The sequence below is a fragment of the Glycine soja genome, chromosome 2 (genome assembly GCF_004193775.1).
Source record: "Glycine soja cultivar W05 chromosome 2, ASM419377v2, whole genome shotgun sequence".
NCBI classification, from domain to species: domain Eukaryota; kingdom Viridiplantae; phylum Streptophyta; class Magnoliopsida; order Fabales; family Fabaceae; genus Glycine; species Glycine soja.
In genome coordinates, this window is record NC_041003.1 from 25,800,669 (window position 1) to 25,872,757 (window position 72,089).

Genomic DNA, 72,089 nt, shown 5'->3' on the forward strand with positions numbered 1-72,089 from the left:
TACCTTGATAAGTCTGAGATTGGTTCAACAAGGAACCCAGAAAGAAACTCTCACCCAATTTTATGAAAATGCCAAAAGTCCTTTTATTGAAAACAAAAACCAATACTTATAGTGTATCTGAATAAAAAGATAAAAGTAGACATGGGCCTTCTAAACAGTTTGGGCCAAAATTAGAATAAATAAAAATTATAACTAAAAAACATATTTAACTTGGGCCTTCAAATTAGTTTGGGCCTTCAGCAACAATTAATAGTCTTGATAGTGTCTCTGCCTCTGGGCCTTCATCCTTCTCCACTTGGGGGATTTGTCCTTCTCCACTTAGGCCTTCATCCTTCTCCACTTGGGCCTTTGGCCTGTATTTGGCCAGTTTCAGGATTCTCATCATTCCCTCCTTCTTGGAAAACATTTTCCCTCAAATGTCCAGGATCATCATCGGGTTCAAGTACCACTTCCTTCCTTTTCTTGTTGGCTTGCTTGGCATAGCTTTCATTCTTGTTTGCAATTCGCACCTTCACTTGGTCATACAATCTTTTCACATACTCAACTTTGGCCTGTGCATCCTTATGCTGAGTCTCTTGGGGCTTGCTGTTGTAAGTTGGCCTGTTAGGCAATGAAGCTTCTGGAAGGAGATCAACTTGATGTTCTATGCTTCTTGAAGGTGGCAGTCCATGAGGAATCTCCTTGGGAAAAACATCTTTAAATTCCTGCAATAAGGGTTGAACACTAGGAGAAACATAAATAGTTAACTGATTAGAATTATCACTCTCCCTCTCTTGTGTATCACTCCATCTCTCAAGTGTATCACTCTTCCTTTTTCTATTCCTCTATGGTGCCTCACTATTGTCTCTCTTTTGTTGTCTCTTTTCTCTCCTTCTGATTTGGTCATCACACACTTCTCTGAGGGATAGAGGTTTATGAATAATTTTCTGGTCATGGTGCTGGAAAGAAATCTTGTTGGTGAAGCTATCATTCACTACTTTGGTGTCCTCTTCAATGTTGGCCCTCACTAGTGCCATCTCCATCTCCTTGTCCTCAACAATCAAACTTCCCTGGGATAACTGATCGAGGCCGTACCCGAATCAAATAAACATGAAAATGCAGTAACTAGGAAGTGATCCTAGGTCGTTTCCCAACGAGCAGTGACAAGCCAAATGTTCATAATATACTTGCAGTAACAGTAACGATGGGGGGGGGGGTGTTTGGTTGTTTGGTAATTAAAGAGCAGACAAATAAAATGGAATACGAAACTACTAATATTAAAAACGGGTTGTTTCCTCTGATTCAGAAGCCACTCTCTTATCCTGGGTTATGGAGAATTCGTCCCTAACAGTCAACCACTTAATCCAACCCTATTTCAATTTACTAAGCGAAAATCAACTTAGGGTTTTCAATACGTGATTAGGAACCACATACACCAGTTAGCCCTTCGTCCATTAAGCATGAACGCAAGTTAGGCTCAGAGGCAATTAATCGAACACGAAGCGTGCACTGATTAATATTCACGAAATTGGGATAACTGGTGAAGGGAAAACTGCCAGGAAACCACATTACAAACGAAACCTCAAAGAGAGTTGGGCTTCGTCCTCAAAAGGAAACAACACCAGAAAATCTAGCCTTCCATGGATTCAAACAGAAAACGCAAATGAAACATGAAGCAGAAACGTAAATGAACAAGAACGTAAATGAACAGAAACGTAAATGAAAGTAGAAGAAGAAGCAAGAATGAACTCGTAATTAGAAGCAGAAAACGGAAATTTGCATTAAGAACGAAAACTGTAACAAGGGCATAGAAAAACGTGAAAACCTAAAACCAAAGCTCTGAATAATGAAAATAGCATAGCAGAATAGAATGCCCTCACGAATCCCAAGGCAGCTATTTAAAAAGAGTCACTCAGAGTCACTGGGCCCTATTACAATACTCTGGCCCAAAACGAAATAAACACTGAACAACATAAAATAAAATTGCGAAATTTCCTAATTAGAAATTAACTAAGGTAAGCGCTGCTTTATTTGCCCTTTTCAAGTCCACAACCAAAATCCGGATTAAGCCCAATGTTTCATTAATTCCTGAAATTAGATTAAAAACATCAAATTAGCTAAATGAGCCCAAATAATAAAACTGCCTAATTAATTGACAATTAAGACCAATCAATAATTAAAATGGTGCAAAAAGGGTTTAGAAAATAGAAGAAAATGATGGCACATCAATAACCTCTAGAGTTTCTGTCGCATGGTTCTAATGTAGCTAGTTGGAACATATCTCTTTCGCATAACCCTTCTCATCTCAGTCCATGTATCTATCTCTCGCCCTTCTTCTCTCTTCATCTCTCTTTGATTTTTCTTCCACCAAACAAGGGCATAGTCTAAGAATGTAGCTGCTTCTAACTTCACCTTCTGCTCTTCCAGATAATCATTGTAGGAGAATGCATGCTGAATCTTCATCTCCCAGGTAAGGTAGGCGTCTGGGTCACTCCTGCCTTTAAAAGAGGATACATTGAGTTTTACACCCTCAATTCTGTCTTGCCCCTCTATTCGGTTCGATCCATCATTGACCCTTCTGTTGCCACCATAAGGTCTCCTAGCATTTGGATTCATTTGGTGCTTTAGTCCTTCTATTCGCCTGTAGAGCTCTTCATTGTTACGTTTCAACAAACGTTGCATTTGTGTAGTCATCTTGTCCAGTAATAAGCGCTGAAATTCGTCCAGTTGATGAAATACACCACCATTGTCACCAGCTCCTGCCATGATTAAGGAACAAAGAATTTTGTAGTAATTTTAAAAAAAAAATCCAGGACCTCACCGCACTCTACTCACGTGTTTCTCTCTTTGATGGTAGTTCACTCGTGTTTGATGCTCTCAATATAGGCTTTTGTGTAATGTATTCCCTCTTGCCTTTTACCACTCGTGTTCACTCTTAAGTTCCTGGATGGACCAAATTAGACACACAAGGAAATATAAAATAAAAGGAAAGAGAATATAATTATCACAGACTGAGTAATAGATTTGATTTGGGATAACAACTTGGACTTGATTTGGATAGCAGATTGGATTTGATTTGGATAAAAGATCATATTTGATTTGGATAATATATTAGATTTGATTTGGATAACAGATTAGATTGGATTTGGATAATAAATTAGATTTAATTTGGATAACAAATATGATAACATAGAAGATAACAGATAGGATAACAAGTAAGATAACAGATATGTCAAACGACTCCATTGCTGTCACTTCAAAATTGTCAAGTGACTAAATCAAACAAAACATACACTCTAAGGGAGTCCAAGAAGAGATTTGCAAAAAAATAGGATGAGGTTGCATGAGTTATCACATCTTTAAAAAAAACAGTCAATTTGTGTTTTCCACAGTCAATAATGTTGAGCCCCTTGGTACTAGTACCTATTGGCTTGTTTCATAGGACTCAAAGTCCTCACTTTTATCTTTCTTAGGACTCAAAGTCCTCACCTTTATCTTTCATAGGACTCAAAGTCCCCACTTCTTGTTTCATAGGACTCAAAGTCCTCTGTCATTTACATTTGAAAGACTATCATAGTCTTTTGTCTTGCAAAGACAATCAAGGTCATTCGCTCCTTTACTTTTCAAAGACTATCACAGTCTTTTTTCTTGTGGAGACAATCAAGGTCATCCACTCTTTTACTTTTCAAAGACTATCACATCTTTTGTCTTGTGGAGACAATCAAGGTCATCTGCTTCTTTACTTTACAAAGACTATCATAGTCTTTTGTTTTGCAGAGACAATCAAGGTCATCTGCCACTTTATTTTTTGAAGACTACAATGTCTTTCGACTAAGACTATCACAGTCTCCTTTATTTTTCAAAGACCATCAGAGTCTTTTTTCATGCAGAGACTATCAATGTCATCCGCCTTTACTTTTCAAAGACTTCAATATCTTTTGACTTAGACTATCACATTCTTCTTTAATTTTCAAAGACTATCACAGTCTTTTGTCTTGTAGAGACAATCAAGGTCATCTTCTCCTTTACTTTTCAAAGACTATCACAGTCTTTTGTCTTGTGGAGACAATCAAGGTCATCCGCTCCTTTACTTTTCAAAGACTATCATAGTCTTTTGTCTTGCAGAGACAATCAAGGTCATCTACTCCTTTACGTTTCAAAGATGACAATGTCTTCAGTCAAGACTATCACAGTCTTCTTTATGCTTTCAAAAGGTGACAATGCCTTCATTTACATTTCAAAAGATGACAATGTCTTCAGTCATTTATGCTTTCAAAAGGCGACAATGCCTTCATTTACATTTCAAAAGATGACAATGTCTTCAGTATTTATGCTTTCAAAAGGGGGCAATGCCTTTATTTACATTTCAAAGACGACAATGTCTTCATCTCAAAGACTTCAATGTCTTTTGTCCTTGTTTGTGCTTCATAGGACTCGACGTCCTCTGTTTCTATGCATGAAAAAAAGCTTCAATGTCCTTATTTTTCCTCGGTTTCACTTCCTTGGTTTTCGCCAGTCGCCCAGTCGAATAGCAAGATCGCTCGAACGAAATTAGTGTCTTTATCTTTACTTTCCTTTTATTTCCAATAAAAAGATAAGTAAAGTTGGGCAATTGTGATACCCTAATTTCATTTGGGGACCTTCATTTGCTAACTTTTTGATTCTTGCTAGCCAAATTGAGCTGCTTGACACCAGTTGCCATGCAATCCGAAAGGTTTTTCGATGTTTCGGTAAATAATGTGGAAAATAATCAAAAGGGAGGGCAAAAGGGTCATTTTTACACTTTTTCTGACCCCTGGCTCACCCATGCTAGCCTCTGGCTCACTTGGGCTACCAAAATAACTTCATGGTGAAGTAACCAGCTCGCTTGGGCGAGCTCAGCTCACCAGGGCAAGCAAGGATGCTTCAGAATGAAGTAACAACTCGCCTAGGTGAGCTACCTTCATCCCAACTGCCTTGTTTTGCTATAAATAGGCATGAAGGGAGGCTGAGGAAGAGTTCCTAAGGTCCAGAGGTCCAGAATTGAGAAGAAAGAAGAGAAATGAAGAAGGAAGAAGAGAAAAAGAAGTGAAATCGCTGCCAAATCGCGACTACAATCTGTAGAAGCAAATCTTCATGGTGAATCAAAGGTGATTCAAAGGTGTTTTGATGATAACAATGATGATGACAAAGGTGATGACAAAAAGCTCAAAGATCAATCAAAGAACAAATCAAGTGAATCAAGAACAATTCAAGAGTTCAAGAATCAAGAAGAATTCAAGACTCAAGAAGAAAGCCTAGAATCAAGAATCAAGATTCAAGGTTCAAGATCTCAAGAATCAAGATCAAGATTCAAGACTCAAGATTCAAGAATGAAGAAAAGACTCAATCAAGATAAGTATTAAAAAAGTTTTTTTAAAACTTTGAATAGCACATGAGTTTTGACAAAACCTTTTACCAAAGAGTTTTTACTCTCTGGTAATTGATTACCATATTGTTGTAATCGATTACCAGTAGCAAAATGAGTTTGAAAAAGTTTTCAAATTGAATTTACATCGTTCCAATTATTTTCAAAAAGCTGTAATCGATTACAATGTTTTGGTAATCGATTACCAGTGCCCCTGAACGTTGAAATTCAAATTCAAATGTGAAGAGTCACATCTTTTCACTTAAAAGCTTTGTGTAATACACTAATTTGGTAATCGATTACCAGTGACTGTTTCTGATAAACCAAAAGATGTAACTCTTCAAAAAGGTTTTTGACTTTTTCAAATTGGTTTTAAGTTTTTCTAAAAGTTATAACTCTTCTAAATGGTCTTCTTGACAAGACATGAAGAGTCTATAAAAGTAAGGCTTTGTTTTGCATTTCAATTAATCTTGAACACTTATTCATACAATTCTTTACAAGCCTTGAATCTCTTTGAACTTCTTCTTCTTCTTTGTACCAAAAGCTTTCTGAAGTTTTATGGTTTTCCAAACCTTGAAAACTTGTGCTATTCATCTTTTCATTCTCTTCTCCCTTTGCCAAAAAGAATTCGCCAAGGACTAACCGCCTGAATTCTTTTTGTGTCTCTCTTCTCCCTTTTCCAAAAGAACGAAGGACTAACCACCTGAATTCTTTTGTGTCTCGCTTCTCCCTTGTCAAAGAATTCAAAACGACACAGTATGAGAATTCTTTTGATTCTTCTCATTCCCTAATACAAAAGTGTTCGAACGACTAACCGCCTGAGAATTCTTTTGTATCCCCATTCACAAAGTATCAAGGGTTTAACAGCCTGAGATCTTTGTCTCAACACATTGAAGGGTACATCCTTTGTGGTACAAGTAGAGGATACATCTACTTGGGTTTGACTGAGAACAAGAGAGGGTACATCTCTTGTGGATCAGTTCTAGTGGAGGGTACATCCACTAGGTTCAAAGAGAACAAGGGAGGGTACATCCCTTGTGGATCTTTGCTTGTAAAAGGATTTTTAAATGGTTGAAAGAAATCTCAAGAACCGCCGGTCGCTTGGGGACTAGATGTAGGCACGGTTTGGTTCTGAACCAGTATAAAAACCTTTGTGTGTTTGTCTCCTTCTTCCCTACTCTTTTTCTTTCCGCTGTGCATTTAATTTCCGCTTTTACTTTCTGTTAAGTTTCTCTTCTACTCCTCATTCTCTTAACAATTTAGTAAAAGCCTTAGAAGAATAATTTTTTAATTAGTAAAGGTTTAGGAATAATTAATTCAACCCCCCCTTCTTAATTATTCTGAGGCCACTCGATCCAACAAGTGGTATCAGAGCAGGTTTCTTGTAGAATGGCCTCTTTAGATTCTGTCTTTAAAAAGTATTTTCAGGAACAGGTTACTCAATGATCATGATGAAGACCAAGTCAACTTGTGTCTCATGACAAAATCTGATGAGAATAACAAAGAAGATTCTATAAGGAAGAAATGATACATAGACAGTGGATATTCCAAGCGCATGACTGGTGATGTATCCAAATTCACAACTATTTCCCCCAAGAAAAGTGGACATGTTACATACGGCGACAACAACAAGGGCAAAATTATTGGAGTCGGTAAAATAGGTACGAGTTCTTCTACTCCTATTGAAAATGTGTTGCTTGTAGAAGGTTTGAAGCATACTTTATTAAGTGTTAGTCAATTATGTGATAAAGGATATAAAGTATCTTTTGATTCTGAAAAATGTGTTATTAAGCATGAGCATGACAAAGATATTGAACATATAGGTTTTTGAGAAAATAATGTCTACATGATTGATCTAAAACAAAAATCTGTAAATGATAGATGCTTTTTAAGTAAAGATTGTGATCCATGGTTATGGCATAAGAGAATTGCTCATATTAACATGGATCATCTAAATAGGTTAATTTCAAAAGATCTAGTTATTGGATTTCCTAGATTAAAATTTGAAAAAGATAAGTTATGTGATGCATGCCAAAAAGGTAAACAAACAAAAGTATCCTTTAAATCTAAAAATATTGTTTCTACCACTCAACCATTGCAATTATTACACATGGATTTGTTTGGACCATCTAGAGTCATGAGTTTTGGTGGAAGTTACTATGCATTAGTAATTGTTGATGATTATTCTAGATATACTTGGACTTTATTTCTTACTCATAAGAATGATGCATTTCATGCATTTAGAAGACTTGCCAAAGTCATTCAAAACAAAAAGAATCTCAAAATCATCTCCATCAGAAGTGATCATGGAGGTGAATTTGAAAACAATGATTTTGAAATGTTTTGTGATGAGTATGGCATAGAACACAACTTTTCTGCACCAAGGACACCTCAACAAAATGGAGTAGTAGAAAGGAAAAATAGAGCCTAGAAGAAATTGCTAGAACTCTTTTAAATGACTCACCTCTTCCAAAATACTTTTGGGCAGAAGCAGTTAACACCGCATGTTATATTATGAACAAAGCCTTAATTAGACCTATTCTTAAGAAAACCCCATATGAACTTTTTAACAATAGAAAACCAAATATTGCACATTTACATGTTTTTGGATGTAAATGTTTTGTTCTAAACAATGGTAAAGAAAGTCTAGGAAAGTTTGATGCCAAGGAAGATAAGGGTATCTTCCTTGGGTATTCCTTACATAGTAAAGCATTTAGAATATACAACAAAAGAACTATGACAATCGAGGAATCAATACATATTACTTTTGATGAAACTAACATTACCTCCCCGAGAAAGGAGTTTGTTGATGATATTGCAGATACTTTGTAAGATACTCAAAATGAAGAAAGAAATCTGAAAAGAAAGAGAGATGATGAAGACAAGGATGATCAAGATGACACAGCACAAGAAAATGATAATCTTCCTAAAGAATGGAAAACTTCAAGAAATCATCCTCTTGATAACATCATCGGTGATATCTCAAAAGGGGTAGCAACTAGACACTCTCTTAATGATTTATGCAATAATATGGCATTTGTTTCATTAATAGAACCTAAAATTTTTAAAGAAGCTATTATAGATGACCATTGGATAGTAGCTATGCAAGAAGAATTAAATCAATTTGAAAGAAATGATGTATGGGAATTAGTAGAAAAACCTTCAGATTATCCAATCATATGAACTAAATGGGTATTTAGAAATAAATTGGATGAAAATGGTATAGTAATTAGGAATAAAGCTAGACTTGTAGCAAAAGGATATAACCAAGAAGAAGGTATAGACTATGAAGAAAATTTTGCACCTGTAGCTAGATTAGAAGCCATTAGGATGTTATTAGCATATGCATTTATTATGAATTTTAAACTATATCAAATGGATGTCAAAAGTGCTTTCTTAAATGGTCTAATCAGGAGGAGGTATATGTGGAACAACCTCCTGGGTTTGAAGATTCACAAAAACTAGACCATGTCTATAGATTAAAGAAGGCACTTTATGGCCTAAAACAAGCACCTAGGGCTTGGTATGAAAGATTAAGTAAATTCCTATTAGAAAAGAATTTTACTAGAGGGAAAGTGGATACCACCTTATTCATAAAAAAGAAGGATAATGATATCTTGTTAGTACAAATTTATGTTGATGATATAATTTTTGGATCTACTAATAAATCTTTGTGCAAGGAGTTTTCTATTGATATGCAAAGTGAGTTTGAGATGTCCATGATGGGTGAGTTAAATTACTTTCTTGGACTACAAATCAAACAAACAAATGATGGGATCTTCGTCAATCAGGCAAAATATTGCAAAGAAATCATTAAGAGATTTGGAATGGAAAACTCAAAACACTTGGCTACCCCTATGAATACAAGTTGTTATCTTGACAAAGATGAATCCAGTTAACCTGTTGATCCAAAGCAATACAAAGGTATGATTGGATCTCTACTTTACTTATCTGCAAGTAGGCTAGACATTATGTTTAGTGTATGCATATGCGCAAGATTTCAATCAGATCCAAAGTTTTCACATTTAATGGCAGCAAAAAAAATTATAAGATATTTATTAGGAACAGTTAGTTTAGGATTATGGTATCCTAAGAATTCTTTATGCAACCTAGTAGGATACTCAGATTCAGATTTTGCTGGATCAAAAACAGATAGGAAGAGCACTAGTGGTACATGTCAATTCATAGGATCTGCACTTGTTTCTTGGAATAGCAAGAAACAAAATAGTGTAGCATTATCCACAGCAGAAGCAGAATATATTTCTGTTGGTAGTTGTTTCGCAAAGATTTTGTGGATGAAGCAACAACTATCTGACTATGGAATAGTATTAGATCACATTCCCATAAAATGTGACAACACAAGTGCCATAAACATATCTAAAAATCCAGTTCTTCACTCTAGAACCAAGCATATAGAAATTAGGCATCATTTTATTAGAGATCATGTTTTAAAAGGTGATGCTGTTTTAGAGTTTGTAGATACTAAAAATCAACTTGCAGACATCTTTACAAAACCACTAAGTAAAGATACCTTCTATAACATTAGAAGAGAATTAGGACTAATAGATGTTAGTGACTTATCAAAATAATTCTCTATATTATTATGGTATTTGAACAATTTACTATTTCCTTATTTGCATGGTATGTTTGGACCAATATTAAGTATGTTATTTGACTATGTGGAGTTTATAATTAATCTATGCTTGGTTGTTTGCTTCATGGTTTCATGGTTCTTGCTTCTTGCTTCATGATTTTGTTGATATTTTTTATGAACATTGTATGGATGTTTAAATTAAATTTGTTTGATACGCACTTTGGCTTTTTGTTGATGCCAAAGGGGGAGAGAAATGAGATTAAATCAAGAATTCACATGAGTAATCAACTTATTTTTAAGATAAGCATAAATTCAAAAACAAAGGGGGAGAATTTATGAGAGTGATCGACTAGGAAAAAGTGTGTGTGTGTTTCTTGATTTCAGAAGTTGTCATCATCAAAAAGGGGGAGATTGTAGAAGCAAAGCTTCATGGTGAATCAAAGGTGATTCAAAGGTATTTTGATGATAACAATGATGATGACAAAGGTGATGACAAAAAGCTCAAAGATCAATCAAAGAATAACTCAAGTGAATCAAGAACAATTCAAGGGTTCAAGAATCAAGAAGAATTCAAGACTCAAGAAGAAAGCCTAGAATCAAGAATCAAGATTCAAGGTTCAAGATCTCAAGAATCAAGATCAAGATTCAAGACTCAAGATTCAAGAATGAAGAAAAGACTCAATCAAGATAAGTATTAAAAAAGTTTTTTTAAAACTTTGAATAGCACATGAGTTTTTGACAAAACCTTTTACCAAAGAGTTTTTACTCTCTGGTAATTGATTACCATATTGTTGTAATCGATTACCAGTAGAAAAATGAGTTTGAAAAAGTTTTCAAATTGAATTTACATCGTTCCAATTATTTTCAAAAAGCTGTAATCGATTACAATGTTTTGGTAATCGATTACCAGTGCCCTTGAACGTTGAAATTCAAATTCAAATGTGAAGAGTCACATCCTTTCACTTAAAAGCTTTGTGTAATCGATTACACTAATTTGGTAGTCGATTACCAGTGATTGTTTCTGATAAACCAAAAGATGTAACTCTTCAAAAAGGTTTTTGACTTTTTCAAATTGGTTTTAAGTTTTTCTAAAAGTTATAACTCTTCTAAATGGTCTTCTTGACTAGACATGAAGAGTCTATAAAAGTAAGGCTTTGTTTTGCATTTCAATTAATCTTGAACACTTATTCATACAATTCTTTACAAGGCTTGAATCTCTTTGAACTTCTTCTTCTTCTTTGTACCAAAAGCTTTCTGAAGTTTTCTGGATTTCCAAACCTTGAAAACTTGTGCTATTCATCTTTTCATTCTCTTCTCCCTTTGCCAAAAAGAATTTGCCAAGGGCTAACCGCCTGAATTCTTTTTGTGTCTCTCTTCTCCCTTTTCCAAAAGAACGAAGGACTAACCGCCTGAATTCTTTTGTGTCTCCCTTCTCCCTTGTCAAAGAATTCAAAACGACATAGTCTGAGAATTCGTTTGATTCTTCCCATTCCCTAATACAAAATTTTTCAAAGGACTAACCACCTGAGAATTCTTTTGTATCCCCATTCACAAAGTCTTTAGGGTTTAACGGCCTGAGATCTTTGTCTCAACACATTGGAGGGTACATCCTTTGTGGTACAAGTAGAGGGTACATCTACTTGGGTTTGACTGAGAACAAGAGAGGGTACATCTCTTGTGGATCAGTTCTAGTGGAGGGTACATCCACTAGGTTCAAAGAGAACAAGGGAGGGTACATCCCTTGTGGATCTTTGCTTGTAAAAGGATTTTTACAAGGTTGAAAGAAATCTCAAGGACCGCAGGTCGCTTGGGGACTGGATGTAGGCACGGGTTGTTGCCGAACCAGTATAAAAACTCTTGTGTGTTTGTCTCCTTCTTCCCTACTCTTTTACTTTCCGCTGTGCATTTAATTTCCGCTTTTACTTTCTGTTAAGTTTCTCTTCTAATCCTCATTCTCTTAACAATTTAGTAAAATCCTTAGAAGAATAATTTTTTAATTAGTAAAGGTTTAGGAATAATTAATTCAACCCCCCTTCTTAATAATTCTGAGGTCACTCGATCCAACACAATCGATTTCTACATCGTTCTTTGTCCGGTTAGTATTTGCTTTTAAGAATTTGAACATGATTCATGGACCCTTAGGGGTCCTCTTTATTGTTGTGTGCATCTTCATCTCCTTCTCCTATCATCGGTAATTGTTTTTCTTTTGTAAAGTAAGTTTTAACCGATCGTTAGTGCTGCAATTTATCTTTAAGGGATTGAAGGTTAATAAACAAAAAAAGGGGCCAAAATAAAACCAACTCATAAACTTCTTCATTTCATCAAAAAAATCAAGAGATCGTTTCAAGGTCCAATACCTTAATGATTCTCTTCGCTTTTCATATTTGAGAAGATCGTTTCAAGGTCCAACGCCTTAACAATTCTATCCGCTTTTCAAAAGTTTAAAACATCGTTTCAAGGTACAACACCTTAAACAAATTTTGTTCGTAATTAAAATCAATCTTTCAAAAAAGATAAAATCAATTTAACAAACAAAATTTCAGACTTAAAGAACTACGTAGGTCTGAATTCCTCATCGCACCTAAGGATACGTAGGAGCGAGGGCAACACCCTTGTCGACCCCCAAAAAATAATAAAAATATAAAAAGGGAAAACACATAAAAATATAAAAAAGGAAAATACACAATTTTGAAGTCATGTTTTACACCCTCGATTAAAGGTTATCGTCGTTTGTGACGGGCACGTGGGGTGCTAATACATTCCCTGCGCGTAAGCAACTCCTAAACCCTCATTTTCAAAACTCGCAGACCCCTTTTTGGTTTTTCTAACATTTTCCTCGAATAAACGTTGGTGGAGACTCCGCTCATTTTTTCCCTTGGAGACAAATGCTTTGGCCCATCGATTTTGGCCTTTTCGGACCCCCACCAAAGGGTAGGTTACGACACGTGATAATTTCACTACCAAGATATTTCATTTTTTTAAATGTCCAGAGGTATAAAATAACTCTGAATTTCTATGACAATTATAAGTTAAAAATAATTATTCCAATTTATTACATATTTTTAAAGTTTAATAAACTTTGCGTTGTTAAGGATCTTTTGCTGACTTGCTGGTAAAATTCGTTCAATTTATTTTAAAATTTATAATAAATGGTGATGTTAGTGGCTTTATTTTTTTAAATTAAAATATTTAATATTGAAAGTGTAATCTTAAATAGTCTCTATAAAATTAAAAACTCCAGTGTGTTACTTATTAAGAGTGGAACAAAGAATGTGAAATATAAATAAATAGAATGATACTCATAAGGTTGCTTGATAGGACCTTATGCCCTAAAAGGTTGCTTGGTAGGAGATCTGCTATGAAAAATAAATGTGTTTGCTTGGTGGGACCTTTGTCTTGAAAACTTATAAGGTTGCTTGGTAGGACTTCTACATGAATATCTATAAGAGTTGTGTGGTGGGACCTATGTCTTGATATTATTGGGGGTTGAAGTTGGACATCCATGTTGATATTATTGTGTGTTGCTCGGTAGGACCCACATCTTTATTCTTAGGTTGCTTGGTGGGACCGTGTGTGTTAATTCCTATAGGGGTTGCTTGTAAGAGTTATGTTGACTCTTTTGGGAACAAAATAAATGTGTGCAATAATGTATTTTCTCTCACAATTTATAAGCTGAAATGATTGATAATGGATGTGTGTGAGTTTATTTAAATTATATGTCGTGGTGAATTGTGTCATTCTTGAATTGTATGTAAGGCACGACCTTGTCTCTTCTTTCTTGAGTTTACCCTTGCATTTGTTGATTGTTTGACTACGATGATCTTGTCTTTTGTTCACGAGACTAGATCATTGTCATTTGGGAATCATCAAACTTGATTTTCTCGATCCTAACCTTTATTAGAGTGAGGTTTGGCAAGAACAACGAGTCATGCACATTAGAGATTTAAAGTTGACCTACGAGATCATTGGAGTCCCAGTGTTCTCTTTGATTTTTATTGTGACTTTGATTTTCGCTCTTCCACTTGACCTAATGTGGGGGTGCCAAAGTTATGTTGCTAGAGAGTCATTGATGGCATCTACTACAAGGAGTCATCCCAAGCATACCATAGTCATTGAGTTTGAGTCAGACAAGGAAGAGGATCCTTCAGAGGCATCTAGTTCCTCATTATTATTTGGTTATATCTGGTGGTGTTATGAATGCATAATGTTACATTTACAAAAAAAATCACATTTTCCAAATTAAATTAAAAGGACATTTTGTATAAAATTAAAGATCTTTTGCAGAATACATAGAGAGTGTCATTTAGTGACGACCATGCATTCACAACACAAGATATAATTTAATAACAACTAGGAATTTTATTATAACGAATCCAATAATTTCAAGCAATGAAACTAAAGTGCACCGCAACACTACAAATCCAAGAAACTTAAAAAACTTTAGACAAAATAAATGTTTAAACTTTAGCATTCATAGAAAGAAAACTAAGTCCCTTTAAAGGATCCTCTTCCTCCTCTAACTCAGACTCTATGACTATGGTACTCCAGGGACAACTCCTTGTAGTAGATGCCACTGACAAATTTCTAACAACATAAGATGGCCTCCCCCACATCTAGTCAAGTAAAAAAGCCAAAATCAAAGTCACGTTAAAGAGAATACTGGGACTCTATCAATCTCATAGGTCAACTTCAAATCTCTGATGTACATGTGTCGTTGCTCATGCTAAGCCTTACTATAATAGAGGTCGGGCTCGAAAAACTCAAGTCAGACAGTTCCCAAATGACGATGCCCCCTATCTATTCCCTTAAACAAAAGCCACAATCATCGTAGTAATACAATCAAACTAATGCAAGGGTAGGTTCAAGAAAGAAGAGAGAAGGTCCTGCCTTGTATACAATTCAAGAATGAAACAATTCACCACGACATATAATATAAGTCACTTCACATACACATCCATTATCAATCTTTGCAACTTAACAATTGTGAGAGGAAATACATTATTGCACACATTTAATTTATTCTCAAAAGTGTGGGCATAAACTCTTATAAGCAATCCCTATAGGAATTAACACACAAGGTTCCACTAGGCAACCTTAAGAAAAAAAAAATCAAGATAGAGGTTCTACAAAGCATCCCCCAATAATATCAATACAAAGATCTTACGAAGCAACCCATATGGATATTCACGCATGAGGTCCTATCAAGCAACCTCATAAATTTTCAAGACAGAGGTCACACTATGTAACACCCATTATTTGTCATAAAATGGGTCCTACAAAGCAACCTCATAAAATACAGGGAGAGAGGTCCTAACAAGCAACCTCATGTGTAATATTCTATATTATATTTGTCACATTCTTTATTCCACTTTTCCACTCACAACAGGTAACACATGGAGTTTTAAAATTTTATAGAAGGTATTTAAGGCTTCCACTTTCAATCTTAATTATCTTATTTTTAAAATACACTAACAACACCTCTCATTTATAAATTTTCAAATAAATCAAACAAATTTCACAAGAACTTTAGCAAAAGGTCCTATACGACGCAAAGTTTATCAAACTTAATTTAAAAATCTATAATAAATCTAGATAATTAGTTTTATCATATAATTATTATGGAAATGCGGTAGGGTCTTTTAATACCTCTGGATATTTTCTAAAAAAAAATCATGTATTATCTTGATAATGAAATCACTATTTTACACCTTCCCTCATTAATACATAAGTAAGAAGGTTATTTAATTCAAATAAATTGAGAAGGACTATTTCTGAAAATTATAACTAATAATCAGTAAAAGTATCACACGAACTCGGAAAATTAAATTTTAATTTTGAAATGGCAACTCTATCCCTCTAAATAGATTTTTCATGAAATAATCATATTTTCGCTTCCAAAAGTTCCAAAAATACTAAATAAATTTTAAATTTTATATTTCTGACGAAATTAAATCTTAAATAATATATTCATAATTATAAAAATGATAAATTACTGTTTCGTCTCTTCAAATATTTTATTTAGATTTCTATATAGAAACTAACTCCATTTAAGCTACCTTTTGTGTACTTTTCTTCTGAAAATTATTATTAATCATCTATAAACTTTTTAATTGTAAAACCATATCTATCCTTATTTAATTAAGTGATATATCAGTGTTCACCAGTTATTTAAAGTTTTTTTTTCATTATAGTTATTTACTTTAAATTCTCTATCATCTAGCTTATCCTTCAAGTTCTCTAGGTCCACCAATTTAACCGGCAGTAGGCAGTTCTTGTACAACTCCATCATGTTGAGCGTATCACGGTAATATATATATATATATATATATATATATATATATATAAAAAATCTATCTGTCCGTTTGATCTTATTCCGCTGATCTCTGATATCAGAGCCTGATGGGGAAGTAGGAATACTGTCCGTAAGGACATATGTTGACAAATTTTATGGATCTGGAACTAAAGTCTTGTATAGTACAAGTAATATTTTACTTTGATTTGTACAGTAAGTGTTTGAACAGTACTTCCTGGAAGTACAACAGTCTAATATTTTAGTTGAATAGTACTGTAGCAGTAAGACCCATGTTGGATAAAGGGCGGTAAGGCTAAGGTGTACTGTTTAACCAAAATATCAAGACATAATACACTGGTGGCTATAGGATTGCCGTTCAAACTGTTTTTCAAAAAAAAAAAAAGAGTTTTTCTTAAAAATAATTCAGATCCAGAAAAATTTTGTGACATATTTACTTACGGAGATATTTCTATGGAACCAAATGAGGGCAAAGATATTAGAGAATATTGTAATCATGTCTAGACTTTTACGATCTTTTTCCCGTATCTCTTTTCGCTCAAACTCCTCCTCATCATCTTCCTCAAGAAACTCCAATTTATTAAATGATCAAGATAACCAGACCCAAGAGGTCGCCCCAAAACACAATCTCTTCGATGAGGAAGTCCGATTCGAAGATATCAATCAAAACATGGATGACTGGAACATTCTAGAAATCCCTCAGGATCAACTATACGTTCCTGAAACAATAAAAGACAAACACAACTTTGATTACATAATCAAAACAGTAGAAAACAATATTCCTCTAGGACAAGATATAGGGGAAGAATTTCATTTACTTTCAAAAAATTCAATTTATGAACATAGCCGTAAGTATAAATATCTACACATCGGTTGTGTTACAAGTAGCCATCAAGCCCTTAATTGATATGGGCATAGATGCAGCGGTTTTAATGTGTCTAAGAGACATTAGGCATAATCAATTTGAAGACTCCCTAATTGGAACAGTCGAAACCAGCCTAGGACAAGGTCCAATATATTTTAACTGTTATCCAAACAAAACAGTGAGTCTGATGGACAGAAACATTCTTGACTCTCTGTTCTTAAACATCCACTTTCATGGCCTTGACATGAAAGAAGGATCAATCCCAGCAGCCTTAATTTATAGGATCCAGTACAAGGTCATGAATACTTGTGCATCTAGAGTCCTGTTAAAACCTCAAAAAGGAGAAACAACCTTGTTTATCACTGATATGACAAAGGCTAACGTTTCTCTCCCGAGAAAAATAAAATGGGATGAGGTAACTCTTCCCGAAAGATGGGTTATGGATAAGGCAACACCGTCTATTCCCCGACCCGCTCCAACCATAGAACATATCAAGCAAGATAACTCCGGAAAGGTAGAGATAACCTTCAATAGGAGAAATTCTTTTTCATCAAGGATAGAAGCCTCTAGGTCTGAATATGAGTCAGCCAGAAGGTCTTTTCGGCTAGAACCCGTTCAATTCCAGTAGGACTAACTAGATCTGACTCACACAACCAGTTCCCTACTGTAAACCTCCAAGGAATAGACACTACTTCTAGCATACCTAGAACAACATACAACCAAAAACAAGAGGACGACCAAAAGTCGATCCAATCCCCAACATACTCTTCTATGGAACCTTATGATGTTATCTGACAACTTTAGCATTGATAAGGAAACCCTTAGGAAAGATTTCTATTCTCCGGAGAATGAACCTCAAAGGAGATGGTTTTTCCAACATTACAAGGGTACAAACAGAAAACAAATCCAAGACAAGTTCTACGAATTTGTCGAACGAGTCAAAATTAATGTCCTGTTCTTTGATTGGTTTCATGCTTATGCCATCAGAAAGAATATAGATTACCCTTGGAAACAAGACATCATAGGTGATCCAACAACAAATGTCATAACAAATTGGCAAGTTAAGGATGGTGAGTTAATCCAATCGGAATTACCTCCCGCAACACAATATCAACTACCAAATATCAAAGACAGTAACAATAAACCTGTCATGGCAATTCCATTCAAGACAAAAGATGTCAACGAGGAAGTAACCTCTAAAGACATCAAGAGCCTAATGGAACAGGCGAATTATACCAATAAATATTTACAAGCTTTAGGAGAAACCATAAAAACTAAGGTAGTTCCTAAACAAAAATCAATTGAGGAAGCTTCGCCAAGTATCCCCATTGAAAAACCTTTATTCAAACCTTTCAAAGTTAGTGAGAAGGCTAAACGAAAAATTAGGGAACTTAGAAAAACTAAATCCTTAATTGAAGGCGTAGGTGATAACCATAGTGAATTACTTAACAAGATTGGTAGTTTACTTAAGGTCATTCCAGATACTCCCCAAGCCTCGGAAAATACTTCCAAAATGGTAACAAGAAGTACCTCCAAATTAATTAATGTTATTAATGAAGATAGTGACCAAAACTTAGATAACACAACTGAGATAGGATCAGTATCAGAAAAGAATATAAATCCAATTAATTCCAAACATTGGAAAACACCCTCCAAATTATATTATCAACGTCCAACTGCCCCTGACCTACTATTAGAGGAAAGAGGTGAAAACAATTTTAAGAGTTTTAGTGCAAACAACATCTATGAATGGAACATAGATGCACAAACGGAGTATAACATCATGAATACACTCCAACACATGACCATGGTAGCCACGACTTATCAAACCTCCCATGAATGTTTAGAAGAAACCATTATAGATATCTTTCTGGCAGGATTTTCTGGACAACTGAAAGGATGGTGGGATAATTATCTCACTAACGAAGAAAAGTCAAAAATTTACAGCGCAGTTAAGACGGATCCCAATGGAAAAGTCATTACTAATGACGATGATAAAGAGATTCCTGACGCTGTTAACACATTAATTTTTACAATAGCCCAACATTTCATTGGAGACCCATCCTTGTGGAAAGATAGGTCTGCAGAATTATTATCAAATCTTAAGTGTAGAACCTTAGAAGATTTTAGGTGGTACAGAGATACTTTCCTAACTAGGGTTTACAGAAAAGAAGATAGTCAACAACCTTTTTGGAAAGAAAAATTTCTAGCCGGTCTTCCCAGATCATTAGGAGACAAGGTTAGAGATAAAATCCATAGTCAATCTGCCAGTGGAGATATTCCATATGAAAGTTTAAGCTATGGCCAATTAATTTCTTACGTTCAAAAGGTAGCCTTAAAAATTTGTCAGGATGACAAAATTCAGAGGCAATTAGCCAAAGAAAAGGCTCAAACAAAGAAAGATTTAGGTTCTTTCTGCGAACAATTTGGTCTACCGGCCTGTCCAAAGCAAAATAAAAAACAATCTTCAAGAAAAGAAATCCATGAGAATAAACCAGTCAATACAAAGAGATTTCCAAAGAGGAGATACTCACACAAACCATCAACCAGTAGAGAAATAGAAAATCCTAGACAAAAAACAAAATAAAAAATAACGTGCTACAATTGTGGAAAACAAGGCCACATCAGCAAATATTGTAGACTAAAAAAGAAGTTAAGAAACCTCAACCTAGAACCAGCAATTGAAGAACAAATAAACAATTTTCTTATAGAAACCTCAGAGGAAGAAACAAAAACTTCATCCTCCGAGCCTTCCGATGAAAACCTAAATCTAATCCAACAGGATGACCAACTATCATCAATAGATGATGATGATGGGCAAATCAATACTCTAACGAGAGAACAAGATCTCTTGTTTAAGGCAATCAATTCCATACCTGACCCCCAGGAAAAGAAGGTTTTCCTGGAAAAACTTAAGAAAACATTAGAGGTAAAACCTAGGCAAAAGGATTTTATCACAAACAACAAATTCGATGTAAGTAACATACTCAAGAGATTAGAAAATTCTTCAACCAAGCCAACGACAATCCAAGATCTGCAAACAGAGATAAACAATCTAAAAAGAGAAGTAAAAGAACTTCGTCAACAACAAGAAATTCATCAGATCATTCTTTCTCAGCTTGAGGAAGATAGTGATCCTGAAAGTGCCAACAACAGTGAGGAAAACCAACCAGAAAATTTAGAAGATGATATGTTTATGGGATTAATCAACAAGATTAAAATCCAAAATTTTTACATAAACATAAAAATAATTATTAACGATTTCGTTTTAGAAACAATGGCCCTATTTGACACAGGGGCTGATTCAAACTGCATTTTAGAAGGATTAATTCCTACAAAATTCTTTGAGAAAACCTCAAAAAAATTAAGTACGGCAAACGACTCAAAATTAAAAATTAATTTCAAGCTATCAAATGCAATCATTGAAAACCAAGGTCTTAAGATTAACAAAAACTTTCTTCTGGTAAAAAACCTTAAGAATGAAGTAATCTTAGGAACGCCCTTCATTAGAGCCCTGTTTCCCATCCAAATATCTAATGAAGGAATAACCACAAATTATTTAGGAAGAAAAATCATATTTAATTTTTCTACTAAACCAATTTCCAGAAATATAAATCTTATAGAAAATAAGATTAATCAAATTAACTTCTTAAAAGAAGAAGTATCTTTGAATAATATTCAGATACAACTGGGAAAACCCCAAGTAAAAGAAAAAAATTTAGTCTTTATTAAAACATATTGAATCGACCGTCTGTTCTGAATTGCCACATGCATTTTGGGATAGAAAGAAACATATTGTTGATCTCCCTTATGAGAAAGACTTTAGGGAAAAACAAATCCCCACCAAAGCCAGACCAATCCAAATGAATGAAGAACTTCTTCAATACTGTCAAAAAGAAATCAAGGATTTGCTTGATAAAGGCCTAATCCGGAAAAGCAAAAGCCCATGGTCTTGTGCGGCTTTTTATGTCAACAAACAATCTGAGATTGAGCGAGGAACACCCCGCTTAGTCATAAATTACAAACCACTAAATCAAGCATTACAATGGATTAGATATCCTATTCCAAACAAAAAGGATTTGCTTAACAGATTAAATTCTGCAAAGATATTTTCAAAATTTGATATGAAATCTGGATTTTGGAAAATCCAAATCCAAGAATCAGATAGGTACAAAACAACGTTTACTGTACCTTTCGGGCAATATGAATGGAATGTGATGCCATTCGGACTGAAGAATGCCCCTTCAGAATTTCAAAAAATTATGAATGATATTTTTAATCCTTATTCAAAATTTGTCATTGTCTACATAGATGATGATTTAATCTTTTCCCAAAACATTGACCAACATTTCAAACACCTCCAAACCTTCATCCATATCATTAAACAAAATGGTTTGGCAGTCTCCAAATCAAAAATTAATCTTTTCCAAACTCGAATTCGATTCCTTGGTCACAATATTTATCAAGGTACAATCATTCCAATCGACAGGTCAATAGAGTTTGCTAGCAAAATTCCCAACCAAATCTTAGACAAAACCCAATTACAAAGATTTCTAGGTTGTCTAAATTACGTAGGAGAATTTGTCCCCTACTTAAATAATATTGTCAAACCATTGCATGATAGGCTAAAGAAAAATCCGCCTCCTTGGTCTGACCTCCATACCCAAACAGTTAAAGAAATCAAAGTCAAAGTCCAATCCATAAAATGCCTGTATCTTCCCATTCCACAGGCATTCAAAGTTGTCGAAACTGATGCATCAGACATCGGTTACGGTGGTATCCTCAAACAGCAAATACATGGTCAAGAACATGTCATCGCATATACTTCAAAACATTGGAATCCTGCACAATTAAAGTATTCAACTGTTAAAAAAGAAGTTTTAGCAATTGTTTTATGCATTTCCAAATTTCAATCTGATTTATTAAATCAAAAATGTTTAGTAAGGGTTGACTGCAAATCAGCCAAAGACATTTTACAGAAGGATGTAAAAAACCTTGCCTCAAAACAGATTTTTGCAAGATGGCAAGCAATTTTAAGTGTCTTTGATTTTAATATAGAATATATCAAGGGCTCTTCCAACTCTCTACCTGACTACCTCACCCGTGAATTTTTACAGAAAATTCCCGATGCCTCCTAAGGTGTCTAGTTCCTCCGGCAGAGGAGGAAGATCCAGTACAAAAGGTAAAGAGGTTCTACTGGCTCTACCAGAGCCAATAACCAAAAAGGCAACTACAACATCTTCTGGGTCACCTACCCAGACTGGGTCATCAACCCAGAAAGGAAAGATTGAAGGGTCATTGACCCAGATAACTACCGCCAAACATGAGTCATCAACTCAGGAATCCCCAAAACCAACAACAACCAAACAGACTGTGGCTGACTATGCCTGGTCAATACAAACTCTCTTGGCCTTAGAAGATATAGGCCTCACCAAAATACCAAAATTGGCCAAAAAGACCTGGGCAGAAATGGCCTCAGAATCAGACGATGATTCTGAAACAGATCTGCAAAAACAAATCCAAAAGGCCAAACAGACCAAAACTGTCTGCAACCAAAGACCAAGCCAATCGTTGACTCAACAAGAATCAACATCACAACCCAGCAACAGTTATATTTCAAAAAACAAGTTTTTCAATGTTTTACAAATGGAACCAGAATACTGGGACAAGAATCCCTTCAAAGCAACCGCCAAAGTATTCCCCCCAGGATTCCATTACAGGCCAATAGCCACAAACAAAACCCGTAAATTCTACGAATTCATTCTAATAGATACGAACTCAGTATCTATTAAACACTTCAAAGACCCCAAAGATCCAAATCTAAATACCCATTCCACAATCCAAATCCTAAAGGTTATGCAGCCACGACATTATGGCTCAAACCTAAACCAACCCAAAAAATTTTCTGCTCCATTTGACCCCGCAGGATATAATTATTGGGATTACATCGACGCTTGGATCAATGTGTTCTGGCATCAAAATAGTAAATTCAAGCATTCATGGCTAATTTACTTCAAAAATAATACTGTGTATAATTTTCCAAACTGGTTCCTCCAATGGTGGAACTACTTCGGACCAATTCCACAGATATTCCCAGAAGAAGTCCAACAGGGATTCCAACAATTCAACAAGCTCTATAATAGCAAGGAATCACGTATTCCAGCATATTTAAAATACTTTTCTAGTTTTTCCTTGTCATGGATTTTTTCATGGCAATACGGATACGGAAAAACTGAAAACAGCAAGCAATATCCACCGTTACAGAGACACGCCTTTGTAAAATGGTGGTCACAATTCGATACTTCAAAGGCTGCTCCAGATCAAGTCAAGAACTGGTTCCAGAGCAATCCTGAGTTCCTTAAACCTGCTGATCCAGAGACATCTCTGTTCCTGAATCAGAAGTCTCAACTGGCAGCATTCTTAGCAAGCTCAAAATCTAAAGAGAGTCTTGCTCAGAATCTCAAAGAAGTTCTCCAACTACTTCAACAGGAAGTGGAAGAAGAACCTTCCAAGAAGGAAGCTGAATCATCAGAGACTAATGATGACCAAGAAGACGATCCATTCTACCAGAATGAAGATGACTGTTTCGGTATATCATTAGACGACGATTAATTAGTTGTAATAATCATGAATTATTGTAACTAATTTGTCAGAATCTTCTAAGTAATGTATTTTGTAAAAGTTTTGTAACAGTTCTGGTAAACATTACCGACACTATAGAAACAGTAAAAATTGAGTCTATTTAAAGGAGTCCTCGTTCCCTTTGTGAGGCACCGTTTCAGATAGTCTCAGAATCAGGTTTTTAGAGAGAGAAGCTCTGCCTAGGGAAAAACTCTTTGTAAGCTTTTCTTTCAGTTTCAATAAATTTCAAGTTCTGTTTTTCATATCTCCCTTCTCCCCTCACCGATCCTGTGCGGCTTTGCCGCCGCTTCGGTTTCCTTGTTTTCAAAAACCTGGGTTTGTAAGCCGTTTCGGTGTGCCCTTGATATCTGCTTTACAGTTTATATTTCGCTTTCATTTATCATACTGCATCCTTACTTCCTATCTGTCCGTTTGATCTTATTCCGCTGATCTCATATATATATATATATATATATATATTAAATTTTTTAGTGATATAAAAAATTTTATGGAAGGAAAATTCCCTTTAATTTCCCAAGTATATAAAAAATTATCTAAAATAAATTCCAGAACAACAATAAACAATTTCAATTTATCAAAAGTTATATAATGCATGTGGAATTCATACAAAAAAAAAATTCCAAGAGGCCAGGAAAAATCATACCAAACATATAGTTTCAATACCCATTCATACAACAACATAAAATACAAGATAAATACAATAAATGCTATATATTTTTAGTTACCAATAGAATATAATCTCACAAAATTCTCATGAATTTAAAAGATAACAATGTCCTTCTGGGGACTCAGGAGGCCTCCACACTCAAGAACCGACCAAGTAGGCTACTTAGATTCAAAGAATATGACAGATTTAAATAAGGAAATAAAAAAATTCTCTCTTTCAACTAAAAAATAAGAGATAGCCTCTAAATCCAGCAATTATCTACTATTAAACAAAAGATAAGATAAAATCATACATTTCCCTAATTATATTATCTCTAAAGGGAAATTGAAGATCTAAGCATCCAATTTCACCTCTATAAAAGGGGTTCATCAAGGTTCAGGCAATTCACTCTCATTCCACTCATACACTAATACTTGCTTATCTCAACACCAATAACTTGAGCGTTAGAGTGTCATTACAGGTACCACCACCATTTGTGGAGGAGCTCACAGAGAACAATTGTTGTGAGAAAGTTCTATCAAATTTGGTAAGAACATTTGACACCCACCACGGGGCAAGGGAAAAATTATCCTTCGACCACCATCAATGGTTGTGGATGGTGATAACACCCCCGCAGCCAACCAAGAAAGACCACCACAGAGATAGACATCCACCACAATTTGAATGATTACCATAGGGACCCTTGAAAATGGTAGTCCTGCAAAATTAATTTCAAGAGGCCTAGAAAAATCATACCAAACATATTCTTTCAATACCCATTTATATAACAACATAAAATGCAAGATAAATACAATAAATGCTATATATTTTCAGTTACCAATAGAATAAAATCTCATACAAAATTCTCATGAATTTAAAAAATAACAATGTCCTTCTGGGACTCAATAGGCCTCCACACTCGATAACCAACCAAGTAGGCTACTTAGATTCAGAGAATATGGCATATTTAAATAAGAAAAGAGGGAAATTCTATCTTTCAACTAAAAGATAAGAGATAGCCTCTAAATCTAGAAATTATCTATTATTAAAGAAAATGGTAGCCCCGCAACCGTGGTGGACTTCTTGCGTCAGGTGCCTGACGATCACATGTTGATTGTCGTCCTATAAAGGGAGATGGATGCACTAAAATAGAAGAACACCCAAGAGATAGAGAACCTCCAAATATATAGTCCTCAAAGAACAGTACCAAAAGCTTTAGGATGACCACTTGACACACTCGATCTCTATAGTTGTTATTCATCAAACTCACCAGACTGGGACCAATGAAGGTGACAGAACATGGAGAGAAGGAACATCATTGGTCACTCAATTGCTGTAAAAAATAGCAAATATAAGGAATCAACTTCATCCCTTCATTGATAGGATCATTGAAGCACAACTGCCACCTAGATGGGACATTGAACATAGACTATTATGACGGACTCTCGGACCTAGATGAACATGTGGATGCATTCATCACACATATAAACTTGTTCACAAATGATGATGCCCTCATCTATCGAGTGTTCCTAACTACCTTGAAGGGCGCAACCCTTCATTGGTACATTTTTCTGCCGAGAAACTCAATACACTCCTTCGTGAAACTCATTATGCATTTCAGAGATCAATACGCGACAAGTAGACCGTATCACCTTACTGCAGTAGCACTCACAAATATTCGACAAGAAGAAGATGAGCCACTATGTAACTTCATGAAAAGATTCTCTTTAGTCTCCATTCAAATTTGAGGACAAGATAGAGATGTTGCTCCAAAAAGGGTATTTTTAAAGATTTGTTAAAGACAAAGGCTGTCTACATGATCAGGAGCGAGAACAAGAAATGACTCGATATTGGAGGACTTGCAGAAGGAGGAAGCTCAAATTTGGTGTGTAAATGCTACGTGTGTAGCCTCAAGATGATCAACTCGATGGAAGTTAAGAAGAAGCCCACCAGAGGCATGCCACCCATCACATTCATAGATAAGGATTTTGGAAACATCGAGCAATGCCTTAATGATCCTGAGGTTGTCAAAGTCAAGGTGGCAAACTTCCTAGGGCACAAAGTCCTACTAAACAATGGAAGTTCGACTGATGTCTTATGCTCGTCAGCCTTTCAACAATAGAGCATACCGGAGAACTCATAGGATTTGCAAAAGAGACAACCAGCATGATAGGGTACATTCACTTACTGACCACTTTGGAGGATGAGAAAGAATCAAAATCCATCATGATCAAATACCTCTTAGTTGATACCCACACGTCATATAACATACTTATAGGGCGTCCTTCGCTCAATGAGTTGGATGCCATTAACTCAACACCTCATCATGATCAAGAGAATGCTGCAAGCCTTAGAATTGGCAAAGAGAAGAAGGAAATAGATCCTAAGGCACAACTGGTGGCGTGTATTTCCCTCTACAACAATATGGGTGATGCAAAACACAATCCAAGGGATGCAAAACAAAGAGCAAAGATGACAAGAGAGGTCAAACTTTTTTAACTCAATAAGAAATCATCCCAATGTACAAAACATGGATGCCAAATGAATACATAAGTTGAATAATCAATAACCTGATACTAGCAGCAAATGCAAATTTGTTTGCATGGTCCGCATTAGACATGCCGATAATCGACCCTAAATTCTATTGTCACAAGCTAGCTATCTATCCTGAAGCTAGATATGTTGCACAAAGGAAGAGGAAACTCAACCCAGAACGGGGAGAAGTCGTGGATGAAGAATCAAGAAAATTGCTAAATGTAGGGTTCATTAGAGAAGTTCAATACGCCACGTGGTTAGCCAATATGGTGATGTTAAGAAAGCCGAATGGGATATGGAGGATGTGTACTAACTACACAGATCTAAACAAAGCCTACCCTAAGGACTCTTACCTGCTTTCGAGTATAGATCACTTGGTCGGTGGAGCATTTGAATTCCTCATTCTTAGTTTTTCTGTAAGCGTATTCTGGATACAATCAAATCGTGATGTTCAAACAAGATGAGGAGAAAACTCCATTCATGACTAACATGGCTAACTATTGCTATTCGGTTATGGAATTCTGCCTTAAGAACGCTAAAGCCACTTATCAAAGGCTGATGGACAAAATATTCACCAATCAATTGGGAAAGAATCGAGAAGTTTATGCTAATGACATGGTGGTCAAATGTAGAAGCACCATCTTTCTCACAAAAAACTTAGTAGAAATCTTTGCTAAGATATGGAAATACAACATGAAGCTAAACCCGAAAAAAATGCATATTTAGGGTACAAGGATGGAAGTTTCTGGGTTTCATGCTTACTTATAGGGGAATTGAAGCCAAATTGGAGAAGTGCACAACCATTATTGCAATGAGAATTTTGAACACTCTAAAAGAAGTACAAAGACTCATTGGTCGACTAGCAACATTGTCTAGATTCCTGTCAAGAGTTGCATACACAACCAAACCATTCTTCAAATTGTTGAAAAAGTAAGAGGGAAACAAGTGGAATGAGGAGTGTGAAGCTCACTTTCACAAACTCAAACAATTCCTTACTTCACTGCCCATCCTCACCAAACCCCAACCAAGTAAAAAGAGATAATTCTATACCTAGCAGTATTTGAACATGCTATAAGTTTGGTGATCATGGTAGAAGATGAAAAAAATTCAAAATCTCATCTATTACGTCAATCAAGTCCTAAAATGCAAATACTTAATATCAAATGATAGAAAATTTATCCTTGGCTCTAGTCACAATTGCTAGAAGCCTAAGACCATATATCCAAAGTCATCAGATCATGGTTCGAATCAACCACCCTATCCAAATAGTTTTGAAGGAATCATAAATTGTAAGCTGAGTTTGGGCTCAAATATGAACCAAGGGGGCCAATGAAGGCTCAGTGCCTAGCATGCTACATAGTCGAGTTAATAAGCAATACAGAACCAAAATCTGAGTGGTGGAAACTCTATGTAGATGGCTTATTCAATGAAAAAGGGAGTGGCGCTGGAGTCATCCTAGAAAGCGTAGATGAAGTAATCCTAGAATAATCCCTGAGGTTTGAGTTTGCAACGACAAACAACCTAGCTAAGTATGAAGTCTTCTTAGCTGGCCTAAGATTGGATAAGAAAGTAGGAGCTAAGTACCTAAAGTGTTGGGGCAACTCCAAACTCATCACAGGTTAGTTGAATGGAGAATATCAGACCAAAGATCCACATATGATGAGATACTACCATATGGCTACTCGGCTCAAAGAAGTTTTTTTTTCTGAATTCGAGCATCAATAACCATTGCACCTGATTGGTCCTTACATTTTGGACTTATGTGTGATGCAAGTGATTATGCAATAGGAGTTGTACTAGGCCAAAGAAAGGATAAAATTTTTCATCCTATACACTATGTTAGCAAGGTGCTTAATGAACACTAAGTGAAGTATGCAACTATTGAGAAAGAGTTACTTGCCATAGTGTATGCATTGGAAAAGTTTAGAGCTTATTTGATTGACTCAAAAGTGATAGTATATACTGACCGTGTTGCCATCAAGTATTTGTTAACTAAATCGGATTCTAAACCTAGACTTATTCATTGGGTTTTACTGTTGCTGAAGTTTGATTTGGAAATCAAAGATAAGAAGGACAATGAGAATGTTGTAGTTGATCATCTCTCTAGATTGAACAATAGTGAGGTGACCGTTAACAAAGTTGAGATACAAGAAGAATTTCCTGATGAAAAGCTTCTAGCAGTGCAAGAAAGACCTTGGTTTACTGATATGGCAAATTTCAAGGCCACATGAGTAATTCTTGAGGGACTCAATTGCCATCAAAAGAAGAAATTCTTTAAGGATGCTAATCATTATGTGTGGGATGATCCTCACTTGTTCAAGATTGGAGCAAATAACTTGATAAGATGGTGTGTCATTGAAGTGGAAGCCAAGAGCATTCTTTGGCATTGTCACAATTCACCTTATGGGGGCCATTTTAATGGAGAAAGAACTACTGCCAAGGTCTCTAAGAAGTATTTTTCTGGCCCATAATATTCAAAGATGCACATTTGTATGTGAAACAACATGATAAATACCAAAGAACAAGAGGAATTTCATGAAGGAATGAGATGCCCCTGAACAACATTTTTGAAGTTGAAGTTTTTTACTGTTGGGGATAGAATTTGTAGGACCATTATCATCCTCACATTCCAATGAATATATTCTTGTAACAGTGAACTATGTATCAAAATGAGCAGAAGCCATTGCCACACAAAAAGCTAATGCAAAGACAATAATTCAATTTTTGAAGAAAAATATTTTTTTATAGGTTTGGAACTCCTAGAGTTCTCATCAGTGATAGGGGCATTCCCATTTTTGCAATGTGTAACAACAGAAGGCATTGGAGCACCATAGTGTTAGGCACAAGGTTGCATCACTTTACCACTGTTTGAACCCGGCAAGTGCACCGGATTGCGTAAGTAGTATAAAACGGTAAGAACCGAGTATCGAACTCTCGGGGAACTTGTGTTACTTGGTAAAGCTATATTCAGTGAATAGGTGTCTAGTATGAAAAGAGATGTGTCAACTATGCATAGGTATGTAAACTAACTATTAAAAGGAAAATCACGTGAGTAATGATGTGTAAAGACAAGTAGACAACATGTTGGTCTTCCTATTAGCTGCCTGATGTTAAAAGGATATTCTCTAGTTAACAATGCTCATGTGTTCTATGGTGTCTCCTGAAATGCTAAACCCCGATTCCTCATGATAGTCTAGCCTAATCCTGATCAAGCATCGTCCTTAGATTCCTCTTCTTGGACTAAACTTGACCTGAACCACATTAAGACAAACATACAAACAACTAGGTTACCATACCCCGATCCCTCGTGATAATATGATAAACTAGCCCTGTCCTATCAAGTTCTAAGAATCAGACCAGTTTCCACTGTTGAATGATCCTAACAAAGCATGCATCTACGTGATCAAGGCAAAAGCACACAGAAATGACGTACTGATAGCACAGAGAACACATAAAGCATCATTAAATAGATATACAAGTATTTACATCAAGTACCTACAAGGAAGAACCAATAGAGGATTTAGCTCTTCATATCTAGGAAGCTTCCTTTACAACAAAGAGAAGAGAAAAATGAAGGATTGAAGAAATACAAGTAGTGGGGATGTCTCTTCCACCTCTAGAACCTCACAATCACTCACAGACTCATCTCATGCTTTCAGGATGGCTTCCTCTTCTCGCTCAGTTCTCTGCCAGTCTTCTCACAGCAAAGGCTCTCAAAACTCCCTGAAACTTGGACCTTTCTCTCTCTAGAAATCTCTAAACATGCAAAAGCTTCGAGAATTGCCCAAACTCCCTCTCCATTTCTGATTTCAGGCTTAAATAGATGGCCTTGCTAGTGCTTGCACGCTTAGCGCAACTCTGGTTTGCTTAGTGCGCATTAGTGAATTTCGGCTTAGCACGTGTCTTTTTGCTCAGCATATGGACTCAAGTGGTGCGCTTAGCGGGATTAGCCCTCGCTCAGCGAACATTCATAGCTCGTCCTTCTTCCAGATTCTTCCTCGCACTCAGCAAAAGGAGTGTTGCACTCAGCCAGCCGATTGGCTTAGCGAGCGGATGAAAATCAACACTTCACAATCTTGCCTAATTAACTCGAAATTGAGAGGAAATGATTATTAAACACACAGAATGGGAGTACTAAGTATTTGTTACCTATCTTGAACAAAAAGTAATTACAACATTACAAAATAACCATAACTTGGAGGAGTTTGATACAATTTACACAGGTTTTATACACAAAAGTTAGTCGTATTCATCGACTAACAACCACCCACAGACAAATGGTCAGGCTGAAGTCTCAAACAGGGAGACAAAGAGAATTTTGGAAAAAATTATGGCCAGTTCTAGAAAAGATTGGTATACTAAATTGGATGATGCTCTCTGGGAGTACAAAACAACCTATAGAACCCCTATTGGTCTTTCCCCATTCCAGATGGTCTATGGTAAGGGATATCATCTTCCAGTGGAGTTAGAACATAAAGCTTATTGGGCCTTGATGTTTCTAAATTTAGACCTAAAAGCTTCCGAAGAGAAAAGCGAACTACAACTCCTTGACATGGAAGAAATGAGAAGGAACACTTATGAGTCTTCAAGATTGTACAAGGAACAAATCAAAGTCTATCATGACAAGAAGATTCAGCATAAGGATGCCAAGCCATATGGTGCAGTGGAAGAAATAAGAATGAATGCTTATTGTTTAATTCTAGGTTGAGATTTTTCCCTGGAAAATTGAAATCTAAATGGTTAGTTCCTTTCCTGGTAAAGGATATCAAGCCATACAGTGCAGTGGAGTTAGAAGACTCCATTACACAAAGATCTTGGATTAGCAATCGAAAAATATTAAAGCCTTGGTGGTGAAGATGAAAGACTCACCATTTTGATTAATCTAACAAATCCATGACATACAGGCGTCAAACTAAGTAATGTTAAACAAGTGCTAACTAGGAGACAACCTAGCTCTTCTCATTTTTTGAATATTTAGAATTTTGTTTTGTTTTGTATATATTGTGTTGTGATGCATTTGCAATTTCGAGGAGAATAGAAGTGGAAGTGCAAGGCATATAGGGATGAGTTCTCACTGCCAACATTTCATTAAGCGAAATCATATTTTGTTTAGCCAATTAACAAATTTTCAAATTTGACCTTGGGAGGGAAAATCTTTAGTTGAGAAAAATAGAATTTCGCTTAGCCATTTGAAGTAAGAAATATGGTAAAATTTAGGTTTGAAACAAGGCATATTTCACTCGGTGGAACTAATTTCGCTGAATAGACTATGTAAGAAATCTAAAAAAATTATGTAGCAAAATTTTGCTCGACGGATGAAATTTGGCTTAGTGAAAATTTGGCAAAAAAAGAGAGGGTGACGACACTGGAGCCATTCCACTCAGCAGAATCCCCTTTCATTGAGCGAATGGCTCATGAATTGAAAATTAAAAACCCCAATTTTCCAACTTCCCACCTTAATAACTTTTCAGCTTACCACCTTTCTCCCTTATTTAAGAAAGGGTGACTCCCACGCCCCACAATCACTGTCACTTCCCACTTCCACTCTCTGATTTTTGCATTTCTCATATAGTTTCCTGAGTTTTCTTCATCTTCCCCATTTTCTTTATCCACTACATTGCTTTGAATAAGGTAGTGATGCAATCCTATCCTGCAAGGGCATTGGGTAGAAGACTCCAAGTAGATTGGGCTAGAGATCCAAGGGAAGGCCCTAGGGTTCTCACAGTTATCTAGAACTATGTATGTCTGAGTTCCTCATTGAGGATATGTAGGAGCAAGAGCCTCGCTTTGTTCGGCCGCCCTACAATCTCTGTCATACTAACCCTGAGGTCATGTGACAGGCGGAGACAAATTATGGTCATTCCGCACCTTTTTGCCATCCCCAGACGATCGTGTCCGATGGCACGCAGAGACAAATTATGGTCATTTTGCGCCCTTTTGTCATCTAGAGGCGGCGAGCCCGATGACATGCGGAGACAAATTATGGTCATTCCACACCTTTTCGCCATCCGGAGACGATCGTGTCCGATGGCACGCAGAGATAAATTATGGTCATTCTGCACCTTTCATCATCTAGAGGCGGCGAGCCCGATGCGGAGACAAATTATGATCATTCCACACACCTTTTTGCCATCCAAAGGCGGCAGGCCTGATGACATGCGGAGATACCTTATGGTCATCCGCGCCTTTTGTCAATCGAGAGGAACGAATTCGACAGCATCAGGATGAAGTTGGTCGTTCGGTGCTAATCATTTTCAAAATTTTTGCAGGTTCCGCTGGTGGGGATATTGAACGGCCGAATGGTGTTCCGCTCGAATGAAATTAATGTCTTATCTTTACTTCCTTTTTATCTCCAATAAAAGACAAGTAAAGAGGGGCAACTGTCATACCCTAATTTCATCTGGGGACCATTTGTTTGGTGGGATGCGACCTTCGCTTGACCACTTCGAGGTACTTGACACCCATCGTTAGGCAATCCGTGAAGTTTCACGACATGTCGGAAGTTGAAAGGAAGTGTTAATGCACAATCCGTAAAGTTTCATAACATTCCAGAAGCCAAAGAGGGGACGATTGCGTAATCCGTAAGGTTTCGTGACATTACGGAAAGAAAACAAGTATCGTTACGTAATTCGTAAATTTTCGTAACATTACCGAAAAAGAATCTGCAAAAAAAGGGCAGATGGGTGTATTTAGTAAGCAGGGGTGTGCAAATAGCAATCAGGCTCACTTGGGCCTTCCAGGATGTTCCAACAGAAGGTGGTGCCTTCTGGTGGAAGTAACCCAGCTCGCCTGGGCGAGCTGGGCGGAAACCACCTCCCTCTTTTCCCCTATAAATAGGGGAAGGAGGGCAGAACAAATTGGTTCAACCCTCCTGGTATCTGAGAATCACTTAAAATTAGTGAGAAAAATTGTTTCCGTGAAGAAAATCCAAGCCGAGGCGCTTTCGTAACGCTTCCGAGACATTTCCGTGGGCGATTTCGCGAAGGTTTTCCACCGTTCTTCATCGTTCTTCGTTCATTCTTCGTCGTTCTTTGGTCTTCAACCGGTAAGTTCCCGAAATCGAACCTTTTCAATTCATTCTATGTACCCTTAGTGGTCCCCACTTGTTTCGCGTGCTTTTATTTTTATTTCATTTGCTTTCCCTACCCCATTTTGACGTGCTTTAGTCATTTATTTAAGTCACTTTCTCGCCTAATCAAAAAATAAAATAAATTTCCACCGATCATTTGAGTTGAAACATCTTTTAATTTCTGTTAGAATAAAATCCGGCTGATCTTTCATGTCGTAACCACGTTTAAAACCAAAAAGAGGCAAAATAATAATATAATAATAAAAAAATATATCTTTAAATAAAATAATAAAAAAATCAATCGGACGTTTTTCTTTGGGATTTTCTTTCTTAATCGAATTGACTAATAACCAAAGTGAAACTAAGGCTAAAATCAATTCATAAACCAAGCCTTTGTCATCACCTAAAAAACCATTTTTAAGGTCCAACGCCTTGAAATGGTCCTTTTCACTTTTATTGGTTAAACGTGGATTTTAAAGACCTAAAACCAACACATAAGCTTTGTCACCTCTTTCAGAAACCAAGAGATCATTAATGGTCCAATGCCTTAATGTTTTCTCTCCTTTCAAAAGAATCGAAAGATCGTTTAATGGTCCAATGCCTTAAATGACCTTTCATTCAGTCAAAATATATCTTGCAAAAAAGATAAAAACAACTCCCGAACCTTTCACACATAAAGCTTGTAGACCACACCTTTTCCGGTTTTTCCGACATTTTCCTCGAATAAACGTTGGTGGTGACTCCGCGCATTTTCCTTTCTTGGAAGACACACCCGTGAGCCCTCACGTCGCCCTTCCGCCGAAGGGTAGGTTTCGACACTCATGATAGTCTAGCCTAATCCTGATCAAGTATCGTCCGCAGATTCCTCTTGTTGGACTAAACTCGGCCAGGACCGCATTAAGACAAACATACAACAACTAGGTTACCGTACCCCAATTCCTCATGAAAATATGACAAACTAGCCCCATCCTATCAAGTTCTAAGAATCAGACCGGTTTACACTGTTGAATGATCCTAAAAACACATGCATCTACATGATCAAGGCAAAAGCATGGCAGAATGAAGTTATGATAGCACAGTGAACACACAAAACATCAGTAAATAAATAAAAAAAGATATTTACATCAAGTACCTACAAGGAAGATCCAACAGAAGATTTAGCTTTCCATAACTGGGAAGCTTCCTTTACAACAAAGAGAAGAGAAAGATAAAAGATTGCAGAAATACAAGTAGCGGGGATGTCTCCTCCACCTCTTGGACCTCACAATCGCTCACAAACTCATCTCAAGCTCTCAGGACAGCTTCCTCTTCCAGCTCTGGTCTCTACAGATCTTCACACAACAAATTCTCTCAAACTCTCTGGAACTTGGACCTTTCTCTCTCTAGAACTTTCAAGACATGCAGAAGCTTCAAGAAAAGGCCAAACTCCCCTTCAAAATCTGATTTTAGGCTTAAATAGGTGCTTTGTTTGTGCTCGTGCGCTTAGCGCAATTATGAACCGCTTAGTGCACATTAGTGAATTTCGACTTAGCACGGAAGGTGAAAATCAACACTTCAAAACTTGCCTAATTATCCTGAAATTGAGAGAAAATGATTATTAAATACACAAAATGGAAGTTCTACGTATTTATTACCTATCTTTAACAAAAAGTAATTACAACACTACAAAATAACCATAAAATGGAGGAGTTTGATACAATTTACACAAGTTTTATACACAAAAGTTAGTCGTATTCACCGACTAACAACTCCTCCAAATTTACAGTTTTGCTTGTCCTCAAGTAAATAAAGAATAGTTCACTGGTCCCCAAGTGACAATAACATGCAGTGACTATGTACAAAGGTGTATGCAACAAAATTTGCTGATTGCATGATAAGAGAATGAAGCAAAATGCCCTCATCACTTGTCTTTTACAAGGCATGCAGTTATCCAAAGAGAAGAATAAAATGTAACCTGAACAATTAGATGAAGTTAGGCATAAGACAGATATCAAGGAAAGTAGCTTAAACCACAGTCTCACGACCACTATTTCACTCACGCACAAGTGTTTAAGTTATTCATTAATAACAACTAGCAAGAGGTCCAATCTTTGCACTTCATCTCATGCCATAAAGTCAAAAATGTATAAACATAACTAGAAGGACTTTCCCAGGCCTGTAGTGAGGCTTGGCTACAAAAATTCATTGGTTTTTCTAGGATTCAAAGGCTTAGTTCTAAGAGAGCACAAATCCTAGACTTATCCAAGTGATATTTTTAATAAAATTAGCTTGCTCACTAGCTTTTCACTTTCATTTGCTTTTGACCTTATTACATCAGCACACATTTCCTTTGATTGCTTTCTTTTTTTTTTTTTTTTAACACACAACTTATTTGTTGTGTGTGCTGATGCTTTATCTCTTTCTTTGCATCCCAATTAGTTCCACTCCCCCAAATTAGAGGTAAATTTGCCTTGAACCATATGCTCTCCTAGAATCTAAACAAGGTATCTGGAGATAATCATTCAGGTTCAGGGTTCAATTATTGACAAAATCATTCAGCTCACAAAGGGTGCAAATGATACAATTATAATTCAAGGTAAGCTTTTTGGTCAAAAGGCTTGTATACGCACAATCACGACCTTCATCATGTCCTCATTCATACATTTCATTCTAAAATTCAGATATTGATGCAAAGATTATTTCTCACAGCTAGTCGTTCACTCACAGTTTAAGTTCACACTCTCACCGATTTTGGTTCAAGCTTTTCTTTCACAATCAATCTGTCTACTGACTAACAATTCTAATTGCAAGTTCTCATTCTTGTTCTTTCTTTGTCTAACATACACACTTGCTCAAACTCATGAAAAGAAACACAAACTCCATCACAATCATGCATTCAATTCAAAACCAAATCATACACCAATTTTCACAAAAAGATAAAAGTGTTTTACTGCCATATTATCAAAATCAAGTCAAACTGTTCCATATGCTTCAAAATGAGCAAACCAACTACCCATAAATAAAAATAGTAGTGTATATAAACATAAAAGAAATATTGTACTGAAACCATAATCATAATAATAATAATCCAAAAAGCAAAAAGCATAATCAGGAATTTAGAATTCTTGTGACTGGTCCTGGGTATCCTGTGTATGAACATCCTCCTCATCTGTCAGATGAAGTATTGGAGTAGCTGGAGGAGAAGTGTCCATAGCCAGGACTGGTGTGGTCGGGTCCTCTTGTATCTCTAGAATAGGGGTGGAGGGGTTTGTTGTACGTTGAGGTGAGGGTAGGTCCACCACTGGTGTAGATGGCTCTGAAGTGGCCTCAAGAGATCTCTCAGGAGTGGCAGCAACTACCTGCCTCACCTGTGTCTCACCTGCCTCCTCCCCTATAACAAATGGCTCTAGGATGGTGGCCTCAGATGACTCATCCTTCACATGTTGCGATACCTGGGCTGTGGGACCTTCATCTTCCCTGTGAAGAGAAGGTTGGGTCCCAGGCCAGGCTACCATCTCCCTGAACTGATCAACTGAAGGAATAGATCCTGGAGGTGCCACCACCTATAAACTCTGTAATAAAATTATATGTCCCTGATGAATGCTCTGAAGCATGGCTTCAAAGCGCTAAGAATCTGTTTGAGCTGGGACAAAAGGAGTTGCTGAAGTGGATGCTGGAGTAGGAGCTGCAGAAGTGGAAGGAAGCTCAGTTGGCCTCACCCTTGCCCTCCTAGCCCCTCGGATAGAAACTGTTAATTCCTTGGGATTCCAACAGTTCTTCCTGATGTAGGCAAAGTTAATGATCGGGCTTAGGTGCTCAAAAGTAAGGCTGTCAGAGACAACCCCTCTGGCTCTACATAGTTTGGTGATCAGAGTAGGAAACCCAAGTCTAGAAGTGTTAGACTGGGCTGTAGAAGTTATCTGGCCAGAAATAAGAGCTCCTATGTTCATGTCCATGCGAGAGACTAGGCCAAAGATCAGCCTAGCTTTGTCCACTATCAGATCAGAGGTATGTGATGTGGGGGCCAGGTTGGAGTATGAGAGAACACTCCACACCTGACCTAGAGTAGTCAAATCCTTCCTGAGAATCTTCCCAGGATGGCCCTCAGTGTTCAAGATGAACCCTCGACCTGTTATGCGTAAGGCAGCCTCAATCTCTTTGTAATCTGTGGGCAACCTGTAGTATCTGGAGTATGTGGGTATAGTCTCACCCTCTGCTAATACCACAGGTGTCTCCAGGAATATGTTGAGACTGTCAGCATCAATCTTCACTAAATGGCGTCTGACTCTGGATTGCTTTGGTGAAGGGCCCTTAGAGCTGTATAAGTTTGCATAGAACTCTTTCTCCAATGCCAAGTCTATGCTCGCATCAATGAAATTGGTGAGGCGTTTATGGAAATTACGCCTCTCTAATTCAGTCTTAAAATCATCTAGCTCAGTATGATAGAGCTCTACCTTCCTCTTAGGCAAGATGTTTCTCCCCAAGACATTATCTGTGTACCGGTTCCAAGCATCTAAAGAGGAAAATCTCCTTGTATCATATTGTGTTGTGGGTCTTGAACCAATACTTTTGTGTTTCCTAGAAGCCATCTGCATATGAAGGAACCAAATAGTTAAACAGGACACAAGTTGTTCAAATTCAAAAACTGAAAAATAAAACTGAAAAAGGCACTGACGGCTTAGCGAGACATGGTCCACTTAGTTGGCCTTCACAAAAAATGCACTACTGCTTAGCAACAGGTGGGGCCGCTTAGCAGAAGTTGCAGAACTTCAGCTTTTGCATAATTGGCTTAGTTGGTAAGTGCCTGCTAAGCCGAACGTCTGCCGCAAGGATTTGCGCTAAGCTCATCAAAGGCTGCGCTTAGCGGCACCATACAGTTCAAAAAATATACTAAGTATGGGAGCTTAGCGAGCGGGGCTCGCTTAGCTCGATGGATGCCGCGACGACATGCGCTTAGCTTAGGAAAGCTCGGCTTAGCGTGCAGCTATCAACAAAAAATTTGACTAAGTTACTTGGGCTTAGCGATTCAGCCTCGCTTAGCCACAGGCATTTCAGCAAGCGGATGAGTGTTCATCCTCAAAAGATGAACTCTCTTAGCGCGGTAGGAGCGCTTAGTGAATTCTTCAGAGAACGCCTATATTCAATGAGTACTGATGAACTCGCTTAGCACAGCATGCTCGCTTAGCGAGTTCATTGCATTTTCCAGAAAATGCAGAAAACACAATTCGTTTTCTTGCACTTGTCAAGCCTCTAAATACAAACGTATATAAAGTCCTAATCTTAAACTATTTCTAAAAAAAGCATTAAAACCCTAAAAATATAAAGCTCAACGTAAGGTTTTCTACCCTAAAGTTTAGACAAGTAAAAGAGAAAAGGAAGTAAGGAACTTACTTGTATCGTTGATGCTTTGTGATTGGAAGTAGATAATGCAAAAAGAAAGCACAAATGCAAAATGCGCAAATTTTTGGAGAGAGAGAATACAGAGAAGAAGTTTGCGAAATCTGGCAATTGTGCTGTAACTGGCGTTACACTCACTTAAGCAATTTTTGACCTTCTCGCTTAGCGGACCGCTGCGCTAAGTGGGCCAAAGAGACGTTTGGTTTCTCAATGAGGCTCGCTTAGCGGATCCGCGCGCTTAGCGGACATTTGAAATTTAAAATCAGTTTTTTTAACACACAAAGGGCTTGGCTTAGCGCTCGGATAATACTGCTTAGCAAGTTATGCAGATAAAAAAACCTTCAACTCTCGCTAAGCTGGGCTCTGGGGCAGCTTAGCTAAAATGATGCATCTTAAGTACAGAGGAGAGAGCGCTTAGCGGATAAGGAATCACTTAGCACTTACATTGCCACAAGGAATTCAGCTTAGCCATCATGACTGGAGCTTAGCTCCATGAACCCCAGTTCTAGCTGCAAGGAAATGAGCTTGGTGGCAATGAGTTGCGCTTAGCCAAACAATACACTACACTTAGTGGTTAGGCCGTCGCTTAGCCAAATTCAGATCGAATTGAAATTGGCTTAGGTCAGCCTGGGCCAGCTTAGCGGACCAAATCAACCTCAGATGCAAGGGTTGTGCGTTAAGCGCTTTAGACTCTCGGCTTAGCGCATGACCAAAGATGCCCTTATCGCGAGGCTTATGCTTAGCAAAAGGACTCTTTTTTAGAAAAAAATCTCTAAGTTATTTTTCAGTCCTTTTTTTCAAGAAATTGAAACCCTTATATCTAACATTCAAGGATAAGCTGATATACTCCAATGTACAAATTATAAAGCAAGTTCCACATGATATATGCATGAAAAACAAAGATAACATAAATTAAAACTGGGTTGCCTCCCAGGATGCGCTTCTTTAACGTCATTAGCTTGACACATTTACCTCAATGGGTGATATCATGTTTTGGTTCTTACCTCCAGAACCTCTTGACCTACTTCCATTACCTGTAAGCAAACATTTTGTTATGGAGCAGGCTTGTCTTCAACAAACAAATCAAAATCAATTTTCTGATCTTCAAAACCCATCTCCAGCTTCTTTCTACCCATATCAACTATGCATCTTGTAGTTAACATGAATGGCCTTCCCAATATTATAGGAATGTCAGTATCTTCACAGATATCCATTACCTTAAAGTCTGTCTGGAAGATAAAATGTTTCACTCTGACCAACACATCTTCAATTACTCCATATGGTCTGGTAATGGAGCGGTCAACCAGGTTTAAAGTCATCTTAGTGGGCATGATCTCCAACTCTCCCAACCTTCTGCACATGCAGAGTGGCATTAAACTAATGTTGGCTCCGAGGTCAATAAGAGCCTTTCCCACAATGACTTCTCCAATTGAAGAAGAAATAGTTACACTCCCAGGGTCTTTATGCTTGGGTGGGAGAGGATCTTTTGAATCACAACACTACAATTTCCTTCCACTACGATGTTTTCCTGGTGAATATACTTATGTTTCCTTGTTAATATCCTTCAAGAAATTGGAGTAGAGTGGCATGTGTTGTAAAGCTTCTCTGAAGGGCATGGTTATTTCCAGTTTCCTGAAAATATCTAAAAATCTCACCAAATGACAGTCCTTCTCCTTCTTGGAAGGTACCACAGGATATGGTACTTTCATACTTTCGTTCACAACTTTATCACTTCAACTCTTCCTTCCTTTTCATTTTTTTCATCTTTTTCAATTTTTTTATTTTCTTTTTCTTTTTCTACTTCTTTTTCTTTTTCTTGGTCGTTAAATTCTTTTTTCTTGACCATTATTTGTTTCTTTTTTTCCTGATTGCTTTCACCTCTCACATGATTTTTCTTGTCATCAGTACCTTTCTTTTCAGCAGCTTTCTTCTTATGCACAACACTCTCCTCATCCTCATCCTCCACAAACCTTTTACTCCTTATCATCACAGCTTTGTAAATTAAACAACGAGTAAAATTGAATTAGAAAATATTAGAATTAAAACATGCTGCTTCCCCTTGATTCACAAGCAAGTCTCTTATCCTAGGTTACGAGAGTTTATCCTTAATCAGTTCAACCACTTAATCCAACCCTAAATTAAATTACTAAGCGAAATTTAACATAAGGCATTCATTATGTGATTAAGCAACACATACACCAATTAATCATAAATGATAATTAAGCATGAACGTAATTAAGCGCAAAGACAATTAATCAAACACTAAGCATGCATGAATTAATAGAAACAAATTCAGAGTAATTAGTGAAGAGGAAAAACTAAACATAATTTAACAGTAATAATAGAACCTCAAAGAGAACTGTGCTTGATCCTCAAGAGAAAATAACGCTGGAGACTTAGCCTTCCATTAATCAATAAAGAACGAAATTATAGATTGAAGAACGAAATTTTATTGCTGAAACGAAAAGTAAAAACTGGAATTGCAAAATGAAAAAGTGTCTAAAAGAAGAAAAAGAAGCCTAAAACTAAAAATGAAAGAAGAGAGAGAGAGAGAGAGAGAGGGGCCTAAACTAGAACCTTGGTGCTGTTATATAGTTTTTCATCCCCAAAGCTTACAAATCTGTTTTAAATCCAAGCCCATAAATAAAATAAAATCAAATCTAGATAAGATACGATCTAGATGAAATAATATCTAGATGAGATCAAATCTAATTATTATCTAGATAAGATAAAGTCTAGATAAGATAAAATTTTATAGAATAAAATAGTCTGCTCTCTTCAAGTCCAAGCCCAATTCTAGATTCAAGCCCAATGCTTCATTAATTCCTGAAATTAGATTAAAAACATCAAATTAGCTTAATGGGCCCAAATAATAAAACTGCCTAATTAATTTGACAATTAAGACTAATCAGTACTTAAAATGGTGCAAAAAGGGTTAAGAAATAGGAAAAAATAATGGCACATCACCTCCACTGTCCTTGCTGATTATAAGGACCCTGTTGGAAGCCTGAAAATCCTCCTTGAGTATACCCTTGTCGCTGTTGATTTCCCATATAATGAGCTTCTTGAGTGTTTTCTTCAATGGGAATACATTGGCCTGTTTCATGAGCCTCACCACAGATGGTACAACCTGTAACCTGCAAAATAGAAGAATGTGAAGGTTGACTAATAGACACTTTTGTTGGCAACTTAGCAAGTGTTTCTATTAAAATCTCAAGTTGCTTAGAAAGCAACTTATTCTATGCCAATAAAATGTCATGTGATGATAGTTCTAACAAGCTTTTCTTTGTGGGTTGATGGGTTCTGTCGTGCAGAATGGCATGATCACTGGCTGACATATTCTCAATTAGCTCAGCTACTTCTTTCGGGGTCTTCAACTTTATTTTTTCCCCTGCAGAAGCATCTAGCAGTTGCTTGGTTTATGGTCTCAGCCCATCTATGAACATATTCAATTGAATTGGCTCGGAAAACCCATGGGTGGGAGTTCTTCTCAATAAACCTCTGAAACTTTCCAATGCTTCACTCAGAGATTCATCAGGGAACTGATGAAATTAAGAGATTGCAGCTTTCCCTTCCATAGTCTTGGACTCTGGGAAGTATTTCTTTAGAAAATTTTCAACAACTTCTTCCCAGGTTTTCAGAATGTTACCCTTAAATGAGTGAAGCCACCTCTTGGCCTCTTCTGCCAATGAGAATGAGAATAGGCTGAGTCTAATAGCTTCATCTGGCACACCGACAATCTTAACAGTGTTGCATATTTCAATGAATGTTGCCAAATGTGCATAGGGGTCTTCATTAGGTAATCCTTGGAATAAATTCCCCTGTGTTAAATGAATTAAAGAATGCAGGTAGTTGATGTTGTGAGCTTGCACTTCAGGACATGCAATGCTAGTAAAGAATTGTGGTACTGAGCTACTTGAATAATCCTCAAGGGTGATCCTCTGGTGTTGTTCTCTGCCATGATAGTGGCTTCAGGGAAAGCTGCAATCTCTTCCAAATGATTGTCAACTCTTCCAAATAGAAAAATACCTATCTATGGGGGTTTTTACAAGCATATTCTTTAAAGCTCAAGTAAATAAGTGCCAAGAAAAAAAATTAACACGTAAAATTGACACTTATCAACTGCCCCCAACTTAGGACTTTGCTTGTCCTCAAGGAAAAATAAACAAACTACAATATACAAACTAAATTAAACTACTAATGTTGAACTCAAAACTAAACATGAGTTAAGATCCATCCCATTCTAATATATCTAAGACATGTTTGTTCCAATAAAACTCATCAACAAGGAATGAAACAATGTTTTGATTATCCATAATGATGTTCTACATTTGGAACCATAACAAGGATACATAGGTTTGCAATTCAAGGAGAGCAAGAAGCATGACAATCCATTATTGATGCAAGAAAAATACAATCCACATGAGTTAGGTATTTCACTCATTTTTAGGTGCACTCAAGTGCTTTTCTCTCCTTCACAAATTGGTTTCATACAAATAAGTTTTGCTATACTTCTCGCATTCAGCTCAATTTAGGCACATACAATTTGGATCACTAAGGACTTTCAAAGCTTGTAATATGGTTGGGCTTCCAAAGAAAAAATGGTTTTTCTAGATTACAACAAAGCATCAAGGGGTTGAGAGAGAAATTGTCAAATGAATTACATAAAATGTCTCACTCTCATCATTTCATAATGAAAACCATTCCTAACTCAATCAGCCTTTTCCAATTAAATCATTTGTCACCATGATTCCTTGATTCTCCTTTTTTTTCTTTCTTCTTATTCATATCATTTTTTAATAGGAACTAAATAAAATGAACAACAAGTATTCATGTCACATGTGAAGAGAGGACAAACTACAATTAGTGACAATCTTTTTAAACTCAACAATTCTATGCCAATTCAAATCAACCATTAAACATGAGTTTTTTCCCCCAACCTAAATGGACCCCCCTTCATGCACAATTTCTCTTGTACCTAGAGGTGAGGGAAATTCATTGTTTTTTCCTTTTGGCTCAAAGGGTTCAAGAAGAAAATTAATTTTCACATTTAGGCACAAAAAGGTTGCAAGGGATAAAATTGAGAATGGTTGGCTATTTAGTCTAGTGGCTTATAAACAACAATATGCCTTGATCATTTCCAATCATATATGCAAGACAACAAAATACAGAATCAAGCAAAACACATTGTAATGACTCCAATGGTGGTACTCACTCACTCATCAATGCAATCCAATAGGCACATATCTCATTTTAAGGTCTCAAGTATTCTCTTGCAAAAACAACATCATGCCACACTTATAGAACGCTCTGAATTTCATAGAGGTATCCAAGTTATACTAGCCAATGAGTTCATCAAATGTTTGAATTCAATCCAAAGCCCACAAGGGTAATCCTCTGGTCATGCTCTTCTGCCATGGTAATGGCTTCAGGTAATTGAGTGGCAGATTCCCTTGATGATGGTAAATCAGGTGATAATAAGTCGGAGAAATGAGTCTCCTCCTCAAGAATGGATGCAACTGTTCTGTTTTGCAGAAGTTTCCTTCTCCTCTCGGCCCTGTTCCTTCGCAACATAGCTTCAATTTGTAAGTCCAGAGGAACTAAATTGCCTATGGGAGATCTATGCATATACAATACTAACAGAACAGCGGTTCTTACCATTTTATACTACTTGCGCGATCCGGTGCACTTGCCGAAAGCAAACAAGTTTTTGGCACCGTTACCGGGGAACTTCTTTATATTTGGAAAGTTAGTTCGTTTTTAGGTGCCTATTCTTTATTCCTTATTCTTTGAATATCTGTGAATATTTGTTCTTGTCGCAACCTTCCCTTCGGCGGGAGGGCGACGCGTGACTCACGGGATGCGTCTTCCAAGAAAGGAATACACGCGGAGTTGCCACCAACGTTTATTTGAGGAAAACGTCAGAAAAACCGGAAAAGACGTGATCTACGAACTTTAAGTGAAAGGTTCGGGAGTTGTATTTACGCACGGGGAAGGTATTAGCACCCCACGCGTCCGTCACAAGAGACGGTAGCCTTTAATCAAATGTGCAAATATGACTTCAATTTATATTCTTTTCCCTTTTTACGTTCTTATGTCTTTTTTATGCCTTTTTATGTTTTTATCTTTTTGTGGTCGACAAGGGCGTTTCCCTTTGCTCCTACATATTCCTCAATTGTGATGAGAAAATCAGACCTACATAGTTCTTTTGTGAACAAAGCGTTTTGGTTAAGTTATTTTTTTATCCTTTTTTGCAAGATATGTTTTTATTGAATGAAAGGTCATTTAAGGCGTTGGACCATTAGACAATCTTTTGATTCTTTTGAAAAGTGAGAAAACATTAAGGCATTGGACCATTAATGATTTCTTTATTTTTGAAAGAGGTAACAAAGTTACATATTGATTTTAGGCTTTTTAGAAATCTACACTTAACCAATAAAAGCGGAAAAGACAATTTCAAGGCGTTGGACCTTTCAAAATGGCTTTTTTAGGCGATGACAAAAGTTTGGTTTATGAATTGATTTTAGCCTTAGTTTCACTTTGGTTATTAGTCGATTCGATTTAAGAAAGAGAAATCTCAAAGAAAAATGTCCGATTGATTTTTTTTGATTTATTTTACTAAAAGATATTTTTGATTATTATATTATTATGTTACCTCTTTTTGGTTTCCAACGTGGTTACGGCATGACCGAACGGTCGAATTTCATTTTAACAGAAATTAACGGATGTTACAATTCAAATGATCGGTGGAAATTTATTTTATTTTTGATTAGGGGAGAAAATGACTTAAGTAAATGACTAAAGCACGTCAAAAGGGGGTACGGAAAGTAAATGAAATGAAAATAAAAGCACGTGAAAACAAATGAGGACCACTAAGGGTACATAGAATGAATTGAAAAGTTCGATTTCGGGAACTTACTGGTTGAAGACCGAAGAACGACGAAGAACGTCGAAGAACGGTTGAAAATCTTTGCGAAATCACCCACGGAAACGTTACGGAAGCGCCTCGACTTGGATTTTCTTCACAGAAACAATTTTTCTCACTAATTTTAAGTGAATCTCATATACCAGGAGGGTTGAACATTTTTGTTCTTCGCTCCTTCCCCTATTTATAGGAAAAGGAAGGAGATGCTTGCCACCCAGCTCGCCCAGACGAGCTAGGTTCCTTCCTCCAGAAGCAACCGCCTTCTGGAGGAATATCCTGGAAGGCCCAAGTGGGCCTGGTTGCTATTTGAACCCCCATTTTTACTAAATACACCCCCAGCCTTTTTTGGTGATTCTTTTTCCGTAAAGTTACGGAAACTTACGAATTTCGTAACGATACTTGTTTTCTTTCCGTGATGTGCCAGAACCTTACAGATTACGTAATCATCCCTTTTTTGCCTTCCGGAACGTTACGGAACTTTACGAATTGCACACTGACACTTCCTTTTAACTTCCGGCATGTCACGGAACTTCACGGATTGTGCTACAACGCTTTTCTTTTGGCTTCTGGCATGTCTCAAAACTTCACAAATTGCCTAACGATGGGTGCCAAATACCTCGAAGTGGTCAAACGAGGGTCGCATCCCAACAACGGATGGTCCCCGGATGAAATTAGGGTATGACAGTTGCCCCTCTTTACTTGTCTTTTATTGGAGATAAAAGGGAAGTAAAGATAAGACTAATTTCGTTCGAGCAAAACACCATTTGGCCAGTGAACCTCCCTGCCAGCGGAACCTGCAAAAATTTGAAAATGATCAGTACCGACACATCATCCTGATACTGTCGAATTTGTTCCTCTTGGTTGATACAAGACGCAGAATGACCATACTTTGTCTCTGTGTTTTGTTGGACACGATCGAGCCTGGGCGGCGAGACACAGAATGACCATAATTTGTCTCTGCGTGCCACCGGACATGATCGCCTCTGGATGGTGAAAAGGTGCGCGGAATGACCATAATTTGTCTCCGCCCACCTCTCGACTTACTGTCCCCAAATGACAAAGGGCGCAGAATCTGTCTCTGCGCGTTTATCACTCGACTTGCGAAATCTGAATGACAAACGGCGCAAAATCTGTCTATGCGCGTTTACCACCAACTTGCTATTCCTGAATGATAAAGGGCGTAGAATTCGTCTATGCGCGTTTATCCACCCAGCTTGCTGCTCTTGAATGATAAAGGGCGCATAATTCATCTCTGCACGTTTACCACCCAACTTGTTGTTCCTGAATGATAAAGGGCACAAAATTTGTCTATGCGCGTTTATCCACTCAGCTTGCTGCTCTTGAATGATAAAGGGCGCATAATTCGTCTATGTGCGTTTATCACCCAATTTGTGAAATCTGAATTGCAAAGGGCGCAAAATTCGTCTATGCGTGTTTACCACTCGACTCGCTGCTCCTGAATGATAAAGGGCGCAAAATCTGTCTCTGCGCATTTATCACTCATCGAGCGTGCGAATAACCGCATGTCATCGGGCCCGCCGCCTCTGGATGAAAAAAGGCGCAGAAGACGATGTTAGTCTCAGCGTGCTATCATGCTTTGAGTCTTATAGATAGCAAAAGTATTTTAAAAGTGCGGGACCAAATGGTTCCCGCTTGTCATCGGGCCCGCCGCCTCTGGATGACAAAAGGCGCAGAAGACGACGTTAGTCTTCGTGTGCTATCATGCTTTGAGTCTTACAGATAGCAAAAAGTTTACACGGATAACCGCTAGGGTATTTCTGCTTGTCGCATGACTCCAAGGTCAGTTTGACAGAGATTGTGGGGCGGCTGACAAAAGCGAAGCTCTTGCTCCTACGTATCCTCAATGAGGAACTCAGACCTACGTAGTTCTGGATAACTTGTGAGACTAAAATAGTCTCGGTGTTTTCTTCACTAAAATGCGAACACGCTTTAGTAAAGAGACAAAACTTCCAACCAATTAGAGCAACATATGCTTTTCGGATGAAAAACAATGTGTTTACCGGGGAAGGGGAGTATGCTGATGAAATCTTCTCATAACCACAAATGAGATTTTTGATGTTTAGCATTTCGTTTCTAAATGACCATTTAGAGGAAAGACTGGGTTCAACAAAAATAGAAGAAAATCACTCAAAGTGTATTAATCTCACACAGGTAAGTGTTTCGTCCTAATTCCGAACCATAGATATGCCATGACTTGATCTTGCAAATCATTTCCTATCAAATCAAAGATTACATGCGTGATCGTGGATCAGTAGGACTTTTCTTGGGAATGGTCTTTTTTTGTGGGAATTTTGGCTTTGAATGTTTTTGGCCTTTTCCTTTTCTGTTTTTGTTTAGTGCGGGGCGAAAAAGTCGCTGACACACAGGATTTTGGTTGGCAATCAAAGGGAGGGGACCACTTTAGGTCGTGGTTTCCTTTCCTTTTTGTTTACTTGGTGACAACTCTGTATTTGTTCAGATGTTGTCTGATCCAAAGACCTTCCTGCATATTTCTTCTGTTTCCTTCTGATCCTTGATCGGGAATTTTCTTTCCTTTCTTCTTTTTTTTGCTTTCTCTCAATATTTGATTGGGAATTTGCTCTTTTTGCTTTCTTCCGCTCTTTTGATTGGAAACTTTTCTCTTTTTCTCTTTTTCTTTTCTTTTTATTTTCTTTTGAGGGCAAGGTTTATGGTGAGTTGGGACTTTGGCTCAAGGCTTGTAGAACGGATGAACATGATATATGTCAGGGTGTTGGTCTGGTTCAGGGATAAAAGGGAATGTCCCACATTATTTCCATGACACAAATGCAACAATGATGATTTGGAAATTTTATGCAAAACTAGTCATGCATGCACCTATGTGGACACTCAAGTGTCGAAATTTTTTTGGTCATGTGATGCTAGGGCTCATAATTCATCTTCTTCTATTTTAGTCAACCCAGTGTTTCCAAAATATGTTCTTTTATCAATTTGTGCATTCATCCGAGTCTATTTTGGGTGTTCGGAAAAACTTTCACAGCATTTACCCTTCAAATGTGTACACACATCTTTTTTTTCAAAAACTAGCTATGATCAGTGAATTTTTTAAAGAAAAGTTGGAAGTTATCTCTTTTCACAAGCATGTTGGTTTTTTAGCTAGACAACTTATTATTATTATTTTCTTTTTTCCTTCCTTCTTTTTCTTTCGTTTTCCTCTTTTTTTCTTTTTTAAGTTGTTTATCATTTGTTCATTTCCTCTCTCTTCTTTCTTTTTTTTTTCTCTTTTTCTCTCTGAAAAAGTCATGAGGACGAGGGCGCACACTACCTACTTATGTCTAACCACAAGGTGAACGAGAAACGCACGAAAATGTTAAGTCGCAAAAACGGTGATGAAATAACTGAGAGTCATAACGCCGAAAATTTCTAACAAAAACGAGCAACAATGATAGTAATGTTAGTAACCATATGAACAAAAACAGAAGACAATAATGTCAACAGCACTATAGACAATAACAGAAAAACGTCAATAGCAAACTAATCAAAAAATAGTAATGTCAAAAAATGCGGTGACCTCGGTCACGTGGCTCCGCTTCCTCCCAAGAAGCTGAGCAAGTCTGTCATCTCCTCATCCATGCGGGCGTCCTCTGCATCGTCGGGAGCTCCTGCAGGTGCCTCCTCCGTCTGGTCCTCGAGCCAATCTCTGGGCTATGCGACCTCAGCCCTAAACTGATCTAGAGTAGGGCATGCAAAAGGAGCAAAACTCTGGCCCTGCTGATTGAGGCTGAGTTGGTAGAGACACTCATGTATCTGCACCTGCCCCCGGTGGTTGGCCGCCTATTGGCGAACCAAGTGCTGTAGATACCGCTCCATGCCTAATGACCCAGTGGGATCAGCCTGATGAGGTGGCGGCGGTGCGTCTGCGGCTTGTGGTGCATCACCCTGCGCTTGCCTAGGCGTGCAATACTTCTCAATGAAGGCTCGGGTGATCGGCGGCCGGATCACCTTACTAGGTATGACGGGAACCCCGAATGACTGGCAGAGGCCCGTGATCAACGTTGGAAACCCCAAGGCCCTATTAGACTTATCCAGGTCTAGAGGGTGCCTGGTGGGTGGCATACCTGCAAATAAATAGATGGCGTCAGCAATCAACTGAACCACATGGATGCTCATCCGTGTCAGGATGGCATGCACCAGCTGACACTTCGGCAGAGGAAGGTCGGAGTTATGATCACTGGGTAGGACATTGCTGAGCAGCAACGTCATCCACGTCTGTGTCAAGGTGGTCATATTGGTGCGCATGATCCGCACCCGCCTCCCTGCAGCGGTCCGGGCAAAATCCTGACCCGTTATACATAATAGCTGGGCAATGGCCTCTTCGTCAAACCCGTCGGCCCTGTTCCTTCTCTAACTAAACTCGTACTCCTGGCCTTCTTCTAACACTAGCGGGTCACCCAGGAATTGGATGAGGGCGTCTGCATCAAAGGGTATCCACTAACCCCTCACCCATGATCGCATGTCCCGCACTCCCTCTTCTATGGGCCAAGCATTAGCATAAAATTCTAGGACTATATCTGGGTCAAACTTCACCATGAGAGTGACCAGCGACGTCCAGCGCCGGCGAGCTATCTCTTCCTGAAAGTCGGTGTACTCATTGTCCCTGAGCTGAACGCGTCTTTCTCGGTGGAACGACCATCCTTTGATGGCCTCAAAACGCTGCTGATGTTCGGTGCTCCTGAAACGGTGGCTATCAAACTTGGGAGCGGCGCTGGTCCCTTCAGCTGCGGTGTCCCTCCTAGATTTCTTCGCAGAAAGCTTTTTCGGAGCCATTTCCTGCGAGGGCAAACATTTGGAAAGTTAGTTTACAAGGAAATGCTATTTTAAAGCAAAAATGGCATGCTAATCCTTTCGATTTAGAACAAATTTGTGCCCACATCTCCTTAAACAAGAACATTTACCAACGTGCATACGCGCCAAGTATCCTGTTATTTATCAATATACAAGGATATTCAAAACATTCCAGTTACCACATATATATTTTTTCCGAAAAGAATTCATATATACATGCTCAAGGTATTGTGCCAAAATTACACATGTTCATATCCTAAGTATTTTGCTACCACAAACTACCTACGCACATTTGGAGTATTTTATTAACATATTCATTTTTGTTGTTTCATATTTGTTTATATATGCACATTGGAGAGCCAAACTCATGTCATGCACACACTTGCATTTATTTGAGAAGGAACTTTCATGTCATCTATCTACACTTGAAAGGCAGTTCCACATCATATATTCATTTGGGAAGCATTCTCGTGCCATTTTTGACATGGGTACATTTTTTTTTTGAAAGGCTCCTTAGGCTACCTATCCACAAATATCCATATTTTGAAAGGCATTTTTACGCTACCTATCGTACATATACAGATTTTTGAAATGCATTATTTGCTATACATTCACACTTTGCAAGGTATTTTTATGCCATATATTCACACACTATGCAAGGCATTTCCATGCTATATATATATTCACATATATACATACCGTTGAAAGGTATTTTCCATGCTACCTAGGTACAAGGTATTCCTCATGGGGCAGCCAAATTTAAATTCTATTAAAAACCTCTCAAACATGTCCTAATATTCATGCCTTTTTACATTCAAAACCAAAACTTAGATTCCTAGGCGTAAGTCATGCTTCCTTGTATTGAAATTAAAAGCTTGGGTTCCTAGGCCTAGAATCGCATTCGGGCACTCATTTTAACCTCTACGTGCTGTCCTTATACATATAAATCAGCCCCACAGTCCAAAGCTCACAAAACCATGCTCATATGTCGTTGAGGCATTTCACTGAGCACTTGGTGGGTGCATGTTTAGGCATGAATATCAAGAGAACGGGGGCAATGTGGCATGCCCCATTACTTCAGAATGCACCCTAGGCCTAAGGCCATCCCTTACAATCCCTCAATTCAACAAAAACAAGAAACAATTCAAGGATAAATCCCTCACGTTTTTGAGCAAATACATGCAACTTAGAGCACCAAAATACATCAATGGAAAGCTAGAGAGCTCAAGAATGAGGTACTTGCTTGTTGGAGATGAATAATAGCGCAAAACGGAATCAAAAACGCGAAAAATGGTGACCCTAGGGCTGTAAACTCGTGAAATCCGTGGGTCTTGCTTTTGAATGAGGGGGGGGGGGAGTTTTTGGGGTGCATAAAACTCCCCCTCCCTTGTTTTTTATATTTGCAGGTGCAGGGGTGCTCGCCCAGGCGAGCTCAGCTCGCCCAAGCGAGCTAACCTACATTTTTTTAAGGGAGACGTAAGTATGGCCTTCTACGGGCAGCGTTTGCTTACTCAAACCCACTCAGGGCAGATATCCAATATTTACTTTAAAGACACAACAGTAATTACTGTAAATTTAAAGGATACTAGGCTGCCTTGCAGCGGCGCTTTCCATTTGTCCAGAGCTAGGCAAGGGACGACGACCCATCGGTCGTGACCCTAGCCTCTACTTGCATCCGTCCCTAAGTACCTAAAAGTAGGAAACAACATTGCGTGGTAAACCGTGGCCGCGTTACCGTTTTACCTTGATGGGTTTCGGCCTCCAACTTTATCCTGGCATCTGACCACGGCCAGTTGATTCTGCCCTTTTTATGACAAAATATGCATGTGTATGCGTATGCATGAATGCAACAAATTTTTAGTGAAAGCTGGTTTAGGTTCAGTTTTGATTAAGCGCTTTGCGGCATCCCGTGGACTGAGCGAAAAGGCTCAGGTTATCATAAACTGCACATGGTTTTAAAGCACGAAGTGAGGACTGAAACCTCAAACTCATGTTCTCTTCTTTTAAAAGACTGTGACGAGAAATATACAGTAGACGGGAATCCCTGGGGGAAACCAAGAAGAATACACAAAAAATAAAAGAACATGCAGCGATATCCTCAAAGATGTACTTAACCGGGTCCATCTTGGATATCAACCAGGTGGTATGGCTCAGCATGTATTGTCTTAGACGGTGGGATGCCCACACTAAAGCACAACACGTTCTTTCGAGCAGGGAGTAATTCATTTTACAGGCCATGAACTTCTTACTCAAGTAGTAGACAACGCGCTCTTTCTTCCCGGACTTGTCATGTTGCCCCAGCATACATCCCATCGACTCGTCCAGAATCGTCATATACAAGATGAGAGGCCTTCCGGGTACCGGTGGCATAAGCACAGGAGGATTCATGAGACACTTTTTGATCCTCCCAAATGCCTTTTGACAATCCTCATTCCAACGGACGGTTTGGTTTTTGCGTAAGAGTTTGAACAACGGCTCACAAATAGCAGTGAGCTGTGATATGAATCTGGAAATATAATTCAAACGTCCCAGGAAACCTCGGACTTGCCTCTCGGTACGGGGTTCCGACATCTCAAGGATGGCCTTCACCTTTTCGGGGTCCATCTCTATCCCTTTCTGGCTTACGATGAAACCTAGCAATTTCCCTGATTTGACCCCAAAAGTGCACTTAGCGGGGTTCAACCTCAATTGATACTTCCTAAGCCTTTCAAACAACTTCCGCAGGTTGACAAGGTGTTCCTCCTCGGTTTTAGATTTGGCAATTATGTCGTCCACATAGACCTCGATCTCTTGGTGCATCATATCGTGGAACAAAGCTACCATAGGCCGTTGATAAGTTACCCCAGCATTCTTGAGTCCAAAGGACATCACCTTGTAGCAGAACGTCCCCCATAGGGTGACGAAGGTAGTCTTTTCCATATCCTTCGGCACCATTTTTATATGATTGTAACCAGAGAATCCATCCATAAATGAAAACAAAGCAAAATTGGCCATATTATCCACGAAGATATCAATGTGTGGCAAAGGAAAATTGTCTTTGGGACTGGCTCGATTCAAATCCCAATAATCCACACACATTCGCACCTTCCCATCCTTCTTAGGGACTGGTACAATGTTGGCAACCCATTTTGGATACCGAGCAACTGCCAGAAAACCAGCGTCAAATTGTTTCTTCACCTCTTCTTTTATTTTCAAGGATGTCTTGGGTTTCATCCTCCCCAGTTTTTGTTTTACCGGGGAACACTCGGGATTTAGAGGTAATCGGTGTTGTACAATGTCAGAACTCAAACCGGGCATATCTTGGTACGGCCAAGCAAAGATGTCTTGGTAGTCTTTCAGTAGGGCTGTCAATTCTTCACGGATGGGTGTGGTCATACCCGTGCCTATCTTTACTTTCTTTTTCCCACTGCCGGTTCCTAAGTTCACTAGTTCTGTCTCTTCTTGATGAGGCCCCATTTCTTGGTCCTCATGGGCGACTATCTTCTCCAACTCCGGGGGAAGTCCCACATCCTCGTCCTCTTTATCCTCCGTTTGATTTGTTTCTTGCTCGAAATCGATGGTCAGGTCCCAGGTATTAGTACCTTCGAGGGACTCGTCGTCGGATCTGGCGTTTAAACGTAAACAAATAAACATGCAAATGGATGAGAATTGGTAAAGACATAGGAACAGATGAAGAAAGATCTTTTACTTTATAATTTTTAGGAACAAAAGACATAAAGCCTTAACAAAAGAAAACTCTAAAGCCTAGGCCCAACTATAGAGTTTAAAAGCCACAAAGGGTTACATTATGCTTGTTGCGTAAATGTCCGGACGTTCCTCCACTCGCCAATTTCCTAGTCGGAAACCAGGAGGGCATGGTTGTACCAACTCCAACCCACTTGGCGAATCATCTTCACATATCGCAATGACTTGGCCTTCGTGTCCTAGACCCGCGCTTATAAAGCTCCTACTGATGTGGCAGGGCGGGCCTCCTTTGACTTCTTGTCCCAGTCGCGAGCCTTGACCTCCACTCTTCCTTCCTGTAATGCCTTTCTTTATGTCTGCTTGTGTGGGTTTATAGCCTAACCCAAACATCCCGCGGTTTCCTTTAGCGCTTATCAGGCTGGTTATGCCGCCGTTGTCCTTGCCTAAACCCATTCCGGGCTCCTAACCATTCCCCAACATCACTCGGGCCATCATTACTGCCGCATCAGACAGGCAAGGTTGCCCAGAGAAGGAATCTACAGAGGCAATGCTAACCACCTCAAAAGACTGGAAGGCCATTTCTAATGACTCCTCCGCGGCTTCCACATATGGCATAGAGGACGGGCAACTCACCAAGATGTCTTCCTCGCCCGATACGATAACCAAATGCCCTTCCACTATGAACTTCAATTTTTGGTGAAGTGTAGAGGGAACGACTCCCACCGAATGGATCCATGGGCGCCCCAACAGGCAGCTGTAAGCGGGGTTAATGTCCATTATTTGAAAGGTAACCTGACAGGTATGGGGGCCTATCTGTACAGGGAGGTCGATCTCTCCCCTAACCTCTCGGCGGGTGTTGTCGAAGGCACGAACTACCATGGAACTTGGCTTTAGATGGGAAGCATTAAACGGTAATTTCTCCAAAGTGCTCTTGGGCATTACGTTTAAATTGGAACCATTATCGATAAGCACCTTGGCTACGACGTGGTCCATGCACTTGACTGATACATGTAAAGCCCTGTTATGCCCTCTCCCCTCGGCAGGGATTTCTTCTTCGGCGAAGGCGAGATAATTGTTGGCAGTGATATTATTGATGAGTCCTCCAAAGCCCTCTACAGAGATATCTTGAGCCACATGAGCTTCGATCAAGACCTTTACTAGTAAAGCCCGATGAGGCTCAGAGCTCATGAGTAATTCCAAAAGAGAGACCCTGGCCAGGGTTTTGTTGAGCTGTTCAATGACCTTGAACTCGCTCTGCTGAATAATGCGGAGAAACTCGCTTGCTTCCTCTAGCGACACTTCCTTCTTGTCGCAGCCATCCCTTTTCTCCAGAATACCCTTTACCAGAATATCCTCGTTCGGAGTGGGGGTCGTCTTGTCATTTTGTTCCTCTACCATCTTGGCCTTTCCCTTAATGTTTGCAGGTTGTGTTGGCAGGTCAGAAGGTGCAAACACGCGACTGCTGCGGGTCACACCGCTCAGCCTCGTGATATTGGTTACCTTGGCCGACAATGAGCTGACGTCGGTGGTTTCTTCTTCCCTTTCAATCAGAGGTGTATACCTCCACGGGACTGCGTGGCTGTTTTGGTACGGGAAAGGAACAGGTTTAGTTGTCGGGGGGTATTGGGGATTTTGTGGAGCTGTGTCCTTGGTGAAATATATCACCAAAGGTTTAGGCCTTCCAAAACTTCTCTCATCCGCGGACTGCATACATATATGCTGCTCTTCCCTCCCCTCATCACCGACTTCCAGTCGGCCTTGATTTATCATTCGTTGCAACAATTCCTCTACTGCCAAATATGTTTCCATGTTATGTAGCTCGCCGGGATGCAACAAACAAGAATCCTCTTTATGCCCACCGTGGGGAATCACACCTCCCTTTTGTAGGGCCTCAAAGATAAACCTCCTAGGGGTTGCCACATCCTTTAAAGGTTTAGACCTGCATGGCCTATCTGACTCAATGGCATTAACTGCTCCTCCTCCATGATTGGCGAGCGGGTTGGTTTTCACGTTGGGCCGATCCTTTTGAAATGTCAGCCATCCAGCATCTATCAAATGTTGGACCTTGTACTTAAGGGCCAAGCATTTTTCGATGGAATGCCCCGGGGTATTCCCATGGTACGTTCAAGTTGCGTTAGGATCATACCACTTTGGGAAAGGGGGTTGGTAGATCTTCTCGGGAGTTATTACAGCCATTTGGTTGGCGATAAAGGACTGCAAGAGGTCTTCGTACGTCATTGGGAGTGGGGTGAATTCTGGAATTGGCTTCGGGGGAAAGTTCCTCATTGCGTTGGAATTGTCGGCTGGGCGAGTCGTGGTTGGAGCCGGAACTTGGGGGGCCTCCCTCTGGATGGGTGCCTTAGGCTACACGGGTGCTGAATTGGAGGAGTTCCCGGCGCGAGCTGAAAAGATTGGATGATGTTGCGCATATTGATGTGTTCCATGAGAGGTCTGCGGGGGCTTGACCCATGCGGGCACCGAAGTGACGACATGGGTATCTCTCTCCTTCCTTTTTGCCCCAGTTGCTCCGACTATTTTAGCATGGGTACTTGTGGAGGAAACGTAATCGAACTTCCCTCTTTTCAACCCTACATCAATTCTTTCCTTGGCGAATACCAAGTTCGCGAAGCTGGAAGGCATGTAGCCTACCAACTTCTCATAGTAAAACACTGGCAAGGTGTCTACCATCATGGTGATCATCTCCCTTTCGACCATGGGAGGGGCCACTTGTGCCGCCAGGTCTCTCCACCACTGCGTGTATTCTTTAAAGGTCTCACCTTCCTTCTTATACATATTCTGTAGCTGAGTGCGATCGGGAGCCATATCAGAATTATATTGATATTGCCTTAGAAAAGCAGTAATCAGGTCCTTCCAAGTACAGATGCGGGAAGCTTCCAGGTTAGTGTACCAAACAACTGTGGCTCTAGCCAAGCTATCTTGGAAAAAGCGTATTAACAACTTTTCATCCCTAGAGTGTGCCCCCATCTTGCGACAATACATCTTGAGATGGTTCTTAGGAAAATTCGTCCCTTTATACTTGTCAAAATCAGGCACTTTGAATTTTGGGGGGATGACAACATCCGGTACCAAGCAAAGATCCGTCATGTCCGTAAACGGATAGTCACCGAAGCCTTCAACAACTCTCAATCTCTCCTCGAGGAGATCGAGTTTCCTTCTTTCCTCGGTCACCGGGAGTGGTCCTTCTGTGGAAAAGAATATTGGTTGTGCTGTGAGGTTGGGCTGAGGCAAAGTGTTGGGTGTCGGCCCCTCAACGGGGATCAGGGGGTAGAACTCGACATCCCCTTGGGCATACTCTTGATGATCTTCGTGGACCTCGTCGGGCTGTCAAGGAGGCTCCCCTTCAAGGATGGGGGAAGAGACATGACCTGCATCATCTTGCATGACTGGCGGCGTGTAATTAGGCGGCAATCCATAAGGGTAAGCCACCCGGTTGTATCCCAAATGGGTGTTGTTGTTGTGCCCTAGTGTGCTCCTTCCTCGTCCTATCGTATTTGGGGGAGGATGGTGCGTGGTAGCTAGGAGAGTTGGGTCTGCTTTGGCAGCCGAACTAACAGCGGCAGCGGCGGCCACATTTTTCTCCATGAGTTACCTCATTCCTAACATGGCCTCCATCATGGAAGCCATTTGTTCTTTCAAAGCCGACATGTCGGCTTTCATCTATTCCTGTGTTACCTCTTGATCACCCATCGTTCTAAATTTGGATCTGGTGCGATAGGGATGCCTTGGGGCACGTTTAGTTATGGTGTTTTTTCCTAGAAAAACCAAACATGAGGAGTAGGTAATGAATGATGAATGCATGCTAGAGATAAGATGCATAAGTGATTTGATTCGCACTGACTTTTGGAGTAAAAAAACATGGGATAAACTCATTTTATTCAAAAAGTTATAACTAGTCAAGATCTGAGTGACAATACAAGTTCCCTAGCGGTTTCTAATTATATGGGCCATTAGATCTATCATATGCTGACAATAGCCGAGATGTCCGTGGATCTCCTCGGGGGCGAAGTAGGTGTCCGCCTTTGCCTTGGCCTTGGCTAGTAGTCGGGGAAGCTCTTGACTCCCGTTCAAGGTAAGGGAAAATCTATCCATCCACATCATTGCCTCTTGATGTAGCGAGTCGATCACCCTTCCTCTAGCCTCCTTTTCCGTGTACACATGGGCATACTCGTCCGCCACTCTATGCTCGTGGGTCGCGGCTAGATTTAGTTCTTCTTGGTACTTGGTGATGATAGCTAACATGTTGGTCTCTGTCTTGCATAACCGCTGAGACAAACTTCTTTTGGACCTCGAGTAAGCCTTCAATTCATCTTTCAAGATCAAACTGTCTACTCGTGATTGGTCCCTTTCCTCTCTTCGGAGTTTATGCTCGTTGTTGCTACCCTACAGAGCCCCTCGGAATTTGTTCCGGCCGTGTTCTTCCCTACAAGCCCTCTTGGTTTCTCGTTCCAAGGCTTTGGTGGTAGCCACATTTACATCTCTCAGTTCGGTATTCTCCTTTCGAATTTTCAGAGCTGCTGATTTGAACCTTTCTTTAACTGTTTGGGCTTGCTCGAGTTCTGCCCTAAGGGCCTGCACCTCTTCGTCTTCCTCCGATGCCTCAACTTCCTCTCTTTTAGTGGTTCTCAAACTTGGAAGCCAATCCAAACCTTGCAAGTGGGCTTTTAACCACTTACGATAGCCATCGATGGGCCCATTGTTACTGCCCCTGTGTTCCTTGTCCTTCTTTTGCAACACCTCCCATGCCTTACGGACCTTCTGAAGTGTGTCCACGTTGGTCTTATTGAAACCTTGTGAAATGACAGGCGTGAGCTCATCCTCTAGTGGCGCCCCTCTCATAGGGTAGCCAAGTTGTCTTATAGCAAGAACGGGATTGTAGCTGATGCAACCCCTCGTCCCCATCAAGGGAACATTTGGAAATCCTTCGCATGAAACAAGAACTCCGGTTCTTCCTTCCTTCCATCGAGGGAACCAGTTGGCAGATGCTCCTTCTTTGCTTGCTAAGAGTTGGTCCCAATTTGCCCCTCCTTTCTCTGTGCATGAACGGTGGCTTTCTAGCGGGCAAGCATGCCTCACCTCTTGGCGAAAAAGGTGTGAAACTAACCATACATAAAGAGCTGGAGTACAACAAACAATCCTTGTATTGCTCTTTTCACATCTTTGGTCGAAGGTGTCATATAAGTCGGCTAGCATAGCGACAACCGGGCTTTCCTTGTGGTTATGATAGGCAAGAAAAGCGTCGATCGCTTCTAGGTTCACCAACCCATCCACATTCGGAAAGAGGACTCCTCTAAAGATCAACAGTGCGAGAATATTTATGAACGAGGCCCACTCGCCTTTACCTGCCAAGATTCTTGCTTTTGCCTCCAAATATTTTCTTGGTATTCCAACCACCCCATTTTCGACTTGCTTCCTGTGGTCTAATTCCTACACCGAGATTTGGACTATCTTGGAAATTCTAGCTAATGAGGGATAGAACCCTGAGAAGAGGTATGGTTTCCTTCCCCCTAGAGGGCATCCTAGGATCTCTTCAAATTCTTCTACCATAGGTGATAGCTTGAAGTCCCCAAAGGTGAAGCACCTCAATGGCTGATCATAATACTGGGCAAGGGAGGCAATGGCCTCTGTGGAGACTTCTACCATGGCTAAGTCCCAGATTTTACCGTAAGCTTTGCGAAAAGCTTTCCACTAGAGCTGACCCATTAATTGCCCTAACTCCTTTAGACTGGTGGTCCCTAGGCTCTTGACCTTGACTTGATAGAACCTCCTTTTAAGTGAAGGCATTTGACTTGATCCCATGCTTTACTAAAGTGAACAAAAAATCGGTGTGAATTAAAACTCTGACATCTATCATGGGTGGAATGGATGAATGCATGAAAAAATGCATAAAACACAGATGCGATTTATGAATATGGGAGCCTGAGAAATTGTCTCCTTCTTAGATACAACGTGTTGGGGTAGCAAAGTGCCCGACGTATGTATTTAAGAAGGTGGTACGGACCCTCTGTTGGTTTGACAAAGAGAGGGGACCAAAACAGAATCCGTGCGTGATGCATATGCGAAAGGCGCAACACGGGAGTGTACAGTATGACAATATTCACAAAATATAAGCAAAAGGGTACATGACACTTATGCATGGCAGTGTGAAAAAATGGCACGCAGCGTGTCTGATTCGTGCCCCTATTCAAGGGACCTATATAGGAGAAAGCTAACAGGTTTTTTAGTGATAATCCCCAAGGTGGTCATATCTCTCTTGATGGTCTCTAGAGGTATCATCCTCTTCGAAGAAAATATTGCAGCAGTAGGGACTACTAGCAACAATACGTTATCAAAGAGAAAAACTCTAGATGAGGGTTCATTGTAATCAAGCAAGTCGGAGACCTAGAATGATCACAGATTCACCTCCACTCCTTATGTTCCCACAAACCCGGGTATAGGGCCCCTTTTCAAATCACCGTGTGTGCAAATAGTGTTGGTGTTTGTGTGCATCAAATGAAAATATTTACCTCAAGCATACATTTTTAAAACACACTAAAAGCATAAAAGATTTATATACACAAGAACATAAGGAAAATAAAGGGAAACCAACAAATGAGGATGTCATGATAAAACTTTGCACAAAATGGCCTAACTCTCAAAAAATAGTCCCCAGTGGAGTCGCCAATTGTCGCAACCTACCCTTCGGCGGGATTGCGATGCGTGACTCGCGGGATGTGTCTTCCAAGAAAGGAATACGCGCGGAGTCGCCATCAACGTTTATTTGAGGAAAACATCGGAAAAACCGGAAAAGACGTGATCTACGAACTTTAAGTGAAAGGTTCGGGAGTTGTATTTACGCACGAGGAAGGTATTAGCACCCCACGCGTCCGTCACCAGAGACGAAAGCCTTTAATCAAATGTGCAAATATGACTTCAATTTATATTCTTTTCCCTTTTTACATTCTTATGTCTTTTTTATGCCTTTTTATGTTTTTATCTTTTTGTGGTTGACAAGGGCATTTCCCTTTGCTCCTACGTATTCCTCAATTGTGATGAGAAAATCAGACCTACGTAGTTCTTTTGTGAACAAAGTGTTTTGGTTAAGTTATTTTTTTATCCTTTTTTGCAAGATATGTTTTTATTGAATGAAAGGTCATTTAAGGCATTGGACCATTAGACAATCTTTCGATTCTTTTGAAAAGTGAGAAAACATTAAGGCATTGGACCATTAATGATTTCTTTATTTTTGAAAGAGGTAACAAAGTTACATATTGATTTTAGGCTTTTTAGAAATCTACACTTAACCAATAAAAGCGGAAAAGACCATTTCAAGGCGTTGGACCTTTGAAAATGGCTTTTTTAGGCGATGACAAAAGTTTGGTTTATGAATAGATTTTAGCCTTAGTTTCACTTTGGTTATTAGTCGATTCGATTTAAGAAAGAGAAATCCCAAAGAAAAACGTCCGATTGATTTTTTTGATTTATTTTACTAAAAGATATTTTTTATTATTATATTATTATTTTACCTCTTTGGTTTCCAACGTGGTTACGGCATGACCGAACGGTCGGATTTCATTTTAACAGAAATTAACAGATGTTACAATTCAAATGATCGGTGGAATTTTATTTTATTTTTGATTAGGGGAGAAAATGACTTAAGTAAATGACTAAAGCACATCAAAAGGGGGTACGGAAAGTAAATGAAATGAAAATAAAAGCACGTGAAAACAAATGAGGACCACTAAGGGTACATAGAATGAATTGAAAAGTTCGATTTCGGGAACTTACCGGTTGAAGACCGAAGAACGACGAAGAACGAACGAAGAACGTCGAAGAACGGTTGAAAATCTTTGCGAAATCACCCACGGAAACGTTACGGAAGCGCCTTGGCTTGGATTTTCTTCACGGAAACAATTTTTCTCACTAATTTTAAGTGAATCTCAGATACCAGGAGGGTTGAACATTTTTGTTCTTCCCTTCTTCCCCTATTTATAGGAAAAGGAAGGAGATGCTTGCCACCCAGCTCGCTTAGGCGAGCTCAGCTCGCCCAGGCAAGCTAGGTTGCTTCCTCCAGTTGTGGGGTCTAAGCTGGAGTGGTCTCCTCCTCTGCTACTGTTGGTGATGGTGCTAGTGTTGGTGGCTCCTCAGTCATAGGCTCCTGGGCTGTAGAGGCCCCACCCCCTTCCAGAGGAAGAAGGCTGGTCTCCTGTCTGGGCCACCTGTGCATCAAACTCCTCCATAATGGAGGGCAAGCCCAAGACCTGGAGGCTCTGCATGATGATGGACTGCCCCTTATGAATGCTTTGGAGCATGGAGTGAAGCATCTGAGGAGTGAAAATAAAATTTGCTGGATCTACAAAGAGAGGAGCTGGAGCTGGAATCTATGAAGGTGCTGGAGGAATCACTGGGATCTCTGTGGAGGAAGAGGGGGGAAGTGTAGAAAAAGAAGGTGTTGGTGCCTTTGATGGTGTGACATCAGAAGTGTGGAAGATAGGAATCAGAAGTGTCAAGAGTGACATAAGAAGTGTGGAAGATAGGAATCAAGTTAGAAAAAGAAAGAACACTCCATGTCTGAGCTAGGGTGGTCATGTTCTTCCTCAATATCTTCAACGAATAACCATCAGCATTAAGCTCGAATCCCCTCCCTGGAATACAGAGCTTAGCAGCTAACTCCTGAGGATTAAGCCTCAGGAGTGAAAATCTAGAATAAGCACAAAGTGATCCCCTCTCTTCCACAATAACAAGGGTCTTCAAGAAAGTGTTAAGTGTTCGCTTCCGACAAGTGCACCGGATCGTGCAAGTAGTATAAAACGGTAAGAACAGAGTATCGAACTCTTGGGGAACTTGTGCTACTTAGTAAAGCTATTTCAGTGAATAGGTGTCTAGTGTGAAAAGAGATGTGCTTACGATGAACAGGTGTGTAAACTAACTATTAAAAGGAAAAATCACGTGAGAAATGATGCGTAAAAAAAAGTAGACGACACGTTAGTCTTCCTAATAAGTGCCTGATGTTAGAAGGATATTCTCTACTTAACAATGCTCATGCGTTCTATGGTGTCTCCTGAAATGCTAAACCCAGATTCCTTATGATAGTCTAGCCTAATCCTGATCAAGCATCGTCCGCAGATTCCTCTTGTTGGACTAAACTCAGCCAGGACCGCATTAAGACAAACATACAACAACTAGGTTACCGTACCCCAATTCCTCGTAAAAATACGACAAACTAGCCCCATCCTATCAAGTTCTATGAATCAGACCGGTTTCCACTGTTGAATGATCCTAAAAACACATGCATCTACATGATCAAGGCAAAAGCATGGTAGAATAAAGTTCTGATAGCACAGTGAACACACAAAACATCATTAAATAAATAAAAAAAAGATATTTACATCAAGTACCTACAAGGAAGATCCAACAGAGGATTTAGCTTTCCATAACTGGGAAGCTTCCTTTACAAAAAAGAGAAGAGAAAGATAAAAGATTGCAGAAATACAAGTAGTGGGGATGTCTCCTCCACCTTTAGGACCTCACAATCACTCACAAACTCATCTCAAGCTCTCAGGACAGCTTCCTCTTCCAGCTCTAGTCTCTGCAGATCTTCACACAACAAATTCTCTCAAACTCTCTAGAACTTGGACCTTTCTCTCTCTAGAACTCTCCAATTATGTAAAAGCTTCAAGAAAAGGCCAAACTCCCTTCAAAAATCTAATTTCAGGCTTCAATAGGTGGCTTTGTTCGTGCTCGTGCGCTTAGCGCAATTCTGAACCGCTTAACGCACATTAGTGAATTTCGACTTAGCGCGGCTTTTCTCGCTCAACGGATTGACCAAAGTGGTGCACTTAGCGATATGGACCTTCGCTCAGTGAACAAGCACAGCTCATCCTTCTTCCAGATTCTTCCTTGCGCTTAACCAAGCAATGTTGCGCTCAGCGGATAGCTCGCTAACTCAGCAAATTGGCTTAGCGAGAAAGTGAAGATCAGCACTTCAAAACTTGCCTAATTATCCTGAAATTGAGAGAAAATGATTAATAAATACACAAAATGGGAGTACTACGTATTTATAACCTGTATTTAACAAAATGTAATTATAACACTACAAAATAACCATAAATTGGAGGAGTTTGATACAATTTACATAAGTTTTATACACAAAAGTTAGTCGTATTCATCGACTAACATTAAGCGTATCCTCATCAAATTTAATCAAATGACTTCTCACCCTCACCTGCTTAGGTGATTTGTCCTTGGGGTCATAGAGGTTGGCATAGAATTCTTTCACAATGGCAACATCAATGTTGTTGTCCCCAAAGTCAGTCAACTCCTCATCCCAGTGGTGTCTTTCGAGTTCCTCCTTGAACTCATCAAACTCTGTATAATAGACCACCACGTTCCTCTCAGGCAAAAGGTTTCTAGGCACAATAGCATCATTGTATCTTTCCCAAGCCTCTTGGGAGATGAATTTAGATCTGTCAAATCTGACTTGGGTAGGTGTAGAGGGTGCCTTTCTTTTCCTAGAAGCCATCTGCAAAATACAAGACAAAACACACAAGATTAGCATAGGTTTATTCTCAAGAAAACAAAAAAATTAAATTGAAAATAGAGCTGGGCGCTTAGCACAGCATGCTGACGCTTAGCATGCCATATGAAATTAACACAAGCGCTAAGCACAACATGCTGGCGCTTAGCTCGAAGACACAGAAAACATATTTTTCTGCAGAATAGGCTTAGCACACAGGGGTGCTTAGCCTAAGTCTATAATTTTTTAGAAACAGTAGAGGACTGGGGCTTAGCGCAGCATGCTGGCGCTTAGCTCACCCTTAACAGAAAGACACTGAGGCTTAGCGCACAGGCGCGCTTAGCCTTATTACAAAGGTAAAGAAACAGAACCTAAGTGGCGCTTAGCTCAGCAAGCTGGGCTTAGCGCCTGAACTACACTGGGTATCTCAGTATACCATTGACGCTTAGTGCACAGGCGCGCTTAGCGTCTGCATTGTTTTGGTTCAACAGCCAAGATGAACACGCTTAGCGCAACATGGTCCGCTTAGCGTGATCATAAAAAATCTGACAAAATTTTAACAGTTGTGATGAATAGGCTAAGCGCAGCAGGCGCACTTAGCGCGTTCATCGCGAATCCCAGAAAGATACACAGGGGTTTTCACCCTTTTTTAACCACATTGCCCCTAATGGGCTTCTAAACTACCTAAAGTCCTAAAATAGCTAACCATAAAACTAAGTAACTTAACCTAACAGCAATACTAACTAAGAAACATAAATCCTCTATCCTAAGGTGTGAAGCATGAAATACAAAGCAAAAGGAAATCAGGTAACTTACTTGGATGTGTAATGCAGAGTATGAGGAAGCAAAGGATGCAGAAGAGTAGTAAGCACTCAACAGAAACAAAAGAATGCTCAGGGACATCAGAAGTGTGGAAGACTCAAGATTCTTTATGGCAGACTCTATGCTCTTCTGATTGGACATAGAAACCTGCATAAACTGAGCTAGAGTCTCTTCCAGCTTCGTTGTGCGATCATAGAGACTAGGCCCTTGTTGCTGTGGCCTTGTGGATGGTCCACCTTGATCTTTGTTGAACTGATTTCCAGGGTGGTTCCTCCATTGTCCCTGATGTTGATTATATTGCTAGCCATGTTGGAATCCAGAAAATCCTCCTGCATTAAAATTGCTTCTGGGCTAATTTCCCATGTAATTGACTTCACGAGTGGGGTGTTCTTCAATAGGAATACAACATCCAGATTCATGAGCTCCCCTACAGATGGTACATCTTGCAACCTACAAAACAGAAGCATGTGAAGTATGTGCAGAATGAATTTGAGTTGGCAACTTACTTAGTGTTTCAGTCAAGGTTTCCAGTTGCTTAGACAAAAATTTGTTTTGTGCCAACAATGCATCTTGGGAGGTTAACTCCAATAAACTCTTTTTGGTAGGGATGTGAGCTCTATCTCTCAAAATAGCAATGTCACTTGCAACCATATTTTCAATGAGATCCATGGCTTCTTCAGGGGTCTTCAATTTGATTTTCCCACCTACAGAAGCGTCTAATAGCTGTTTGGACTGCGGTCTTAACCCATCTATAAAGATATTGAGTTGTATCGATTTTGAGAATCCATGAGTAGGAGTCTTTCTCAATAAACCACGGAATCTTTCCAAGGCCTCACTCAAAGATTCATTGAGAAATTGATGAAAAGAAGAGATGGCAGCTTTTCCTTCTGCAGTCTTAGACTCAAGGAAATATTTCTTCAAAAATTTCTCTACAACCTCATCCCATGTCTTAAGACTATTACCTTTGAATGAATGAAACCACCTCTTGGCTTCTCCCGATAAAGAAAATGAAAACAAGCTCAGTCGAATTGCATCTTCAGGCACTTTAGCCAGCCTAATAGTATTGCATATTTCAATGTAAGTGGCTAAGTGTGCATATGGGTCTTCATTGGGTAATCCATGAAACAAATTATTCTGAATCAACTTAATCAATGATGGTGGATAAGTAATGGTTTGTGCTTGAACTTCTGGTTGTGCAATGCTGATGAAAATTTGTGGCACATTAGAACTTGAATAATCTTCCAAAGTAACTCTTCTTGGCTCTTCAGCCTTGATGTAGTCTTCAATAGGATCTAAATGAGAATGTTCTGCAATAGGAAAACTAGAAGATGCCTCAGAAGATTGAGGTTCTTCCCCTGGAATTGTTGCTACCTCTAAGTCTTGCAAATATTTTCTAATTCTCTCTTGATTACGCCTTCTACAAGTGGTGTTAATCTCAAATTCAATGGGAATCAAATCACCTGCAGAAGATCTTCTTTGCATACAAGAACAGTACAACAGTTATCCAGTTCAAAAGAACAATGAATGTACTAAACTACTATGTTAGTCAAAAGAATCAAAAAATTGAAAAAGTAAAATTAAAGCAATGCTGCAACTTGAACTGAACTCTACTAACAGTTTAGTTCCCAGGCAACGGTGCAATAAATACTTTGCATGCTCCCCATTGCAGTTACATTTTGTGCATTTATGTCTCAAGGAAATTTCAATGGGGGTTTACCGGAAAGCGCACCAGATCGTCAAGTATTTAAAATTGAAATGGATGAATTCAATTATCGAACACAGGGAACTAATGTTAGCCTGAATTAAGTTTAGAATTGAAGCATTGTTGAGATAACATGTATAAGTGATAATTTCAGACAGAATTTAAACTAAACTTTTATGCTAAAAGCTATAAAATTCTAAGTAAATAAAATAACAGCAGTAGGTAGAAATGTTGGGTCTTTCTAACAAACAAGCTGATGCATAGAAATATATTTCTCTAAGTGGATTTTGGCTTAGCGCGCTTCTCTCGCTTAGCAGTTGAGCTGAAGCGGTGCGCTTGATGACTTAGAGCGGTGCACTCAGCGAACCTGGCAGCTCATCTTCTTCTGGCTTCTTCCTCGTGCTTAGCCACTGAGTGTCGCACTTAGCGAATGCTCACTAAGCTAGCAGATTGGCTTAGCGAGAAGGTGAAAACAACATTTTTGCCAATTTGTCTAATTAACCTGAAATTGAGAGAAATTGATTATTAAACACACAAAACAAAAGTATAAATTATCTATTACCTATATTTAATAGAAAGTACTTATAATATTACAAAAAAACTATAAATTGGAGAAGTTTGATACAATATACACAAGCTTTATACACAAAAGTTAGTCGTATTCATCGACCAACAACTCCTCCAAATTTACAGTTTTGCTTGTCCTCAAGCAAAAGAGAACAACTTACTTGTCCTCAAGTGGTAAAACATGCAATGTTTATGTTCAAAGGTGTATGCATCAAAATTTATTGATTGCATGATGAGAAAGATGAAGCAATGTGTACCTATCACTTGTTTTCACAGAATATGCAGCTAGACAAAGAGGAGAACAAAATGTGAACTAAACAGTTAGATGAAGTTAATCATAAGACAGATATCAAGGAAAGTAGCACAAACCACAGTCTCACGGCTATTGTTTCACTCAAGCACAAGTGTTTAAGCTATTCATTGATAACAACTAACAGGAGGTCCAATCTTTGCATTTCATCTCATGCCATCAAGTCAGGAATGTATAAACAGAATCAGAAGGACTTTCTAAGGCTTGTAGTGAGGTTTGGCTACAAAAATTCATTGGTTTTTCTAGGATTCAAAGGTTTAGATTCTAAGAGAGCACAAGTCCTAGACTTATCCCAATGATCTTTTCTTGAATCATACAAGTAGCCTTCTCACTATTTTTCTTCTCTTAAGTCGCTTTTGACCTTATTGAAATAGCACACTTATTGTATCATATAACTTATTTGTTGTGTGTGCTGATGCTTAACCTTTTTCTTTTCATTGTAATTGACTTTCCTCCCCCAAATTTAGAGTAAATTTGCCATGAACCATATGCTCTCCTAGAATCTAAAAAAGGTATCAAGAGATAATCATTTAAGTTTAGGGTTCAATTCATGACAAAAATCATTCAGCTTATAGAAGGAGCAAAAGATACGGTTATCATTCAAGGTGAGCTATTTGGTCAAAAGAGCTTGTGTATATACAAATCATGGCCTTCATCATGTTCTAAGCTATACATATCATTCTAGAATTCAGAGATTCATGCAAAGATCATTACTTACAGTTAGTCGTTCACTCACAGAGTAAGGTCACACTCTCACCGGTTTTTGGTTCAAGCTTTTTCTTTCACAATCCGTCTGTCTATTGACTAACAATTCTACTGTAAGTTCACACTCTTGTTCTTTCTTTTTTCAACATGCATATTCGTTCAAATTCATGAAAAGAAACACAGATCTCATCTTAAGCATGCATTCAATTTAAAACAAGGCATACATCCATTTCACAAAATAAATAAACTACTTCACTGCTATACCAACAAAAGTTAAGTTAAACTGTTCCAGATGCTTTAGGATGAGCAACTACACTACTCATGCACAAAACTAATAAAAAGTAAATAATGTACTAACACCATAATTATACTAATAAATCAAAAAGCACAAAAAATCAACAGGAATTTAAAAGTCCTGTGATTGGTCCTGGGTGTCCTGTGTCTGAACCTCCTCCTCTTCCGACAAATGAAGTATAGGAGTAGCTACAGGAGAGGCGTTTGGAGACTGGACTGAGGTGGTTTGATCCTCAGGCGTGGAAGGGTCTGCTGCCTGCTGCGGAGAAGTTGATGGGGACAAGGCAAGGAATAAGGGCAAGGAACCTTTAGAAGAACTTGGAGGACCTATGGCAAGGGCTAGAACAAACAAGGCCAAGGAAGCTCTTCAACAAGTGTTAACCATGCTATTTGAATTTAGGCCCAAGTTACAAGTGGAGAAGCTTCGGATTGTTAATTGCACCATGTTCCAAGAAGAGTAGAGGGTGCCACTTTTGTTGAGTGGTTTTATTAGCATTTTGTTAGTTGAAATAAAGGCCCAAACTTGTGTTAAAGTGGCTGTCAATTCTCTTGGGATTTGCACCACCTATGGACTTGTTTTAATTTAAAGAAATTAAGGTTTAATAAGGTGAAAACTCTAGGATTGTGGCTGCCTCTTGGCTGACCAAGGAGTTGCACAATTTTCCATATGTTTATGTGTCTTAATTCTAGTTTTAATTAGGTATAATGACACCATCAATTGTTGTTATCAATTCTAGTTTAGTTAGGTTTAATGACACCATCAATTGTTGTTATTGGTTATCATTTCACTTGTGTAACCAACTTGATGTCATTCCTATTTATAGGATGCACATTTTCTAATAAAAAAGATAGACCTTGAATTTGAGTTTTTAATCACCTTCTAAAGTGTCAGAGTGAATCTCCTTAGTTACTCGAGTGATTCAAGAAATTGGTTTATCAAGGAACATTATCTTGTGTGTGACACCAATTCCGGAGGAGTGATTCTTCCATCCCCCTTTGATGCAATCCTACCCCGCAAGGACATTGGGTAGAAGACTCCAAGTAGATTGGGCTAGAGATCCAAGGGAAGGCCCTAGGGTTCTCATGAGCCTTAGGGTAGATTTCGAGCCCATGGGCTAAGTATGAGCCCACTTATCTTTGTAAATATTAGAATAGGTTTTTCCTTCGTCTGGGCCTTGTATTTTGGCCATTCTAGTAGTATAGGGTTTTAGCCTTGTATCTCGGGGCATTTTGAGTAGTCTTTGTAATAAGGACTTTTTTTTTTGTATTTTTATGTTTTTTGTCATGGGGGTGAGCTTAGCTATTATAGGGGGTGTGTAGCTAAGCTCTAGCTTCTCATCTCAAGGAGGTGAGTGTCGCAACCTACCCTTCGACGGGAGGGTGACGCGTGACTCGCGGGTGCGTGTTCCAAGAAAGGAGTACGCGCGGAGTCGCCACCAATGTTTATTTGAGGAAAACGTCGGGAAAACCGGAAAAGACGTGATCTACGAACTTTAAGTGAAAGGTTCGGGAGTTGTATTTATGCACGGGGAAGGTATTAGCACCCCACGTGTCCGTCACAAGAGACGACAGCCTTTAATTAAATGTGCAAGCATGACTTCAATTTTAGGTTCCCTTTTACGTCTTTATTCCTTTTTATATTTTTTATCTTTCTGCGGTCGACGAGGGTGTTTCTCTTGGTCCTACGTATTCCTTAATTGCGATAAGGAAATCAGACCTACGTAGTTCTTTGTGAACAAAATGTTTGGTTAAGTTGTTTTTATCCTTTTTGCAAGATATGTTTTTGTTGAATGAAAGGTTATTTAAGGCGTTGGACCGTTAAACAAACTTTCGATTCTTTTGAAAAAGAGAGAAGACATTAAGGCATTGGACCATTTAATGTTCTCTTTATTTTTAAAAGAGGTAATAAAGCTACATGTTGATTTTAGCCCTTAGTTTCACTTTGGTTATTAATCGATTCGATTAAGAAAGAGAAATCCCAAAGGAAAATGTCCAATTGATTTTTTTAATTTATTTTACTAAAAGATATTTTTTATTATTATATTATTATTTTACCTCTTTCTGGTTTCCAACGTGGGTACGGCATGACCGAACGGTCGGATTTCATTTTAACAGAAACTAACGGATATTATAATTCAAACGATCGGTGGAAATTTATTTTATTTTTTGATTAGGCGAGAAAATAACTTAAGCAAATGACTAAAGCACGTCAAAAGGGGTACGGAAAGTAAATGAAACAAGAATAAATGTACACAAAACAAATGGGGACCACCACGGGTACATAGAATGAATTGAAAAGCTCGATTTGGAAACTTACCCGTTGAAGAACGAAGAACGGTGA

At 38.8% G+C, this 72,089-nt stretch overlaps 1 protein-coding gene across 1 annotated transcript; it reads left to right on the top strand.

Moving 5' to 3' along the window:
- Positions 1-31,287: 31,287 nt before the first annotated feature.
- LOC114374039 lies at positions 31,288-31,665 on the top strand. Its single transcript, XM_028331632.1, has one exon. It carries the CDS (start codon positions 31,288-31,290, stop codon positions 31,663-31,665), a length of 378 nt encoding a protein of 125 aa, XP_028187433.1.
- The last annotated feature ends 40,424 nt before the right edge of the window (positions 31,666-72,089 follow it).

What these genes read in the sequence shown, in the direction of transcription:
- LOC114374039 (XM_028331632.1), top strand. Translation starts at nt 31,288, where the DNA reads ATGGCCAGTTCTAGAAAAGATTGGTATACTAAATTGGATGATGCTCTC.